The sequence below is a fragment of the Triticum aestivum genome, chromosome 6A (genome assembly GCF_018294505.1).
Source record: "Triticum aestivum cultivar Chinese Spring chromosome 6A, IWGSC CS RefSeq v2.1, whole genome shotgun sequence".
In the NCBI taxonomy this organism is placed as follows: Eukaryota; Viridiplantae; Streptophyta; class Magnoliopsida; order Poales; family Poaceae; genus Triticum; species Triticum aestivum.
The window spans coordinates 616,930,725-616,995,510 of NC_057809.1; the positions used below are offsets into that span (position 1 = coordinate 616,930,725).

A 64,786-nucleotide genomic window follows, 5' to 3' on the forward strand; every position below is an offset into this window, starting at 1 on the left:
AATAGAAAATGATTAACTGAGATTTGCAAAATCATGAGCCTTTCCTTAATGATTCAAACAGCTAGACATACATGAGTCAAGAATACAATCAGTTCTCTGGACTCATGTATTTTCAATTTCCATTGAGCTGTTTGAAAACAGAGCAAACAACTGACAATCAGAAGCAGCCAACCAACGAGTAGTGATTCAGTGGTGAAAGAACTACTGAGACTAGTTTTGCTAAACATTTAAGGATTTACTGGCATAGCTAATTCCAGAATCCATACACATCTTCCTTGCACAATCCAAGGATAGAAGTATTTCAGGCAATAGGAGCAGAACAGGAAAACCATTCACAAGAAATAGCACAAAGAATGATTTTGGCATCACGAAAAACAGCATGATCCAAGAATAATAAGAGCAAAACACAAAAACCATTCACAAAGTATCACACAGTTTCGAACCCGAACGGAACCGATCGGGTTCTCTCCTAGCTAGATTCCCAAAGTAATTAATTAAGTATCATGCACGCATGGCTTGACGTTGGTGGCTTTTGTCACATATGGCATGGGGACACATCTTGTCCTTTTCGTCAATGCACTTTTTCCTTGGTCCTGTGATTCCCCACCACTTGAATCCGAACCGAACCCGAAGGTGATGATGATTAGAGACCTTGTCAAATGCTGTCACTGATGACTCTAATACTAATTCTCCTTAGAATGCGAAGGATACCTAGGGTTACAATCAGTCGGCGGCGGCTTCAGAAATGCCCTTTATCATAGTGTTATTTCGTTTAAACCGAACAATGATGGATATTCAGTTCCCTGGTATTTTGGTAACTGGAAATAAATAAAAAATTATTGGTATTAGGAAAATGAACGTGCATTTGATGGCTACTGCGGATTGTGCATTATGCCCAAGAATGCTGAGAAGCAAACCAATTGCTTGTGTATCTATGGTGCACGATAAACGGCTTTGTTTGAGATACTATTGAGCTTGGATATTAGCTGCTGACCGTGATAGGTATGGGACCTATAAACAACTTTACAGGTGCTTTAACAGACCACCCGAACAGAAGAGTGGCAAACACGAACCGAACCCGAAAGGAAGCCCCATGTGGTCAATCCCGGCTCTAATTACCCATTTTGCCGTTTAGATTTAGACAGTGACATGATGCATTGACTTAACCCTTGAATCCGACCGAACATCTCGTTTCTTGACTTTAGTTATTTCTGGAGTGCTAAACAGGGGTGTGGGCAAATTAATTTCTAGAATGGGGAAAATCCAATCCTGTTTACCAATGTGATAAATAGGCAGGCTCAAATGTGATACGTACCACAAAAAATGTGAATTATGTGATAGTAGTACATTTTAGAGAACAAACCAAAGTTGCATTTTGGAATGCTAATATTTTGAACTACTCTTGCTTAAAGAGACTGGCTGGCCGACCGGTAACAGGGGTTAAGGACTAAGTAAACAGCAGCTAGCAGGGCAGGGGAAGAAGTATGAGGTTCTCAGCATGGCAGAGGGCGAGGACGACGGGGACTGCAGCACCGACCTAGGCTGGCATGATTTCTTTAAAAAGAGGAGCAACCTACAAACCTGAAAACATCACATATTTGATTGTAGAAGTAGTGTCTGAAGATGTGAAGTCTCGTTTGGAACAAAAGGATTTTGGATGGAAGAAAAAAAGAAAGTAATTCTCAAAGGAATGAGTCATTATCATTGACCGTAGAACTATTGCAATGGGTGTCCCTTTCTCAAACTCCTGGGAAATGAAAACTGATATGCAGTAGTTCGGGTTGGATTACGTCGGCGAAGATGGGCGGCTGGCACTGCAGGTTCCTCCTCCTTGGGATTGGGTGACTACGACTACGTGGGCCGGCGTTGACACAAGTACTGCCAACTAGCATTCGGGTTCGGACCGGGTTCTGTGATCGGTTTAGGAGGCAAAGATGTGCTCAGCAAGAGATGTTCAATTGGCATGCGTGCGTGTGTCCAAGGTCGCTGTCACGGAGAAGAATGCTTGTCTAAACGCGTCTTCATCCTTGCCTTTGTCTGTGAGTTTTCGGGTTCGGTTCGGAACTTCAGATCGGGTTGCTGCAGCACTGACATTGTGTCCCTTTATTAAGGAAGCAGATAACTAGTTAATATTTTTGTATTCTTTAGAATAAAATATAATACAAAATGATTAACTCTGAGATTTTGCAAAATTGTGTCCCTTCCTTTAATGATTCAAACAGCTAGACATACATGAGTCAAGAATATAATCAGTTCTATGGACTCATGTATTTTCAATTTTCATTAAGCTGTTTGAAAACAGAGCAAACAACTGAGAATCAGAGGCAACCAACCAACGGGAGTAATGATCAAAAGTCAAAGCACTATCAAAGATGGTTTTGCTAAATATGCAAGGATTTACTGCCGTAGCTAATTCTGGAATCCACACACATCTTCCTTGCACAATCGAAGGATAGAAGTATTTCAGGCAATAAGAGCAAAACACAAAAGCCATTCACAAGAATGATTCAGGCATCACAAACACCATCATAATTCAAGAATATTAAGAGCAAAGCACTAAAACCATTCACAAACTATCACAGAGTTTCGAACCCGAACGGAACCCGATCGGGTTTGCTCCTTGATTCCAGATGAAATTAACTAAGTGTCATCCATGCACGGCTTGACCTTTGGTTGGTGGCTTTGTCACACATGGCATGTGGACGTTGTCCTTTTCATCCACTGAGATGCTCCACCACTTGAATCCGAGCCGAACCCGAAGAATATTACGCAGACCTATCGGCTGGACAGAGACATACTATTATCTGTAGGATGCTAAGCATGCATACTTAAGGCAGTCATCAGTCCTCGTGATAATGTTATGCTGTTATTCCATTCAAACTGAACATTTTCTTTGTCTTGCACAGTAGAGAATTAGTGATTGATAGTGGATACTCTGTTGCCTAGATTTCTGGGTACCTCTTTCCGCATGTAAAGGGAACTAAAAAATGAAAACCCAAAATTAGTATTAGGAAACTGAATGTGCATTTGAGGGCTACTGTTTCGTTTGCAAATTAAGCCCAAAATGCTGACAAGCAAATTCATTGGCTTGTGTATCTACAGTGCGTTGTCTGAGACAGTATTGAGCTTGGATAATAGCTGTCGCTGACAGGCATGTACCAAAAAAATTCACTTGTGCTTATACAGACCAACCCGAACAGAAGAGTGGCAAACACGAACCGAACCCGAAAGGAAACCCCCGCTCTAATTGCCCTTTCTGCCGTTTAGATTAAGACAGCGACGTGACACATTGACTTAACCCACGAATCGGACCTGAACCCGGCCCGAACATCTTGTTTCTTGACATAAACTATTTGTGGAAGGCTAACCATTGTCTAAGTAATATGGAAAATTATTATCTACATTGGCAAATCTAAATCTTGTTAACCGATGACATGGTAAAATGTGATAGCAGTACAGTTTTAGTGAGCAAACCAATGTTGCATTTTGGAATGTTAATATTTGAACTAGGGGCTTGCTTAAAGGGACTGGCTGGCCGGTAACAGACTGGGGGTTTGACGACCAAGTAAGATTAGATTCTCAGCACGGCAGAGGGCGACGGCGAGTGCACCGATCGGGTTTGTTCGGTTCGGGTTGCTTCAGCTGACGACGAAATGCTGAGGCAGCTTCCAGAGTCGTGAAGCAGAGGACCCAGGACTTGCTGACTATGCCATCCTCTGCCTTTTCTTTTCCACAGCGCTGCAGGCAGCCGTTCGGTTTCTCTTCGGTTTGCCACTGCTGAGGCCGTTCTCTATAAATAGATACACCCATATACCAAAAGTTCTCTGTAAAACCCCAACAACACTTCACCACCATGGCCGTCCTCAGCAACATTGTGACCCTGATCTCCGAGGCTTTCTCCGACCGGAAGAACCTCCCGCGGGCGCTCATCTCCTGCGGCGTCCTCAAGGCCGCCGCGGCGCTCTGCCTCCTTCTGTTCAAGGCGCCCGGGGGCATCTTCCTTCACCACGGCAGCGGGGCTCTGTACCTCTACTTCGCCGTGCTCATCGCGGTGGTGGTCTTTGGGATCGTGGAGGCGTTGGTCGGCGTCTGGGTGTCCGGCGAGCTGCACGAGAGGCACGACGTCGGGAAGACGGTGCTTTGGGTGTCCATCCTCCCTCTCGTCTTCGTGGCTGCTCTTGGGGGCTTCAGCTTTCTCTAGAGCATCAACTGTCAACTATGTGCATGTCCAGGGTGTTGCTAAGCTAAGCTAGCTAATACGTAGCCTACTTCTCCTAGTAGCGTTGTGTGTCCGGGAGAGCTTTGGTTATTCATTATATATGATGCAATCTAGTGTGTTCTTCGGTCAATAGTTATTGGTTCAGATGTAGTTCACGATCGATCTGAAATAACTTTTGTCTTAAGAGTAATGAGTTAATTACTCCTGTTAATTTGCCTTCCTATATTTTGTATTTCCATGTGCAAACATAAAGGTAAAGTGAAACAATTTGGGAGATCTTATTCACCCGTTTGGATGAATCAATATCACATAACGCACCCATATTTTGCAGAACAGGTTCGGCCTAAAATACAACTTTAGTTTTTCTGAAAAGTATTTTACATTCTGATATCAGGCTGGCGGCCCGTTAGCAGTGGGAGCGCGCGCACAATTTTCATGAGAGCACATGCACACAATTTTTGTTATGGAATGGCTTCGACGGAAGGGCGCCCTATGTCTCACATTCAGCGAGACAAATGAACCCTCGCTGAAGCGTTGGGTGCCGTGAGTAGGGCCGGCTTAGGCGCGAGGAAAACAATAGCTTTGTTTTTCTGTTTTTTTCTTCATGTTTTTTGCTTTCTTTTTTTACTTCCGTTTGTACATCCAAATATTCTAAATAAATACATTACAAAAATCACTCTACAAAAACCATTTAAAAAAGGTTCATTGTGTATAGAGACAATCTTTATCATGAATAAGGAAAAATGTATAAAAAATAAAACATGTATGAAACAATTTGATCATGTATTTTCAAATTTAAATCAATCGTTTGAAAAAATGTTGAATGAGTGTTTTAAAAATGTTAAGCAAGCATTTGGAAAATGTTCAATGTGTGTAGAATAAATGTTGACCATGTATTAATAAAATGATGAAAAAAAATTAATCTTGTATAGAAAAAGGTTAATCAAGAATCTGAAAATTGTTGAATAAGTATTTAATTTTTTAAAATGTGTATAGAAAAAATATTGACAATGTATTAAAAATAATGAATTAATTTTTATCATGTATATAAAAATGTTATTCAAGCATTTTAACAAATGCTCAAAAAGCATTTGAAAAATGTTAAATGTGTTCGGAAAAAATGTTGACCATGTGTTAAAAAATGTTAATATTGCATTTAGAAAATATTAATAAAGCACTCAAAAAATGTTAAATGTGCATAGAAAACATATTGACCATGTATTATAAAATGTTAATATTGTATTTGAAAAAATTTAATCAAGCATTTAAAGAAAGTTTAAAAGCATGTATAGGAAAAATGTAGACCAAGTATTCAAAAAATGTTAATCTTTATATTTTAAAATGTTAAAAGTGTGTATTGGAAAAAACTGTTGAGCATGTATCAAAATAATAATAAATTTGTATTGTAAGGATGTTAAATGCGTATTATGAAAATGTTGTTGACATATACAAAAGTTGTAGAATGGAACCAGAAGAAACAAAGAAAACCAAAAAAATGAAATAAATAAACCAAAGAAAAAGAAAAACAAAAACCAAAGAAACAAATGCAAAAAGCAAAAAGAACAAAGAAAACAGATGAAAATCAAGGAACAAATAAATAAAAACCAAAGAAATAAAAGATAAAACCAATGAAAACCAAGTAAATAAACAAGTAAAAATATAGAAAAAGTAACAAAACCGATGAAAAGCAAAGAAAAAACTGTGAAGAAACAACGAAAAAAATAAAGAAAACGGAAAAGAAATGAAAAAAAAAGTAAAACCCTGGAATAAACAAAGAAAACCAACTAATTAGAGGGTGCCCTTTTTGGGGAACTCAACTGTCACTTTTGGTGGCCTGGGAGCGTGCCACTTGGTGCGCCCAGTTATCGGCATGTGTCGCGTGCTGGTGCATCTTTGGATTTTGTTTTTGCAACATTTTCTAGTTTTGTTTGTTTTTTCGGCTGTTCCTAGGTTTCCCTAGGTTTTGGTGAAAAATCTTTATTGTTTTTTTTCAAGAAACACAAAGCATAGTTGTCCTTTTGTGAGAAGTACAGTCCATGCTTTCACGGGAAGCACGGTTATGCTTTCTGAAGAGAGAAAATACAACTGTGCTTTAAAAAAAAGGGAAAAGCACAGCTTGTGTTTCCGCGAGAAGCACAACTATGGTTCCCGAAAAGTGAAAAACGCAGGCCTGCTTCCCAGGAAAAAGTGGAAAACACAACTGTGCTTCTGGGTTCCATTTTTTCCGGTTTCTATCTCTCTTTATGTAGTTTATGATTTTACGATTTTTATTCTGTTTTTTTGGTTTTTTTGTTTTTCCACTAAACAAAAGTTCATCAAATTCTGTGTTAACACATGATGTAGCTTCAATGATGTCGACGAGAAATGTAATGATGAAAATGGTTCGTAATTTGGATACATTATTCAAGAGATAAAACAAACGTCGCCCAACAAGAGACAGGAATGACCTGTGCAAGGAACATTATTCAAATGAGTGTATGCGCATGTATATGAGCGCTTGTATCTGTATTGATGCTTAAAAAAAATTTAGCGATGTCACCCAACAATGCGTACTTTCCCGGGAAGGAGAGACTTTCACGGGCCAGAGTGAGCTCGTTTAGAGGGCGGCCCATGTGAGAGGGACAAATACGAAATAGTACGACACGTCTCTGAACGTCTCTGATGGTCTCTCAAGTCTGAAGTATGAACCTTCGTCGTGTCGTTCCAGCCCCTCTCGTTTCATCGGTTTCCTCACTCTCACTTCAGGATGTAAGTGGCGCTGGGTCCCATTAGTCCCACATATGCCATCCACCAAAAAAACATTATGTGGCATTCGTGGACACCCAGAAAAAATAAACGGCGCAAGTGGATAGCCCAGAAAAGCCCATCGAGCCAGCGGCAGTCCACAACCCCCCCTTCGCGTCCTTCCCCAGTCACGTCATGCCCTAGGCTAGGGCGCCGTCGCCGCCATCTCCACCGCACCAGTGGTGCGGCACCACCTCCCGCTTCCAATCCCATGGAGCCACCGTCGCCGTCGTGTTTCTCGAAGAGGCCGTCGTCCAAGGACATCGCCGGCGACCGAGCCAAGCCTTGCGAGGATGACTCCTCTGCTCTCTCCCCTATCCTGCCGACGCCCTCTTCGGCTCCTGCTCCTCCGCCGCCGTCAAAGGGGATAGCCGGGGACCAAGCCGAGCCCTGCGTGGCTGCTCCCTCCCCGATCCCGGTGATGGCCTCTTCGGCCCCTGCTCCCCCGCCTCCTCCTATTCTACCCCAAGGTATGCAAAATCCCCCCTCCTCCTATTCTACCCCAAGGGGCCAGGCATGTCTTCTTCAATGGTGATTTTGTTTCAATTTTACTTCATTTAGTCTCAGATTTCGACAGAGATTGAATTTGTCACATCTAGAGGAAGCGCGGCGTCTGATTGTAGATGTCCCTACTCCCTAGCAGCACCCAAATAGTGTCAATATCTTGCTAGCTCATTTCACTAGTATTTTTTATGTTATACTAGTAATTCAGTGTGTTCCTGTGCTTACAACTAGTATCTCCGGAACCATGCACGCATTAGCCATTTTTCCTTGCAGCATGAACAATGTGTGGTGCCACAGTTGGTTGTACCTCTTAAGATTAGATTTGTCTTATGAGCCAGAGAAGGAAGTAGTATGCAATTCTTTCTTTTGGAGATTCAGAGCCCACTGGTACCTATAAATGCATAAATTGCTCATGCTCTTAGCAATTTATCTCAGTCACCCTGTTCAATTCTTTAATAACCGGTTCATACTTCTAATCTTCATTATTCACGATATACTGCAGAGAAGCAGCAACCTGTCTGTGGTCTCACCACCACAATTATCGGTCAGCGAATACACTCAACCCTATTATGATGCCCTCACTGCTCCTGTATCGTCACCCAACTCACATCTCCTTGTCACCACTGGATGCCAGAATTTCTTTTGGCGTGTTGGTAGCCACACTTGGGTGTACTGTTCTCCTCACATTGCAAAGCTCAAGCAGATAGTGGTCTTCAAAGGCCAGGTGTGGATGTGTGGATGTGTGGATGTGTGGATGTGAGTAGCTTGCTGTCCATATATTTCTGGATTATGGGGACCAAGGCAGGGGGGTGTGGTGGTCATTGACTTTATCAAGAGTGTACAGGCAAGTACATTACAGGGTATTTCCATATAGCATTCATTACAGGGTGTGGTGTTCTTCTATTTCCAGATATTAATTGTAAAAATATCAAAGTATATCTTGCTCTGGCGGTCAGAATTAGAATATCGCTATAGAAGTTCGCTGTATGCTAAATTTGTATGTTAATGGTGAAATCTTGTATTGTGTCTGAAGAAAGCAAATAGAACAATTCTACGGTTGCGTCCATTTGTTCTGATTGCTAGTTAAATTTAGCATTCATTGGACATTCAATGCAGATTTGATGGAAGTTACCATGGGTGATGTCGACGACCAAATGGTGTTGACGATCGACAAGCAAGCTGAAAAGTGGGAAGCCATGGAGCAGGAACAACATGTGTGGAATGCTATCGATGAGGAACGGAAGTAAGTATCTGGCCTTCATGTGTTTCCCCGTGACATTACTTGTATTCTTTGATATTTTTTTTGACCCCCTGTGTTTGCGTTACAGATTAGAAAGGCAGAAGGAAAAACGAAGGCATAAGGAGAGAAAGAAAAGCCTGGAAGAGAAGAGGAAAGAGAAGAGAGAAGAGAAGAGGAAGAAGCAAGAGAAGAAGAGGAAAAACCAGGAGGAGGAGGAGGAGTTGCAGGGGAAGAGGAAACATGCTCGTTCAATGAACTGTTCTGAATTTGTTCAAGGAGCTACAACAGAGGGGCTACAGGTCATTTTTCTTGCCAGATTTCTCTATTAAACCTCACTCTATACCACAAATCTGCTTTTATACCTTCTTGAAATTGATATCATGTTCTGAACTTTCTGTGTTTTGTTATCTAGAGACAAGATTCTCCACCTATGACACATAGTCAAAGAGCGACAAGATCATCATTGGTAAGGTCACCGGTGGCGAGCACGTGGAGATCTTCCCTTGGTCTTCTAGCAAGAGTTGCAGCCTCAAAAAGGGGCAGGTCTCCCTCAACGAGGATTGCAAGTTCCCCATTGGAGGAGAGGGCAAATTCGTCCACGAGATCACCATCTATCTTAGGATCCCCTTCTCCAGTGACTACTCCATTTGGAGGCTCAAAAATTAATCATCCACATGGTGAGTTGGCTTTGTTTTTTCTCTTTTGTAATTACACTTGTATGTAGTTACAAGTTTAAAATGTTCTTGTGAGTTGACATTTTATTTGCTTGCCAATTAACAGTCCGCAAGACAAGAAGGCTAACTTCTGCTGTTTGGAGGGATTTCAAACCAATTTATCGTCATAAGATACTTGTCAAAGCTCAGTGCAAGCACTGTCATGAAGTGTTTCAAGCTGGACGAGATGTTGGCACAAGTGGTGTAAGAAGACACTTGGCTGCTTGCGAAAAAAGGTCAGATTTACACCTCTACGTTGAGAAGATGAAGTCCTCGGTTTCATCTCCTGATGCCTCTATGCTTAAGCAATAGAACTTTGATCAAGAAACATCTAGAGATTTGCTTGCCAGAATGATAGTAATGCATGAGTTGCCTTTCTCAATAGTTGAGTACAGTGGTTTTAGAGACTTCGTGAAAAGTTTGAATCCCTTGTTCAAAAATGTTTCTAGAAATACTATTAAAGATGAGTGCATGAAACACTATAATTTGGAGAGGTCGGCGTTCTCTGGACATTTGAAGAAATACAATGGTAGAGTTTCTTTAACAGCGGACATGTGGACATCTAATCAGACTTTGTCCTATCTATGCATCACTTGCCATTTGATCAACAACAAGTGGATTTTGCAAAAGAGGATCTTTAGATTTTTTATGGTGGAGACTCCACATAACAGAGTAACAATGTTTAATGTCTTATTAAAGAGTTTGCAGGAGTGTAATATTGAGGACAAACTCTTTAGTATGACATTGGATAATGCATCAGTTAATGGTACAATGGTCAATAATCTTAGAAAAAATCTGAACAGCAAGCATATGTTGCCTATTAAAGGTCAATTACTTCATATCCGTTGTGCATGCCATGTGATAAATTTGATTGTCCAAGATGGGTTGACAACGATGAAAGGTGTGATAGATGATATCAGAGAGAGTGTGAAGTACATTAAGAGTTCTCCCTCTCGGTTGGACAAGTTCAAAGAAGTAGTTGCGCAAGTTGGTATCTCTTGCAAACTCCCCTCGGCTGATGTGCCAACACGTTGGAACTCCACCTATATTATGTTGGAGTCAGCGCTCCCCTTTCGAAGAGCCTTTCGTGCTTTGGTGCAAAAGGACCCAGATTATGTGTTTTGCCCATCCTCAGGAGAGTGGAAAAATGCTGATACAGTTTGTGCTATGTTAAAAGTTTTTCACACAGCCACAAATGTACTTTCTGGTTCAAGTTATTCTACCTCAAATTTGTACTTTCATCAAATCTGGAATGTGAGGTTACTGCTGCAGAAGGAAGCTTCAACAAAGGATGAAGTCGTTCAAGCAATGGTTGGAGAGATGCAAAAAAAGTTTGATAAGTATTGGATGGAATCATATTTGCCAAACTGTATTCCTGTGATCCTTGATCCGCGATTTAAACTTTGCTTCATCGAGTTTCGACTAAAACAAGCTTTTGGTCCAGATGTAGAAAGACACTTGCTTGCAGTGAAAGAAGTTCTTGACAACCTTTTCGAAGAATATTCTTCACAAATGACGGATGCATTGGATGAGTCAGCACCCCGAAAATTTTTTGATGAGGTTGTGAATGAAGAGAATGATCCGTTGGCGGATTGGGACCAACACTTGAATAAGAAGCAACGCCAAACTGCTAGTGAGCTTGCCAGATACTTAGAAGAAGACACATTCACTCGCACGGAGGATTTCAACATTCTTCAATGGTGGCATCTTCACTCGTCTAAGTATCCCATCCTTTCTTGTATAGCTCGTGATGTTCTTGCTGTACAAGCTTCCGTCGATCGTCAGAGTCAGCTTTCAGTACTGGAAAGCGTTTGATCAGCGATTACAGAAGTAGATTGTGCAGCGAGACAGTGGAAGCCTTAATCTGCCTTCAAGATTGGTTTAGATGTAATGATAAGCATGCCAATGCTCCTGATCAAGGTCACTACTATTAACTGAGGTATGTGTGCACTACATAATATTGCTAATCAATTGTTCAATCGTAGCAAGCTTTGGGTAAATTTGGGGAGCATTTGAGTTAAATCTGGTTTCTTTTACGTCCATAGTTTCGAGTTGCGCTCTGAATATAAATTGTGTATGCTGCTAACTTGTATGTATTTATCATCCTTGCAATTATGCTATCAAGATCTGGTCACAATAATACTTATTAAGGACTCTTCTTGGTTAGAATATTAATTTAAGATCATTGCCTATTGTGAATTTGTTGCTAGCTATCTGCATTTTTTAAAGATTGTGGTGCTAGCTATCTGCACTTTTTATCCTTGATGGTTTTGCTTCCCTCCTCAACAATATTGATTAACAATCATTTTAGGGAAAGGAAATACACACTGGTGTATGCTTGTGATTTAAGGAACCCTGCTTACTTCTTATCCTTGTTTCTTTTTCATGTAGATAGTACTGTATGTCTTATATAACTTATTAATAAACTTGAATGACCGCAGGTTGAGATGTTTCTGGAGAAAAAATCAGTTGAGCTGACCGAAGATGAGGCCAGTCTTGGGACCATTCTGATTCCGATTAATCAAGTGAAAGACCAGTGAGCATAGCTTGGTGTACAAAGGTCGTCCGACATAAAGCTGACAGAAGAATGGAAGATGCTCTTAGCTGATAGTTTTATCATTTGGTGCCGTTTTGAGTCTAGGACTCTAGGTGCTTTCTGTTAATTTTGGGATATGGAGGATGGGGAGTGTGTTGCATATTCCTTTTTGTTCACATACATAAGATATTTCTGCTGCTTTGATAGGCGTTTTTAGTTAAGTTGCCGCTGCATGTTCCATTAACAGCGATATCACATACATGAGATATTTCTGTGGATTTTGTTATTCTAGAGGCGACTACTGAATGAAGCTCGAACTCACTAGTGATAATTAGTAGCGATCGTTATGTCAGTGTAGGCTAATATTCCACTGTTCCAGTGATCTTTTGTATGTCAGCTTATCCAGTCTAAGCTTTGTAAATATATGCGGCAGTATGTGGACACCACATGTCCCACATGAAAATTAACTGGGCTCCCGTGTAATCCCACATAAAAAATGGTGGCCAGTGCGGGCAGTCCCACAACATCCAGTGGACTGACCATTTACATCCTGACTCTCACTCATGATTACAACAAAGAAAGGTGAACGGGAAGCAGGCAGTGGTGGTGCTTTTGGACTTTCCCACGGCACAACAAAGACAAAAGGTGAACGGGCAGTGAAAAGCAGCGGCCGGGTTACGATGCGACTACTGTTCTCAACCTTTCCTCTTCCTCTGTCTCTGAACCCACTCTCACTCACTCACTGCTGCTGCATCTGAACCAGCTGCTGCCCTCTCCATCCCCTGATAGTTGCTTCCGCGGTTCCGCCGGGATCTGGCGATGGAGGCGGTGGAAGACGCCACAACCCTGGAGGCCGCCATTGGGTGGCTTGCAGACACCATCCTTGCAAATCTCCCAGACGGCGGCAAGCTGGATTCTTGGATACGGCAAGCTGGCCTCGGCAACGACATCGGGAAGCTCAAGGCCGAGGTCGAGGCGGTGGAGATGGTGAGTTCTGCTGTGCAGGGGAGGGCGGCCGGGAACAAGCCGCTGGCCCGATCCCTCGCAGCCGTCAAGGAGCTGCTCTACGATGCCGACGATGCCGTCGACGAGCTGGACTGTTACAGGCTCCAGCAGCACCAGCTCCAGCCAGGTAATTTTGGTATCTGCTGAATTGCTTGCTAATTGGCAGTTCCCTTTTGTTCTTTCTATTATTTACGTCAGGCACGACTATGCTAAATATCTGGTCCACTTTCTCTTCTGCCTGCCTTAGAGACACTGCTCCAAACGGATGGAACGCAACAAACTGTTGAGAATTCTAGAGAAAATACTGATGATGTACAGGGTTGCGGCAATAACAGGTTACGGTCCGAGGTATGGGATCAATTTGAAATCACATCTTTTCTTGAACAAACCGGAGGGCCTTCGCCTTCGAGAGCAAGATGCAAGCGCTGCCAAACAGAGCTTATGTGCGGAACCAAGAATGGGACATCAGTTTTGCGCAAACATCTCATCACCAAAGGTTGTAGCAACAAACGTGGAGCAACTGACCCTTCTTCAAGGTAACCTAGATTATTTTTCTACATTGCACCTGCACACTTTTTGCGAGTGTTTTCCAATACACATGTGCTTAAGAGTATATTAATGTTCTCACTGCTAATCCATGGTCTGTTTCTCATTGCAGCACTGCTGGTGCTACTACGATTCCTACGCATGTTGCAGCTGGTAATTTGTCTAGCAGAAAAAGGATGAGAATCGATCAGGAGTCAACACACATCACCGCAGCTAACCCAAACGGTTGGAGTAAGGGTGCATTTTCTGAAAGGATACAAGACATCACTAGTCAGCTGCAAGGGAAACACGGGGCTATCACAAGGCTTCTCAAGATACTTGGGCCAGACTCAGGTGTTGCAAGTTCTAATCATCACTGTCATATTACAATCTCAGATGCACGCCGAAGAACATCAGCTCTTGTTCAAGGGAAAGTGTATGGGAGAGCTCAAGAGAGGGGATCCATCAAAACGTTGATAAAAAACACAGATCAACTGAAGGTGTAACTGTTCTGCCTATTGTAGGCATAGGAGGAGTTGGGAAGACAACTCTCGCTCAGCTTGTATACAATGATCCAGCTTTGGAAAGTCAGTTTGATCACAAGATATGGATTTGGGTGTCTAGCAACTTTGATGAAATGAGACTCACAAGAGAGATGTTAGATTACGTCTCACACGAAACACATGATGGCCTATGCAGCTTTCCCAAGCTTCAGGAGGTCTTGAAGGGTCATTTTAAATCAAAGCGGGTTCTACTTATTTTAGATGATGTATGGGAAGCCATGGATGACGGCCGATGGAAAAAATTGTTGGCTCCTTTCAATTCTAATGGTGCAGCCGGCAATATGATAATTCTGACAACTAGAAAACCGTCTATTGCCAAAAGGAGAGGTACAACTGGACCAATTAACTTACATGGTTTGGACAATGATGATTTCTGGCTATTGTTTAAAGCATGTGCATTTGGTGATGAGAATTACAAAGAGCAAGCAAGTCTAAGTGACTTAGGACATGAAATAGCAAAAAAGTTAAAAGGGAACCCATTAGCAGCACAAACCGCTGGGGCACTATTAAAAGATCATCTTACTGTGGATCACTGGAGTAACATTCTGAAGACCGAAGGTTGGAAATCCTTGCAACACACTGGTGGCATCATGTCTTCTTTGAAGCTTTCCTATGATGAGCTGCCCTACCTTATGCAGCAATGTTGCTCATATTGTTCCATATTCCCCTATGGTTATGAATTTCATGCCGAGGAGCTAGTTCATCTTTGGATTTCGCAGGGGTTTGTGAAGAGTGATCATTCAAGTAATAGTTTGGAGGAGATGGGACGGTATTATCTGATTTACTTGGTGAACCTGGGCTTGTTTGAGGAGGTTGAAGGTCGAACTTGCTATGTTATGTGTAGCCTGATCTATGATTTTGCAAGGCTAGTTTCAAGAACGGAGTGTGCAGCCTTGGATGGTTTGCAGTGCAGTGGAATTTTGCCAACTATACACCATTTGTCTATAGTAACCAATTCTGTATATCAGAGGGACCACCAGACTGGAAACATACCTCGTAATGAGAGGTTTGAATTTCGCTTGCAAAATATAGTTGCATCAGTGAGAAAACTGAGAACATTGGTCTTAATTGGGGAATATGACTCCTTTTTCTTCAAAGCATTCCAAGATGTATTTGAAAAAGCACATAATCTGCGTTTGCTACAAATGTCTGCAACATCTGCTTGTTTTAATTCCTTTCTGTGTAGCTTGGCAAATCCCACACATCTTCGGTATCTAAAAATTCAGGATGGCCATACTGAGCAGAAGGCTTCGCCCCACATTTTGAGCAAGGTTTTTCATCTTCAAGTATTGGATGTTACTTTCTTTAAGCCATTGCATACGGTTCTTCTAGAGGATTGCGGAGAATTGAGAATATCTTTGGAAATGCTTCGGTTTCTTAAAAGGTTGAAGTTGAGCAACATGCAGAGAGTAAGCGAAGTATCGATTCCGTCATTGGAGGAGCTAGTTTTAGATGGAATGCCAGATTTACAGACATGTTCCTGCACTTCCGTGGGGGATATGAAGTCTAGTTTAAGGGTGCTGGAGATCCGGAGATGCCCTTTACTTGAGGTGTTCGATCTGTTTCAGAAAGGTGGTAACTATGGAATTGAGCATAAGTCGTGGTTGCCCAGTCTGAGGAAACTCATTGTGTGCGATTGTCCTCGTCTACAAGTACATACCGCCCTTCCGCCTTCAGCAACATTTTCTGAACTATCAATTAATGAGGTTTCAACAATTATGGCAATGGAGGGATCTTCCATGGAAAAATTAAAAATTAGCGGAGATAAACTTTTGTGTGATACACTCGATGACAAAATTTTGGCATTCCATAATCTTAAAGATATCAAATACTTGGAGATATTGAATTGCAAAAGCCTAACATCCATTTCATTCAAAGGCTTAAGTCAGCTCATCTCCTTAAAGAGTTTTAAAATAGTGCACTGCAAAGAACTTTTCTCTTTGGATGATGTACTAGAGCAGACCCATGACAACATGATAATTGCAAATGAAGATGTTCTCACAGCTCTTGAAAGTCTTGATATTATCAGATGTGGAATAACGGGAAAGTGGCTATCTTTGATGCTGCGACATTCACCGACCCTGAAGGAATTGTATTTATATGACTGCCCGCAGTTGAAACAGTTGAAGATAGAAGAGGAAGGAAATGTTCAACCAAACCTTCTCCCAGCTTTCGAGGCTTCGTCATCCGGGTATGCTGATGGAGTCGTGCACATTCCATTGAATCTCAGAAAGATAAAAATTGGTAGATGCCCTCATATAATATTTGACGGGAGTAGGGAAGGATTTACCTCCTCCTCACAGGTAGAGAACAGAAGATGTCTCCTCCCGCAATCACTTGAACATCTTGATTGGTCTGATTATTCCCGAGAAACTCTACTGCCCTGTTTTGTGGGTAATCTCATGTGGCTAAAAAAATTAAATGTAAGGAATGGAAGAAGTTTGCAATATCTAAAACTTGATTCCTGTAAGGCGTTGGAAGAATTGGAAATTCGCGATTGCAATCAGCTCGTCACATTAGAGGGCATGCGATCGCTTGGAACCCTCATGTCTCTGAAATTATCTTATAACTCAAGATTGAAATCTCTGCAGCTGCATTCCTGCATGTCGCTGGAACGTTTGGAAATTTGGTTCTGCAGTTCGCTCGTCACACTAGAGGGCTTGCGATCCCTCGTGAAGCTTAAGCATTTGTTAATACTCAAGTCCTCTGCCTTGGGCTTGGGATCCCTCGTGAACCTCAAGCATTTGGAAATACTTGATTCCCCTGCCTTGGATTCCCTTACCGCACTGGAGAGTACCGAGCCAGCTGGGGGGATTTCAAGTCATAGCCATGAGTTATTCCCTGCACTGGAAAGTCTCGCAATCGATGACTTGTCTCCCCTTAACATGTCATTCTGCAAGGGCCTCACCTGCCTCCGAAGCCTAAGGCTTGTTTATTCGGATGCAAGGAGACTAACAGATGAGCAAGAGAGAGCGCTTCTGCTCCTCAGCTCCCTGCAAAAGCTCGGCTTTTATGCTTGTAAGGGTCTCGTACATCTTCCCGCAGGGCTGGGAGGCCTCCCTTCTATGAAGAAGTTGGAGATCAGGTGGTGTAAACAAATCTCAGGGCTTCCCAATGCGGGCCTCCCACCTTCGCTCGAAAAACTGGTGATCCGTTATTGCAGCGTCGAGTTATCAGAACAATGTAGATCGCTAGCAACAAGCAAGCTGGAGGTCAAAATTGATGGGGACTATGTGAACTGATTACAGAGTATCTTTCTAAGGTATACTTCTACCATATACCCAGTTATTTTTTCGACTAACCACCAAAATCATACAATTGTGTGCTACTGGAGGGATTGCCCACGCCATCCATGTTCGTCACCTCTTATATTTGAAGGGGGGAAAATGCTTAACGTATTTTTCTTGTGACAGGCTGAACAGGTTGGTTCGCTCAAGCAGTTGAACACCACCGAGGAAAAAGAAAGAATCCGTTGTCTGCTTGTGTGTCTAATGCACTTGTTCTGTTCCAGCCTTTTCCATATCGCCTCTCTGAATTTCTTGCTGCTTGCTGAATGAATCCATGGCCTCGCTCTCGGGAACCTCCTGTACAGCAGGTTCCAGTGGGCCAAAACATAAAACTAGATTCCGCTGTAATTGTAAGAGGTTGTAGTCTGAAACCCGTTAGTGAAACTTTATAAGTAAATTATTGTGCAGTGATGTTGTATTTTTAAGAACGGATGCAGATTTGGTCCAACTGTCGATTGAACCGATATGCAATGCAATTCAATCGAGGCCTTGCAAGTCTTGATTAAGAAAGAAATAACTTTCAACAAATCTAAGTTAAGAATTTTGGAACGGAGGTAATATGTAGTACATGATTGAATACATGATAAGTCCCTTGATTAACAAGCGTAATGACTACTGTCATATTGTTAAAAGGGATTGCCCAAAACGTGAACCCCAGTAATTATCTCTTTTGCTTTTAGTTGGAATCCCAGTTATATTACTTAGCGTAATTCGATATTTATGAGTAGGTATTTTTCATGTACGTTTCCTTTTATCCTTCACCCGCGAACCTCACTCATCGCCTCTGTCTCGTTCCCTTTTCGCCGTGTTCGGCCGCCATGGATTCGATCTGCCGTCGAAGCCCACGGGTTCGAGGCCAGCGCCGCCGCCGCAGCCGCGAAGCATGGCGCCCCTCCTCGCCGCCAGCCGCCTCTGCTTTTCCTGGGCGGCCCCGCCGTAGGGCCGCAGCGCGGGCGAGGGTGGCGTGCGGCTCGTAGCGAGGAAGAGAGGAAGGGGGCGTGCGACCGCCGTGCTGGGGCCGCGCCTCCTCCCCGGCGGCGACGCCTAGGATCTCCGAGGTTCGACCTCTCCTCTCCTCTGCACCACCTTCTACCCCTCCGGCGGCCTGGGGTGTATATATTGATATTAACAATTGTTAATCCTGCCATCGGTGTGAAGCCTAGCATCTAGTGATGAGTCCCACTGTCAATTAATTAAACAAGTACGCGATGCGATCTTGGGTGCTGAACGGGAGCACATGCCACTCGCTAGTCCCAACAAGCATCTACGCAGATCTATAGGTAGGTTAAATTTTGTGTTAGCATGTACTAGTACAATTGCTCGTTGAAGATTGCATTGGCATGTGCCTTCGTAGTAGATCGACAAATAGTGAAACTTCAGGCCTGACGAATCTTGATTAAGAATACTAGAACATGTGGAACGATCGAGGTCGCTAAGTAAACTTCCATTATCTATCTATATAAGCAGGACATAGGGGCTTGAAATCTGCATCTCAGATCCATCCACACACAAATGATCAGAGGAGAAGAAAGATGCTGGAACGGTACTGATGGAGGCCACTGAGGTGAGGATTGGCAAATCCGTGCTGAATGAGTGCTTGGGTACGCCAAATTCGCCATCATGTATTTGGTAGCTGGATTTTCTCACCCAACAAACATAATACAGGAGGATGTGAGGATTGGAAAACCCTAAAAATATTATATGTGGGCACATAAAAGTAAAAACATAGTAGAAATAAAAAAATTCATACAAATATTAGAAGGCAAGTGCGAACCTGTTAGCAAATATTATCTGACATAAATCAGAATCCATGAAATGGGGCCGGTCAATTCAGATTCTTGCAAGTTTGAGTACAAGCCAGAGATATGGAACTCCTAACTTTTGTAAAACTAATATGTTTCAGAATTGTTATGATTTCATCCAATCCAGTATGTAGGTTTTTTTTAGGACATTGGCGTAGCCTTCAGGATGATTCTTTGAACATCAATTCTCGTGAAGACTTGTTGCCTCACATACAAATAACTACATTTTATTAATTATGTAGTTTATGATAAAATTTAGTACTTTTGTTATCTCTTTTGATTTTGAGTTGGAATCCCAGTTATATTACTTAGCATAACTTGATATTTTGTACTTTTTCATGTATATACATTTTTTTATTCTCCACCCGCGAACATCACTCATCGCCTCTGTCTCGTTCCCTCTTCGCCGTGCGGCGCCATGGATTCGATCTGCCGTCGGAGCCCACGGGTTCGAGGCTGCCGCCGCCGCCACCTGGCCTTAGCCGCGAAGCGTGGTGCCCCTCCTCTGCCAGCCGCCTCTGCTTTTTCCTGGGCGGTGCCTCCGAAGGCCCCGCCGTAGGGGAGCAGCGCGGGCGAAGGTGGCGTGTGGCTCGAAGCAAGGAAGGGAGGGAGGGGGCCGTGGCCGTGGCTGCTCCGACCGGCGTGCTGGGGCCGCGCTTCCTCCCCGGCGAGCGACGCCTAGGATCTGCGAGGTTCGACCTCTCCTCTCCTCTCCACCACCTTCTTCCCCTCAGTGGCGCTGGGGTGCTCTGCACATTGAAGTTAACAATTAGCAATTATTAATCCTGTCATCGATGTGAAGCCTAGCTAGTGACCAGTCCCACTGTCAATCAATTAAATAAATTGGTACGCGATGCGATCTTGGGTGCTGAACTAGAGCACATGGCGCACGCTAGTCCCAACAACCCATAACGTGAGTGAAGATCGATAAGTAGGTTCAAATTTGTGTTAGCATCCCCACTTGATCCTTGAACATCGCGTTAGCATGTGCATATGTAATAGATCAATAAATAGTCAACATGAGGCCTGGCGAATCTTGATTAAGAATGGAAGTTTTGAAACGATTGAGGTCGCTAAGTAAACTTCCATTATGTATCTACTAAGCAGGACATAGGAGCCTGGAACCTTGCATCTCAGATCCATCCACCAGCAAACACTCACGGGAGAGGGAGAGGGAGGAACCTCGATCGCTGATGATGGAGGCGACCGCGTTGAGCATCGGCAAGTCCGTGCTGAGCGGGGCCCTTGGCCTCGCCAAGTCCGCCGTTGCGGAGGAGGTGGCCCTGCAGCTGGGAGTACAGCGCGACAAGGCCTTCGTCACGGACGAGCTGGAGATGATGCAGTCTTTCTTGATGGTGGCGCATGATGAGCAAGGCGAGCACAACAAGGTGGCCAGGACCTGGGTGAAGCAGGTCCGCGACGTCGCCTATGACGTCGAGGATTCGCTCCAGGATTTTGTTGTTCGTGTGGACAAACTGTCTTGGTGGCGCATCCCTCGCATGCTTCTCGACCGTCGCCATGTTGCCAAGCAGATGAAGGAGCTGAGGACCAAGGTCGTGGACGTGAGCCAGAGAAACTTGCGCTACGGCCTCATCAAGGGGTCTAGCTCCACTCAGCATGCTGCTGATGCTGCCCCTACTGCTGCTGATGCTGCTATGTTTGGCGTTGATGAAGCAAGGCAAGCTGCGAAGCAACACCGATCAAGATCGGATCTTGCCCGGCTGATCAGCACGGAGGGTGATGACCAAATTGGAGTCATTGGTGTATGGGGAACAAGTGGCAGTGTTGGGCACAGCTCCATCATCTCGGAGGCCTATGAGAATCCAAATATCAAACTTAGTTTTCCATGCCGAGCGTGGATCAGGGTGGAGCGGCCTTTCCATCCAAACGAATTTGTCCAGAGTATAATGGAACAGTTTCGAGCAACTGCCATAGGTGTGGTTGATTTTCCATTGGAACTAGAGGCGGAGAAGGCGAGGCATGAGTTTGCTCATGAGTACAGTCGATATGTCAACAAGAAGAGGTATCTGATCGTTCTTACCGGATTATCCACCATTGAAGAATGGCATCGAATCAAAACTTGTTTGCTGGAAAACAAATTGGGGAGCCGCATCGTAGTATCCACAGAGCATGTTGAAGTTGCAAGCTTATGCCCAGGCCAGGAAAGTATTGTATCAGAGCTCAAGCAATTGTCTGCTGAACAAACCATCTATGCTTTCTACCGGCAGGTACTACTTAAGTTTTAAACGCAAGTTTACGATTTTCAATAGGACCACCCAAAATATGAACCATTATATCAGTTAGATGTAGTATATAGTGGCGAAGGGTAATCACTATGGAGCGTCTCGTGGGTAGGCTCAAATTAATTTGCGTGTTTGGACAAGGCGGGGAAGGGGGAATTCCTCATCTGTTCCATGCGGGAAAGAATAAGTCCCCTAGGTGTGGAACGAAACCAGCTCTCGAATTGGGAACTCCCTGGACTACCCTGATGGTCCTAACTGGATACATTCTCAGCCTCCCTGGATTCCTCATCGACCTGCTGATACAGATGTCCTCTGCCCAGGTCCGTGGACGAGGTAATGCCTGTTCAGTGGAGAGGCATTTAGTGGGCATGCAGTGTGCAGGGAGCTGCCCAGAAAATGGGTGTAAATATGGATATTTCATCTGACAAATAAATGTTATGTTGCAATGCTTTGATAAAAGTGTCAACGCAAAGGTTTTTTTTGCATTTGTTTGACAATCAATTGTCCATGCTGTTCATATCATGCTGAGGGCTAAGGTTTTCAATAACTTTATGTTCTCTTGTAGTAATAGTCAACTTTGATGTAATTCATGAATAATTTGGGCTCGTGTTCTTTTTCGCCTTTTAAACTTCTAGACTACTTACATTATTTCTGGCGAAGTTAGCTTGTATACATACCAGTCGAGCTTTATGTACTATTTCTGGATCGTTGTCACATTAATATTCCTGTATAGCAAGAGACACGCTTGAGCTGACCTATCAGTATTATTTTGACTATCCATCATTACATTTTTATCTAACTCTTGTTTGCTTTTGTTCAGAGTTCTCATGGCGTTACATATCCATCAAAGCCAGCATCGTCTAGCTCAAAGTTACCCAACATCGCTGAGAATGAGATACAAGAAGACCAATCCAATGCTGATGTTGATGGAAATATCACAGTGCAAAAGAGGTTCACACGCACCTACACAATGACAGGTGTTCTGGAGGAATTTCAGCTTATTGGGCGAGAGAAAGAAAAATCTGATATAATTGAACTAATTGGAGAACAAGCTAGAACCCATCAATTTCAGGTGATAGTAGTATGGGGAATGGGTGGTCTTGGAAAAACCACTCTAATAAAAAATGTTTTCCAGAGCAAAGAGGTCAATGGCTTGTTTGAAAAATATGCTTTTGTCACGGTCTTGCGGCCTTTCAAGCTTGAGGAGCTCCTTAGGAGCTTGGCATTGCAACTTGATGCAAACAAGGGATCAATGGACTTTGCAGGTGACACCCAAAAAAACATTGCTTTGATGGGAGTTGCAGACTTGATTGAAGTGTTGGGTAGACGTTCAGAAGGAAAGAGTTGTTTGATTGTTCTCGATGACCTCTCATCTACAGCAGAATGGGATGAAATACTGCCAAGATTACGTACAATGAGAGATCTGGTCGTTGTGATCACCACAAGGCGAGAGGATATTGCTAAGCATTGTTGCAAAAAACCGAAGTGCATACACTTGCTCAACGGTCTTGAAGAAAATAATGCAATTACCCTATTCACAAGAAAGGTAACGAAATAGTATTCTTTATATTATTCACCCTATCAGTTAGCAAAGAAAATCATTCCTTTTTATCTCAGTTCAATTTTTAGTTTTGAGAGGTCATTTCAAATTAGTATATTGAAGCAGATCACGACCAACCATCCTTGGAAGATATACTTTAAACTGGGTTGCAAAAGCGTAAGATTAGGGCACCATGACTCATGTTGTAGACTCTAGTTTCAACTATTTTAGTATTAAGCCAAAAAATTGATTACATCACACATTACTCGGGTTAGGACATGTTTGTATTAGCAACAACCCAACAATGTTGCATGAACTCACCACTTTCCTTGTCAAATTATACACGAATCATTTTCTTCGACAAACCAGCAGGAGCTCTGTATTTTCATTAAGTAGAATAAGAACTGGCATGCTTACATGGAAAACTAGCCAAAAACGAACACATCAACCACACACGCACACCGGCCCCAAGGGCATGCAATGCACCAGCCGAGATGACGGCTTCGGCACCCAAGTAACTAGAGCCAACCTTTACAACATGAGAACAATTTCTAATGCCATCAATTCTGCTTCCACACTGGCCCACACACCAATCGAGTCAGCAACTCTTATCACCTCAGTGACCAAAGTCGACACCGTTTAAAGTGCAACAGTCTTTCGAGTCAACGCTCCGGCCTTCGAATCTGAGCAACATGAACAGGCACCTGAGGCCGCGCATCGATTCTGCCACCCAAGCGACTGGAGGTGACACCCTACAAATGGGGAAGATCTCCTGAGTCATCGCTATCGCTTCCACACCGGTCCAAGGGGTAGAGTACCAGCTCGGTCAATGACTTTGTCACCCATACGACTAGAGCTGACGCCCTACAACACCCAAGTGTATCATGTGAAGCCACCGCTCCGACTTCATCTCAACACACTCCTGGTGCCCAAACCCATTCCGCCGAAGCTCAACTTTACTAGGGTTTTGGCCTCCTAAGGCGACACCTTAAGAACGAAGCAAAGAGAAACGTTTTGGCCTCCTATTCTAATAAGGTTCTTTTCATGGACGATCCATAAAATATTGTCGGTTGGAGCGTGGAGATGAGATGGAGCATGCCGCATGTAATTAGGAACAATGACTGTGGGCATTGTCATCGTTCGTTTCCACCAAAGTGGAGTTGAGTTTTAACCTTACGCACCATTGTTCCCACAACTGCCACCTGCAAAGTGACATGCCGCGTGATACGTCGTTGTTTGCCATCCATCCACCACTTCCCACACATCACCATTCGATGCCCTGCCGTTCACACCCACACGACTAGCGACCGACACTACAAGCTTCGTGTTCCCCTTCCCTGCCATTCTCTTTCACCGCCCTCTTTCTTCAGAGTTGTCCAGGGCTGCCGACCCAATCTAACGCCTCATCCGATGGCGAAGCCGGCTTACGGTGGTTGCGAAGAGGTTCTCGGGTCTTCCTTATGCATATTAGGATAGTAGTTGTCCTAGTTAATCTTGGCATTATGTCGTGGTTTGGCGATATGCCATCTGCCTTTGCTCCGTTGCCAGCGAGCTTCGTACAGAGCTTGCCTTCCTCCTCCTCTGGCCGACTTCCATGGTGGATGGTGGCGGCAGCGGAGGATTTTGTGGAAGCATCATCAATAAGCTCGGGAGAGCCCCTGGTCGGCCACATTTGGAACCATCGGTTCTTTTTAACCGTCGTGGTGCCAAGCGGATAGGAAGAGGTGGATCCGGTTGCTTCCTTCGTCGAGCTGGAGTTCTTTGGGGACTACGAGCTGCCTTGTGGATCCAGCATTTCCTTCATCCCACTACATCAACCTCGGCCACACAAGTTGCAGATCAACAAAGGTATTGCTTCTGGTGTGCCATATTCAACTTCCAAGTGAGGCTGTACGTTATAACCTTGCTTGTCGTTCGCAAGGTTTGTGTCGGAGACAGTGGCCGTGGAGTCTGACGAGGTTGCTACATGCGGTAGGACGCAATTGGGTCCTATTTGCAAAAAGGGAGGACCATGTTGTAATTTTCTGTTTCTTTCAAGATCCTCTATGCAGTGTTGTATTAAATTTGATATGCAATGGCAGCTTCTGCCTTCGAGTCCATACCCCTGTTCGTAAAAAAACTAGCTGAGGGAGAGGCCCAGCCAGATCTGGAGCCGTTACTCGAGAATAGAGCCACATGGTGCAGCAGTACCGCTGCCACCTGTCAACTTGCATGGTGCATTGTCAAACCATGGTGAATCACTTGTTTTCCGATTCATATTTTGTGAGGATATTTTGTCTCACTTTGTCATTTCCTTTTACATGAGATAAAGATACTTATAAATAGATGCATTCACATGCAATTTTTTCAAGAAAATTTTCATTTAAAATTGTTTGGTTGGTGTCTTGCCCAAGTTTTTAGCATGGAGGCTATGACAAACAAGCGCATCCCAATTTGTTTTGCTCAATCTTCTTATTTCATTTTTTTAGACCTCGTGATTCATTCGTAGTTTGGTAGATCAATACTTATTACTGTGATTAGCAGATTTTACCACCTGATTGCACTGCTTTTTTGGTTGAGAATAATCTTTCTACTAGTTACTTAATGTGGAGTACTTTGGAAATGTTGATGAATCTAGAGTTTTAGAAGCAAATATTTAATCGTGAACTTACGTTTTGCTCGAGATTAATCTTGCTACTCATTACTAAATGTAGTTCATCTTCAGAGTTGAGTGATGTTGTGGAAATGTTCATGGATCTACAATTTTACAAGCAATATTTAATAATGAACACACCAAGATATATAGTCAGTTTCTGAGGAACATATCACTATATCAGTGTTCATTCGGTCATTTTGTTGCTGATATGCATTCAGTATAATAAATTGTACACTTAATGTGGTATTTATAAATATTAATAACCATTTGCAGCAATATACCGTCCGATGTCCATTCGTCCTTCCCGTTGACGTGACCTGCATGTGATGCCGAGAGTGCTTGTTTATGGACCCTGCTGTGCGGATGGTGGGTCCATGAACTGTACGAATTACAAAATGTATGTCTGTTATGTTTATACTGTACTGACGGGGATATGATCTCAATGTGACCAAGCAACCGTGACAACAGAGCTACCTGTCACTCGAGCCTTAGAGAGCATTCTCGTTGTTACATAGTCTATCGCCACCCAAACTGGGGGAAGGCTAGCTAGCTATTAAGTAAGCTAGGAAAAGTGGTTTGGATGCACCTAATTAATTTTTAGTTCAATGACTAATTATATTTCCTACAATTGCAGGTATTTAAGAATATGACTACTGATTTGGCTGAGCAATATCCTGCATTGGTTGAACCAGCAAAACTAATCCTAAAGAAGTGCAATGGACTTCCCCTTGCGATAGTCACCATTGGTGGCTTCTTGGCTGATCAACCAACAAAAACTGCTGCAGAGTGGAGGAAACTGAATGAGCATATCAGTGTTGAGCTGGACATGAACCCAAAGTTTGAGGTCATAAAAACAGTCCTCATGAAAAGTTATGATGGCCTACCCTATTATCTCAAGTCTTGTTTCTTGTACATGTCCATCTTCCCTGAAGACCGCAATGTTAGCCGGAGACGTTTGGCTTACCGATGGATTGCTGAAGGTTATGCACAAGACAAGGCCACAGCAGATAGATACTTCATGGAACTCGTAGAGAGAAGCATGATATTACCAACTCAACAATCAGTTTGCAGCATACAAGGATTCGACTCGTGCCAGCTACACGATCTGATTCGTGATATCAGCATTGCAGAGTCAATGGAGGAAAATCTTGTTTTCAGGCTGGAGGAAGGCTGCAGCTCGAACACGCACGGTGCAGTGCGTCACCTTGCCATAAGCAGCAACTGGGAGGGAGATGAGCGTGAGTTGGAGAGCACCGTGGAGCTGTCCCGTATACGGTCATTGACAGTGTTTGGTAAGTGGAAGCCATTTTACATTTCTGATAAGATGAGGTTTCTTCGGGTGCTGGACCTGGAAGGAACAGAAGGGTTAAGAAATCATCACCTTGAGCACATTGGGGAGCTTCTTCATCTAAGATTCCTCTCTCTACGAGGGTGTCATGAAATCTTTTACCTTCCAGATTCAGTGGGTAATCTGAGACAACTTGAGACACTAGACATTAAAGGGACGGGTATAGCTATGTTGCCCAGAACCACCATCAAGCTTAGTAAGCTATGTTATCTGCATGCTGGTAGCGGTTCAGGGGATAATGAGAAATCTTATTTTTCAAAGTGCGAAGACATTTGTGAAATGCAACGTGATTTATGTGTAGGATGCTGCTCACTGGATCTTTCAGACTTGGATGGATTTGGCAGGTGTGAGGCTTTCCATCTTGTTTGCTGCTTAATGTACCCTAATATCATTAGGGGCATAGAGAATTCTGGTGTTAAGGTGCCAAGAGGGACCAGGAAACTGAAGGCCCTCCGTACACTTCGGTATGTTCACCTTGCTTGGGGAACTGCCATTATAAAAGAGATAAAAGGCCTCACTGGTCTGCAGAAGCTAGGAGTGGTCGGTATCAACAAGAAAAATGGTCCAGGTTTCTGTTCGGCCATTTCCAGTCTCAGCCATCTTGAATCATTGTCAGTGCGGTCAGGTGATGGCCTAAATGGCTGTTTGGATGGCATGTACACAGCTCCGGAAAACCTGCAGAGCCTCAAGCTATCCGGCAGCCTGGAAAAATTGCCGGAATGGATCAAGGGGCTCCAGAATCTCGTGAAGCTCAAGTTAGAACTAAGCAAGCTATCAGGGAACCTCGAAACCATGCAAGTTCTTGGGAACCTACAAAACCTATCCATTCTGGGTTTGTGGGATGACGGGTTTAAGATCGATGTACTCCGGTTCCAGACTGGCCTTTTCAGAAGGCTCACGGTGCTTGATCTTTTCTACTCAAGGATGGAAATTAAATTAGTGGAGTTTGAGGAAGAATCAATGCCCAATCTTGAGTTGCTGACCCTTAGCCTTGGAGATACTGAAATTGCCTTCTCTGGGCTAGAACTTCTCCAAAGCATCAAGGAAGTACGGCTTAGTGTTCATAGCTACTTGTTTGGTACACCCAAATCATCAAAAAATGGGGGAAATGAAAAAATGGGGAAAACATTGTATGAATACATGAAAAGAGAAGAAGAGAGAAACAAACCCATGCAAGATAAAGTCAGGCAGGAGTTGCAGGCGCAGCTTGATAGGAATAAGAATCGTCCAGTCTTGAAGGTGCAATGAGCTCAGAAACCTGGGGCTACTTCTGAGTGGCAGCCAAGCCATGCTATTGGAAAATCTATCTTGTTTTTATCTCTAGCATTGATTGTTATATGTTGTAATAATGGATTGAAATATAGCTCACACGAGTCTGTTAGAGGTGGTATTTCTTTTTCTGCTGTGGGTATCTCATTGAGTTTTTGAAGAATGAATGGCCGCTGCAATATATGATGCTCTGTATCTGTATGTTCTGGCGATGTGTGCACCGTCGCTGGGCTGCTTAATAATAAGGGTGTTGTGATATCTTCAGCAATTGTGAAAACTGCTTGGATTAAATGCATAAAATTCTTCAGTACTCAGTACTAGTATGTTGCATCATATGCTACGCTTGTAAGATGCTTTGTGCTTGGTGATTATGCCATTTCTGCTTCGGGGCTCTGCTTGGATATGGTGAAGAATGTATCGGCAGCACTGCAATATAAGATGCTCTGTACCTGCATGTTCCGGCCGGCGATGTGTATATGTATCATCGTACTCTGGTAACTGAATGAAGTTTTGGATTAGATGCAGAAACCTCGTCAGTATTTTGCATCATATGTTGCAACCCTTTTCTTCTGCCCTTGGTGACCGTGTCAGTCGGTCTGCTCTGTCCCTTTCATTTATCAGCAGAATGGAATGAATGATGTAACACATACAGTATAATCTACCTAGGCATCAACAGCTTACAGATGTCACGAACGGTCAGTCCATCTACGTAGCATGTATACTTCTATTTTTTTTAGCCTGGTCATAGTTATTTCCTTCGTTACGTTAGTTTCATTGCTTTGCTTTGACTTTTTATTTCCTTTTCCAATTTCCTACTTTTATTCATATTTCTTTCTCAAATGGAAAACATTTTAATTAATTTTATTTAAAAAATTCACCACGCGACTAAGAAAATGTTCATGTATGTTAAAAATATCATTTGTGCAATTTTTCGAAAAACTTCATACCATTCAAGAAAATGTTCGTGACATTTCAAAAATATTAACACGTTTAAAATTTTGTTCATGACATTTTAGAAAAGGTTCACCGGCATTTCAAGAAATTCATACAATATGAAAAAATCATTTGCTCAATTCTTTTTAATATTTTAGTACCATTAAAAAAGTATTTTTGACATTTAAAAATGTTCACATGTTTAAATGTTGTTCGTGGTATTTCTAAAAATCTGCATCGAAATGTAAAACTTAGCTAACATAGTTTGAAGGAAACAATGTTCGCACCACTCAATAAATTATTCATGAAATTTAAAAAGACGTTCACGCTTTGTGTTCTTGGAAATGCAAAAAAAAGTGTTCATCCAATTTTTAAAAAAAGCTCTGCTCATGTTTAAAAAAATGATCAACATGTATTTAAAAATGTTTACTGTGTATGTAAAAAGATTTAAAGTATAATTTCGATGGGACAAGGGCGCTGTCACCACTATCCTAGAAGCTGCCGTCCTTGCCGTATTTTTACTGCCTGCTCCAACCCGCTTCTTATAGCAACATCCCAGGAGCTGGCGGTAAAGCTTCATTAAGATATGCGCGTGTTTCTTGTTGTGGCGTGGTTTCATGTACAGGTACTTACGTATATCCCTTAGGATATGCTTCAATATGCATGTGTCTCTTGTTATGTGTGCTCATATAGTTATTTTTATTAGTGTAAACTGAATCCATTGTTCACTTTGGTCACTGTATTTAGGAAGTATCAACATAGGACTACCCCAAATCGGTTAGCGTTTAAGAAACACCACAATTCAGTTTCGCTTCAAAAACCATGGATGTTGTGCTATTTTTTGCAAAAAAAAAAACATTGGTCACTCACTTCGTTAAAATTGAGTGCAGTTATGACATGCATGACCTAGTTCGTCAGGGCCGCGTGACATGCATGACCTAGTTCGTCTAATCCAGTTAAAATTGTGACCTCATAAGTTAGTTTATGTCATGCCATTCCTATCTGACGAACCCCGCCCCCGCGTCGTCTCCACCGAGGCGACTCGGGGGAAACCCTAAACCGCCGCCGCCGCACCCTCCTCCCCCCTCCCCTCCCCCTCCGCCGCCGCCAGAGGTGCGCGCCGGCGTGCGCTCGACACCGATGAAGGTGGCGGCGGGGGATCTGGCGGCTCCACATCGCGTGGAGGGCTCGGCATCCGGGGCGGCGGCCCCGGGCGGAGAGCGCCGGGTGACCCAGGTGGCGGGCCACTCCGGCCGGAACTGGTGAGGCGCCTTCCTCGGTCTCGCGGGGGACAAGGAGGCGCCGGTCCACGGTCGCTGGTGTGCGGCCTCCCTTGCGCGGTTGCCGTCGCCAGATGCATCTCACCCTCTCCGCCCAGATCTGCTCCTTCCATCGCCGGATCCGGGTCCTCCCGGGCGCCGGCAGCGCGGATCTCGTCGAGGGGGGTTGGTTCTGGGGGAAACCCCTGGCCGGCGCAGCCACATCACAGGCGACGCCCTGGGCGCCGTACTCCTCCCTGGAGGCTGTGGTGAGGATCCTTCCCCCCCTCCTTCCGTCCCCTGCTAGGTGAAAGCCTAGGTCCCCTGATTCGGGCGGCGACGACACATCTGTGCCGTGTTCCTTCTTGGAGGCGCAGCCCGGGGATCGCAGGGGCGGCGAGAGAGTAGGGTTGCGGGTGGCAGCTTGGCTCGGCGCTTCACTGCCTTTCTTTGGTGGCTCATCGCTGTTGCCCTTGTTGCTGCTTCTGTGGCCGACGGCTCTAGCCCTTCGGTGTGGCTTAACCGCGGACGACGACGGTGCTCGGAATGGTGTGCTCTGAGCTAGCAGGTCTGCTCCTAGTTCTTTCTTCATGCGCAGCTTGGACGTCTTCCTCTGGGTTCTAGGGTGAACCGAGCTGCCGCCTGCCGGTGCGGCATCCTTCGAGCCAGGATGAGAGGGCAGGGGCCTTTTGCAGCGGCAGCTCCAGAGGAGTGTCGGTGCTGTCTTCGAGTTTGGCTACGATCATGAAGCTTGCGCGGTGGTGCACCTTCTCAAGTCCGTAGCTTGTCCGGTTGGTGTAGGTCGTCCTGTAGGGTGTTGGCGGCAGCATGGCGTTCTTGCTATCGCTACTGCCTTTGAGTCTGTTTCGCTTTGCTCCTTGTATCAGCCGCTTGTTTCTTTTCCTGCTTTCCTTGTTAGTTGGTGTTCTTGTATTCCTGGCCGGTTGATGGCTTTGTTAATTCAAAGCCGGGCTCTTCTTGAGCCTTCGTTCTAAAAAAATAAGTTAGTTTATGTGGGTGTCATGGCTCTCTGAAAATTAAAAGATATTTAAATGTACAATACAACAGTGTGGTTTTATTATGATAGTATTCGAGGCTCTCTAGCTCTTCCTTCCATGTTTTTAGAAAGATTTCCATACCAAATTAATATTAGAAGTTTTAGCTGCTCGAAGCCAAACTTATTAAATTTGATCAATTTTCTAGAAAAAAATTGTCAGCATCTACGCCAGCAAATTAGTTCGATTGGATTCATCACAATTTTGTACCATACAGATTTCAAATGTTGGATTCATCACACCAGAGCGACGACAAACAAATGTGGGCCTCTCGGTCCTGCTGATCCAAAATGTTTGCGCTATGGTTTGCAATAAGTGTGTTTTTTAGTCTAAGAAGTTCTTGTTTTGCGAAAAAGATTTCTCAAGATTAATTATGGTTTTCTAAAACCTAAACCCCAGTTATTATATCTCTTTTTACCATCAATATTCTTGTTCTTTCTTCCACGCAAAGGCGGCTAGGGCAAAGTTCTCTTTCCCTCCAAGCTCCACCAGCTAGCCCGTGGATTCTTCCCCCTCTGCATGTCGCTTTGGTAGCTGGTAGCAAAGAGGGGAATCTAGGTGCCTCGGCTCCGTTTAGTAGTTCAGGGTAGGGTTTTTAGTCCTCGTAGGGCGGCGCTCGAACAGATGGCAGCATTTCATCTTCGAGCTAGTCTTTTGGGTTTCGACCCTCCTCGATGAACTTTTATAATAGATCCGGGTATTTCAGAAAAAAAATCTCTCTTTTTGTTTTTGAGTTGAAACCCTAGTTGTTAGTGTAATTAAAATTTTAGTTCTTTTTCATGTACATCTTCTTATCCTCCACCCGCGAACATCACTCATCGTCTCTCTCCGGTTCCCTTTTCACTGCCGCCGTTGCCTGGACCCAGCCGCAAAGCGTGGTGCCCCTCCTCGCTGCCTGCTGCCTCATGAGTCTAGAAAAACTTAATGGAATTTGAAAATAAGTTCACGAGTTTGAGAAAAGTTGATGAATATGAAAAATGTTTGCAAATTAGAAAAATGTTTATGAATTTGAAAGTATTTCAGGAGTTCAGAAATATACAAATTTGAAAAAAATCACAAATAAAAAAAGTTTGCGAACCCGAAGATAAGGAGCAGGGGCGGCCCTAGGTCCATTGGGCTCGAGCTAACCAAACCATATACTTCATCGTTGAAAAGCCCAGCCCTCTCTTTGGGCCTGCACTCACTCACTAGGGTACTGTACAAGTCTAGGCACAAACCAAGTAACGTCGCAGTAGTAGTGGTACCTGGTACGTGAAGGGCACGCTCGCATGTCTACGTCTTTCCGGTGGACGTACGTGTGGAAAATCTGTAGGAATTTTTGTGACAAGACCCGTCGATTGGCACGTACTCTGCCCGTCAAGGTGGCTCGGGGATTAATTGGATGGTCCTCAGCAGTTCCCTACACTGCACGGCCACAAGCATAAGCTTATCCTTCTCCTTGGCCACAAAACCAGACGTACCTTGACCGTATAAAATTTGCAAGGCGTAGTGTAGCCGAAACGGCTACCATCATATCAGCTGGCCAAGCTGCGCTCCGCATGCAGCGATAAGGTGACGACCGCTCAGGCGGGTCATGCACGTCGCAAGTACTGGTGGTAACTTCCGCAAAAAATTAAAAGAATTCCCCCCGTAATTTTTTTAAAAGAAATTAAAAATACTGGTGGTAACTGACCCGGTGATGACCGTAATATCCGATGGGGCGTCCGGCTTTTAATATGCGATCGATGCGTACAGAGGCAGCATACATACACTCTCAATAGTATCGCTGTATCCATCTATCTAGCTATTATTGATGCTATTGCCACCATAACACAAAACCAACAACCAACACCTAGACCAAACTTGCCCGCCGTCGGAGCCACGATGAGCGCCGTGTGCTTTTTCTTGGCGTGCCTGGCGGCAGCCCTGCAGCCAACGTCGGCCGCCGAGGCTGGAAGGGGTGGGATCTTGCATATCCCTTCCGCCGCCGAGCTGCGTCAGGCTCGTTGCCCTTCCAGATGCGGTGGTGTTGCCATTCACTATCCGTGGGGGGTAGGGCCGGGCTGCTTCCGGCAAGGCTTCGAGCTCACCTGCAACAGCACCGCAGGTCATAAGAGGCTCTTTCTGGGCAATAGTACTACTGAGGTCCTTGAGTTGTATCGCGGAGAAAATTGGCTTGGAGTCTCTCCTATCCACTTCAACGTCACCCTCAAACCAGGTATGAAGGACACTTATAACATGTCATGGGAGGCCCCTGTTAAAGGTGTTATGACCTCTGAAGATACAAGCTTGTTCATTGTTGGTTGTGGTGTGGGTGTCTACTTGTTCGGCCATGATACCAACAAGCCCATAGGTTCTTGCACGAGTATTTGCCTAGACGACAAAGAGGCCATGAAGGAGGCAAATGCAAACCAGTACGATGGCTGGGATGTTGGGATGGGATACTGTTCCATCCATTTGCAGCAGGACGTGCGAGCCTTTGGGTTCATAGTTGGCCGCCTTAATGGTGGCTTCTCAGCACTATCAAGTCAAGGTGAAGGGCTCTCTAATAGTATCAAAGTATTCATGGCGGGATATTACGAATTTCATACGGCTGACATCTATTCAAGTAAGATAGACGAACGGAATGTTGAAGGGGCATATTTTGGCATGGCCATCACGGATCAACCAAACTGTAAAAATGCTCAGAAGAACATGTCAAGCTATGCTTGTAGCACTGACAGCATTTGCCTGGATCAGCAATCAGCTGGAGGCTACTTGTGCCGGTGCCCCAGTTACGCAGATGATGAGAATCCGTACATTATGGACGGCTGTCAAGGTCAGGAATTTACTCTTTACTTAGGATTATATATAAAAATATTCAACTGACATGTCATGAGTATTATATTCATATATGCACGCTTGAATATTATGGTGACTTTTGCACCAATGTTGTCGATTAATACAAGTTTTCTTCTCTGTTTAAAGTTCGCCGCCATTTTTTATTGGGAAAAAAATCATTATGCATCCTAGGTAAAATATATAGTTAGTACTGCTACAGAAAAAAAGCACCAATTGTATTCTCGCTCAAGACTCAAAATTGCCTGTCATAGAAGCTCAAAAATCAGCACGCACCTCTTTTCAGAATATTTTGACACATTTGGACGTAGTACTGTTTTCGATTATACTTGTTCACTAGTGTGGCACATGGGTTACTTCGCAGCTCTCCTGCGGTCTCTACTAGTGGAGAATTATTGACAACCTTCTACTCCCTTTAGATGGGAATATAAGTTGGGCAAATGTTCTTAGCTCTTTGATTTGACTAGCGAAACATGTACTGCATGTCTAAAAAATATACTACATCTTAAGATTCATCGTCCACTGAAGTTTCTAATCATTTTTTGTGTGATATAGTACACATGCTTTGCTGGTTAAATTGACGACGTAATATCCCGTGCCCGACTTATATTGCCACCCGGAGTAAGAGCAATTCCAATGGGGCGACCCATTTCGTCCGCGGACGTCGGTTTGGGTCGGCGCGAACAAAAAAGCCGGCCCAACGCGCCGACCCAAATGGACGCGCGTCCGCCTGCCGACCCATTCCCGGCCCATTTTTTAGTCTGATTTGTGTCGGCGCGGACACAAGACGGACGTGTGTGCGGTCGCCATCTTTCCTCACCGGGCCCGCTGGTCGGTGGCACAGTGGATTCACACCCTCGCCAGCCTGCTACGTCGCCGACGCCGCCGGCCATTTTTTCAGATTAAAATGGATATATAGATAGTTCTAGCGTACACAGATAAAAGAAAAAGACCACTAGTCGCCGCTTTCTGACTCCGACTCGGTAATGTTCTCCTCCGACGTCTGAAGGTAGGCGTCAGCAAGCTCCTCGTCTTTAAAGTCTCAACCCGACGTTTCTCGTAGCTTCAGTTTCAATTGAGTTGCCTGCTTCCGCGAACGCTTGTCCTCCCGATAGGCGGCTCGCTCCCTCCTCCTCGCGTCCCTCTCCGATCTCAATTGCTTGTAGAACTGGCGCTCGTCGATGATGTCCTGTGGGAAGCCTCCGCGCCACACCACCAAGGCTTCCTCGTCCTTCTCTGCGATGGCGACGCGACGCTGCTGCCTCCGGTGGACACGACGATCCTCGTCGATGAAAAGCCGCAGGAGAGGCGCCTGTTCCTGCGCCCGCTGGTTCGACATGTTGGAAAAATTCATATCCCGACGAGGCCTCAGGAGGCGCCACGCCAACGCGTCTTGCGCGCGGGCCGCCTCCTCTGCGGTGTCGAAGGTGCCGAGGACGAGACGTTTCTCGCGAAACCAGATCTCGGCGGAGAAGGCGCCGGAGCGGCGCTCGCGGACTCCGCGAAAATCCGAAGCGCCCAGGCGGCGGATCGACATGGTGGCGCAGATGCGGCGAGAGTGGGCGGCGGGCAGAGTGTGGAGGGAGCGCCTTCTTTATAGCGAGCGCCGGCCGCGGCGCGCACGCGAACCTTTCCCGCGCGCTGGATCGCCAAAACCAGCGCGCGCTAGGCCATTTTCTCCCATGCGCGCGAACATTTCCCGCGCGCTGGAGCGCCAAAACCAGGGCGACGACATGATCTTAAACGCGCGCGGTCATGAAATGGGTCGGCCCGTTGGACGCACTGCCGACCCAAAACTAAAAAAGAGCGGACGGCGGGCGGGCGGCCGACCCAAACGGACAAAAAACAAACAAAAACGCCGTCCGTTTAGGTCGGCCTGTTGGAGTTGCTCTAAAGACTTAACTTGTTTTCGTCAATGTCCACCCACTTAGGCCTCCTTTGGTTTGGAGGAATTTTAGAGGATAGGATTCTTATAGGATTTTTTTCCTTTAGAGCCCTTTGTTTCATAGGAATGGATTCCTATTCCTACATAGGATTGGTTCCTATCCTCCACATTTCATAGGAAAATAAAAATGAGCCTAGACTCATGGAAAAATTCCTTTGGTGTCAACCAAATGACATCTCGTTTCCTATTCCTACTCATAGGATTTGAGATACATGTCATCTCATTTCCTACAAAATTCCTATTCCTACGATAATCCTATCCTATGAACCAAAAGAGGCCTTAATGGGTCTGGTTTACCACAAGTACCACTAGCACGTTTCTTTGAAATGTTCCCGCTAGCTATTAAATTGATACCATTAATTAATGCTATAATAAAGTATCTCTAGTCTATTCCCTCTGTCCTTAAAAAAGTGTACTTTTAATTTTGTTGGAAGGTCAAACTATCTCAAAATTTGACCAAGTTTGTGCACAAATATATCAATGCTTGTGAAACCAAATAGATATATGACAAAAATATATTTCATCATGAATCTAATACTACTAATTTGAAAACATAAATATTGGTCTATTATTGTATAAATACGGTCAAACATAAAAAAGTTTGACTTTCCAATAAAGTTGGAAGTACACTCTTTCAAGGACGGAGGGAGTACATAGGATGGCCATTAATTCCCATGCTCCTAATGTAACTTCTCATCGGTCAGTATCCCAGTGTAACTTCTTCCTGTGTCATTCCATCTGCAGCATACACACCCAATCCCAAAGAAGGTTGCAAGAGATTATGCGGGAACACAAACATTCCCTTTCCTTTTGGGCTTGAAAAAGGTTGCTATGCTGCCGAAAAGTTTCGGCTTAACTGTACATCAGAAAACATCACAATTCTTGATCGAAGTGCCAAATACATTGTGGCCAACATTTTAGTGAATGAAGGATATCTTACTGTTAGAGAAATACAAAACAACTCAAGGTACAGCGATGAAGATCTTGCGGTGGTAAGTTATACAAGCGGTGGGGGCATGGAACTAGAAGACATCGTCGATCGATATGGTTTTTATTTATCTGAAGAATACGACATGAAGATGTGGTGGTCTGTTGATAATTTAACCTGTCCGGTTGATATGAGCAAGCAAAGAAGTGCTACGTACGCATGCCGCAGTGTCAATAGCGCCTGCATTCCTGTCACCCGCCGCCATGGGAATGGCACGACGCAGCTCGGCTATCGTTGCCAGTGCTCTCCCAATTATGAGGGAAATCCATACACACCGGATGGCTGCACAGGTAAACACGCTCCAACTTCAATTACTTATTGCCATCCAACCGTATGCATGATTTTCCTAGTACATGAAATGATTGACTAAAATTTTGATAATGATACATCTAGCAGGATTCATGTGTTGCAATTCTTCTCTCATCTTGATCCAAAGAGTTGGTTTCCTCTTTTTTTAGCGGAGTTACACTAACTAGGTTGACATACAAGTCATACTACTCATACTACATTGTTCAGTTTAGTTGTGTGCATCACATGATGTAGATACCAGGAGGGTGATAATTCTATTACTTAAAAAGGTACATTACGCTAAATGACTAGGCACGCACCAGAGCTAGAGTTTGTCTAATTCATGAAAATGCCAAAATAGGGCTTGATCCCTACTTGAGCTTTGTTGCTTGAGCTAAGGCTGGATACCACCATCATGTGTACGTTTAATCTTATACAACCATTTTTCTTTTGTCTTTTAGAATACATGCTGATAAACTTCCGAAGCTTTAGTGGCAATGGCATACACATAAGCATGTAAATTCGCCTCATGGAAATGGAAACAAAATGTGATTAACATATATGGCATCAAACATATTTTTGTAATATTAGTTTTCTATACAATTTGGTTGTTACTAAGATGTACTTAGAAACAATAATTTCCAATGCAACATTTTGGAGAGCGCGTTGATGTATAGAGGTAACTTCAATGTGCGTTGGATGAATGGTAGGCCAAGGGTGACCTAGCTTTGGTTCCATGTTTACTACTACTACCTCCGTTTCAGTTTACAAGTCCTGCACGTATACCTAGATTGTCAATTTTACCATCCTAATATAAACTATATAACACAAAAATTATACCTTTTAAAAGTAGAAACTCCGAAGTTTATGTTGGTATATTTTTTTGTAATATATGACTTGTACTAGGTTGATCAAATTAACGACCTAGGTGTACGCGCACGCCCTGTAAACTGAGCGAGAGGTAGTAATTATTTTCAGGCAGCAATCATTGCTCACGTGCCTACCAATTACAGATGTCAACGAGTGTTTGTTGATGAATACTTGCAATGGCACATGCCAAAATTATCCTGGGGGCTATAGTTGCAACACCTGCACTCATGGAAAAGAGTTTGATCCAATAAAAAGGAGATGTGTCACATCAGCAAAGAGACGCAGTCTTCTCTTAGGTAAGTCATTTCAAAATTACTTACCTCAATAGAATTGCAACTTGAAAATTAAGGACATGTTTTAACAACTACTGCTACTAGATGTATAGGTATCGGAATTGGAATTGGGTGTGGTCTTGGTGCCATAATACTTGGGCTAGGTATTGTGGCATTCATCAGTAAGTGGAAGAGAGGCATACAGAAGAGAATACGAAGAGCATACTTCAAGAAAAATCAAGGACTACTCTTGGAACAACTAATATCAGATGAAAGTGCCACTGATAAAATGAAGATATTCTCCTTGGAGGAATTAAATAAAGCAACCAATAACTTTGATGTCAGTCGTGTTCTTGGTCGTGGAGGACATGGCACCGTTTACAAAGGAATTCTATCTGATCAACGTGTAGTGGCTATCAAAAAGTCAAAGCTAGTGGAGCAAACTGAGATTGACCAGTTTATCAATGAGGTTGCCATCTTATCACAGATCATTCACCGGAATGTGGTCAAGCTTTTTGGTTGTTGTCTCGAAACAGAGGTGCCTTTGTTGGTCTATGAGTTCATATCCAATGGCACACTATATGATCTTCTTCACATCGATGTAAGTGTTAAATGCTTACTTTTATGGGATGATCGTATTAGGATTGCAACAGAAGCTGCAGGTGCTCTTTCTTATCTCCACTCAGCTGCTGCGATACCAATTTTCCATAGAGATGTCAAATCTTCCAATATACTCCTAGATGGCAACTTTACTACCAAGGTTTCTGACTTTGGTGCTTCGAGGTCTTTATCACTTGATCAGACACATGTAGTGACAATTGTACAAGGAACTTTTGGTTACTTAGACCCCGAGTACTACCACACCGGGGAGCTAAGTGAGAAGAGTGATGTTTATAGCTTTGGAATTATACTGGTGGAGCTTCTGATGAGAAAGAAGCCAATTTTTATTAATGAACAAGGTATGAAACAAAGCTTGGCTCATTACTTTGTGGAAGGCCTTCAGCAGGGAGTTCTCATGGAAATCATGGATCCCCAAGTTGCAGAAGAAGCGAATCAGAATGAAATTTATGACATTGCCTCAGTTGCGGAAGCATGCTTGAAAACCAAAGGAAAAGAAAGACCTACCATGAAAGAGGTAGAAATGAAGTTGCAACTCCTAAAAACTAGAAGATTAAGGAGTCAACTTCCTCCCATAAATGACGGAGAGATCGAGTCACTTGGGTGCTTAAATGGCGCTAGCTCTCATGCACAGAGCAACAGCATTGTCAGTAATGTTGGCTTAACACCTACATGCAGCTCCGGAAAGTATAGTCTGGAGCAAGAGTTTTTAAACTCGGCCAGCTTTCCACGCTAGCAAAGCACACAGTGGGATGATCATCTGCTTACTAAGCTTCTGAGGTGCATGTCAGGTACCCTACACGTGCTTATATAGAAAAACTATGTAATGTACGTAGTTCCTTTTAGTAGGAGTATACCATGTAAACGCCTGAATTGTATTTGCAGCTTATCTTATGTGTGTAATTTCTTTAGACGACAACTCGTTGCAATTAAGCTACGGTGGTGAATAAAGGTATTTCACGGTGTTTTTGTTTTGAACAAAAAAACTGATGTACACATTTCTCGCATATTTTTATGTTTTGGGGAAAAATAATATGCATTTTTTATCTGCGAAATGTTTTCCCTTCCCCATCCGAGCCGCCGCGCGTGGTGGCCTGAGCCGCGAAGGGTGATGCTTCTCGTTGTCGCCAGCCGATAGAGTGCTCTGCTGGGCAGGCCGGAGACAGGTTGGGGAGCCCAGCCGTCGAGCAGCAGCAGCCCCTCGCCCCTGGCCGTTGGAAACAGTATAGCATATAGTAATATGTTTTCTTTACTGTATTATTGCTCTTAACTAAATGAACTCGCAAGAAAACGAAGATGAGTCATTAATTCTTTTTTGTGTACTTTTCTTTGGGGGTTTTTAGGCTAAATAGTAGGCCAACCAGCTGCATTTTCCAAAAAATATATCAAAGAAAGCTATGTACAAAAATGAAAAGACTGAATAGCTTTTTTAGATTAAAAAAACTGAATAGCTAATAATACAAGGCTGACTGCCCCCCAAGAATGGACTCCCTCTGTCCAGAAATGTGACGTCTCTGTGGGGTACATCTTTATGGATTGGATGGGCAAAATGGGAGGGGACTCAGCCCCAAGCCTGAAAAAGGAGGAGGGGTCACATGTAATTGGGGATGGGGTGCCATTAGAGGACGACTATTTTACTTTCTCCATTTGAAAATAAGTGTCTCAACACTTATTTTCAGACGAAAAAGTATGTTATATTAGTATTTACAGGTTTTTTAGCTATTCATTTGTTCAGACTGCTGTTGAGTGTCTATGTCCCTGTAAGAGCATCTCCAACAGGCGCCGAATGCGCCGCGCTAAAAACAGCTTTAGCGCGCGTCCATCGCCTGGTTTGGCGCGGCGCGCAGCGCCCGCTCCAGCAGCCGCGCTAAAATGCAGCGCGCGCGCGCCGCTCCAGCAGCGCGCAAAAAATGCAGCGGCGCGCTCATTCTACAAACTAGATGTAGGCATTGGAAGCATAGAAACTAAATAGATTGCATAGATTTTTTTAAAAACGATACAAAGGTATTTTACATCGGAAACATAGATTGCACGACAAACGATAAAAATCTAGATAGATTGCATAAAAAAAACTACTCTAAGTCGTTATCATCATCACCATTATCATCCTCGGTGGTGTCGTCCGAGGTATCTAGCCATATGTCCAACCACCGATCATCGTCCGGCGTGAAGAACGACTGCCCACCTGCTGCAACGAGATCGGACTGCGCATTCGCCAACGCCTTCCGCCGAGGCCTGTCCAACCGCTCCTCGCGGCGCCTTCGCATGTCCTCCTCGCGGCGCCTTGCCCAGTAGACTTGCTCGTAGGCGACGTCCTCCGGGTGGCGCCGGCGCCACTCCGCCATGACCCGCTCGTCCTCCTGGGCGACGAGGAGGCGGCGCTGCCGCTCGGCGTGCTCCGCACGGTCTTGCGCCGTGTTCAGACCAGGCGGCGGGGCGACGTCGAGCACCTGCTGGAGCGTGTACACATCTTGGAAGTTCATCTGGCCGCGCGGCCGGCCTAGGTGCCACGCCGCCGCGTCGTACGCGCGGGCGGCCTCGCGCGCCGTCCCGTAGGTGCCGAGGCCGAGCCGGAGATCGCCGAAGCGTATCTCCGAGTAGTAGCCGATGTTGGGGCGCAGGCGGACGACGCGGTAGCCGGACGCTCCTCGGCGGCGCGGCGGCATGGCGGCGCGGCGGTGGCGGGGCGCTGGAGCGGTGGAGGCTCGTCGGTGGCGGGGCGCTGGAGCGGCGCGTGGCAGAGACGGAGAGGAAGAGGAGAAGAGGAGGCGTGCAAAAGGCGCGTGCCGCGCGCCGCACTTTATAGGCGCGCCGGAAGCAATGCGCAAAAAATGGCGTGCGAGATGGCGCCTTTTCACGCGCGCGCGCAAACGGTTCCCGCACGCGCGAGTTTCCCGCCACCGCTGAAGCGCGGCAAAATGCCCCGCGCGCGCTAAAAGCTGGGTTTACCGCATGCGCACATCGTTTGACGCAGTCGTTGGAGATGCTCTAACTCAGCCCCGGGCCTAGAAGTGTGCAACCTACGCATAAGGCACAGGTTCCCTAGGTCAAAGGGGCCCAAAACGCTAACGCCATGTGTACGTCTTGAGCACTAAATGAGGAGTGCTCGTTCCCTATCTTCAAGGGTCACTTTGGATGGGGCCACTGCCATGTGTCACACTCTTGTTGCTCTCTTCGTATTTTATTTTTTTAATTTTTCACACGCATTTTCGCCTTTTTAGAATAAGCAGTGCATTCGGTTGGACTATTTGCTTAGAACAAGGCTAAATGACAGGGCATCAACACGTCCTTGAATGTTGTACTGTGAATACAAGAGTGTGGGTATATTTTTGTCTTCCTAAATGTTACGATCTACCTTTGCATCAAGCCATGCACACAATCATTTATTAAAATGAATAAAGTATAGTGCCTAGAACATCTTATGTAGCCAAAAAAATAGAAAACAAATAGCCACAACTGGTTATTGTAGGACACCATGCTTAAACACCTATCGTATTATTGAACCGCCGTCATTCAAACCGGTTGTGTGTTTCCGTGCTATCATCTCTCATCAGTTGCAGCAAAATATACCCTAATATCATTAGGGGCATAGATGATTCTGGTGTTAAGGTGCCAAGCAGGACCAGGAAACTGAAGGCCCTGCGTACACTGCGATATGTTCACTATGCTTGGGGAAATGCCATTGTAAAAGAGATAAAAGGTCTCACTGGCCTGCAGAAGCTAGGAGTGGTCGGCATCAACAAGAGAAATGGTTTGGGTTTCTGTTCAGCTATTTCCAGTCTCAACCGTCTTGAATCGTTGTCAGTGCAGTCAAGTGATAGCCTAGATGGCTGTTTGGATGGCATGCCCGCAGCTCCAGAAAACCTGCAGAGCCTCAAGCTATCCGGTAGCCTCGACAAATTGCCGGAATGGATCAAGGGGCTCCAAAATCTTGTGAAGCTCAGGTTAGAACTCAGCAAGCTATCAGGGGACCTCGAAACCATGCAAGTCCTTGGGAACCTACCAAACCTATCTATTCTAGGTTTGTGGGATAGTTGGTTTCAGATCGATGTACTCCAGTTCCAGATTGGCCTTTTCAGAAGGCTCACGGTGCTTGATCGTTTCTACACAAAGATGGAAATTGAATTAGTGGTGTCGTGGATTTGTCACGACAAATGTCCTCATGAAAAGGACTTAGTCGTGAGGCTAACGCATCTATATGGTAGCTTGAGAGGGGTTCATCGGAATCAAGAGACGCGAGGCGGGTCAACACACAAGACAAGGGTTTAGACAGCTTCGGGCCCCGGGAAACATCATCCGGTAATAGCCCTACATGTTGTTTGTGGCTAGGTCTTATTATGCTCATCAGGGAGTTGCAGTATAAGCCGGCTCGCCTTTTGTTGTATCTAGCCTTAGAGATTACTTCCCCCCCCCCCCCTTCTTGGGGTGCCCTGCCCCTCCTTATATAAATTGGAGGGGCGGGTTACATGTGGAGTCCTACCAAGATTAGGACTAGCCTATCTTCTAATACAAGCCGGATACAAGTCCGGGTCTTGCTTCCTTGTAACGAAAATATTCCTCATGCCTTTCCTCTTAAGCTGGCCCACCGAAACATAAGCCGGCCTTCCCACGAGTCACCTTCTGGCCGTTGGGCCTTGTCGATCGTCTGACCCACCCACCGGGTCACTAATAAGTCGTCGAGGCTCGGGCGGGTCTCCAGTGAGTCGCCAAGTGTTAGCTGGGTCTCTGATGAGCCGCCAAGTCCGGCTGGTTCATTTTTCTGGCCGGGTCATACCGCGGGGTATATCCCCGACATTAGTCCCCAATTTAATTTGGATTTGTCCATGTTAAACTGATCCTGATCATCCTTAAGTCATTGTCATTTCCTCCTTCTGGAAAGTCTGGGTCAATAGACCAACTTCATAGCCCATTTGCTTGTAGAAGAAATATTTTAAATAAAGAATCCATTTGAGTCGGCCTTCAATGCTCTGACTTGACAAAAATATTGGTCTTGAAATATTCAACTGATATCCAGCTAGCTTGAAAATATAAAACTTGCCGAGTTATGATTTCCAAAATTGTCGTGTTATAAAAACTGATGACTCCAGGTCATGACTGTTATAGACGCCGGGTCATGATTGTTGCCAACACCGTGTCACACAATTGATCTTTCTGGTTTGCTCAAAACTGAGAATTTGAAGATGTTCCTCCTTTATATGCATATCATGTGTAGCCCCCAACTCTTAAGAGGAGAACATAGTGATAGTTTAAGACTTGCTTTAATATATATGCTGCAACTTGGAGAAATCCGGGTTGTTCATGTAAGCCGCCAATCATAAACTGCATATTTTGAACTTCCCATGTGTAGCCCCCAAGTGCCAGGTCATTAGTGAGCAGGAACTTTATAGATATGATCATGTAGAGTTGAGCAGCAGTGTGTAGCCCCTAAGGGCCGGCTCAACAAGATAATACTAAGCTGGGACTTTATATATACTTCATTAAAAATAACATCATATGATGTAACCCTCACCATAGGGCTCGAACCCACATCAACAAGGTTAAGAGCCTTGTGCTCTATCAACTGAGCAGTGGACCCTTCAATATAATGGATTAAGGTTTGTGTACTTTGAATTGTTTGACACGAGCAATTGGTAGCCCTCAGGGGCCGGCTCATTATGATGTGATGAGTCGGGTCTTCAATAACGCAAGTAAAAAATGACCTTGCATTAGCCCCCAAGTGCCATGGTGCATGCTGGCAGAGACATGAGACTTGCGTATTTGATGTAATATCAATATGAATAATGTAGCCTCCAAGTACCGGGTAGCAAGCCTGCAGCGACTCGGGACTATTTCTTCCATTGTGAAATAAATCATAACCATTGATAAAGAAATAATAGCCATTGCGTTGAAGCGACTTTGAAAACCATAATCATTCAATATCATAATGAAAATCCAGCCAAGTTGTCTATTAAAGATTGGAATAATATAATCCGGCGGCTCTTGGCCAATAGCGACTTAATGCGCATCCATTGTCCTCCAGGATACAACCCGGCGGCTTATAACCTTTGCAAAAAATCAGGAATTGATAACCCCATCCATGGCGGCTCATAATCATGTCTAGTTTTTGAAAAGATCACTTTGGCGGCTCATAGCCTCAATAAACTCAATATTGAACTATATAACCCGGAGCTGGATAATCCGGCAATATCTATAGAATTGACTCATTACTGCCAGTTTACATCGTCATATCCAATGAGGGTAATAATCCAATAATTTATAAGCGCATAATTTCAATGGCGCGATCAAAATACACTGGCGACTTAATGTTCAAAGCCAGGGCGGGTTATCAAACCTCGCATATTCATTCAACAATTTGAAAACATACCTAGAGAATTGACTCAAATTGCTGGCTTACAGCGCCACATCCAGTGAGGGTGATAACCCACGTATTCATAAACGCATAATCTCAATTGCGCAATCCAAAAATACTGGCGACTTAAAGTCCATAGCCAGGGCGGTTTATCAAAACCAAAATATTCATACCATTATTTAAAGACATACCTGTAAATTAATACCATGGTGATGCCTTGATAATTATAATCCGGGGCCAGTATCAACCCGGAGTCATGAAATATCATCATTTTGATTGCTCAAGGCAAGATATCCTGGTGACTTAAAGCCTGCTATCAGGGCGGGTTATCAAACTCAAAGATGCTCAATGATGAGCCATATAATCAAGGCTACATGGCCTGCGAAATCAGTTCATACTGCCGGCTTACAATGCCATATGCAGCAAGGGTAACATCCTAAATACTTAGAGTGAAAATCTCCAAGCACATAATCAAAGCACATTGGCGACTTATCGTCCAAATCCAGGCCGGGTTATCCAAACTCCGGATATACTCAAATATGAGTCATAAGGATTAAGGCTACATGGCCTGAATCAATTTTAAACCACAAACGTGCATGCATGTTCGATATCGATCGATCTTGATAAATAGTCAAACTTTGTGCTGGCATATATACTCCATGATGGACAGCTATTAGCATCAAAGCCGCATGGATGGATTTTTTCTCTTAACTTTAATCCATGACGTGGGTTAGTGGAGGAAGAGCCTCACATGCATGCTTAGTCCAAGCAGCTTAATTAGGGGACAGAATAGAATTAAGTACTAAGCAAATCTTGATCAGAGGCCTGGCAAATCTTGATTAACAATTGGTTGAAGTTGTGAACCATCGAGGCCGTGCATGAACTTCCATTATCAACCAAAATCATGGCATTAGAGCCGAAGACCTGCATTTTCAGATCCCATCCACACACAAACGCTCACAGGGAGAGGGAGGGAGAGAGAAGCTCGATCGACACCGATGGAGTCCACGGCGGTGAGCATCGGCAAGTCTGTGCTGAAAGCAGCGCTTGGGTGCAGCAAATCCGCCGTCATGGAGGAAGTGGCCATGGAGCTCGGAGTCCAGCACGACAAGGCCTTCATCACGGACGAGCTGCAGATGATGAAGTCTTTCCTGATGGTGCCACACGACGATGACCAAGATGACCACATCAACAAGGTGGTCACAACCTGGGCGAACCAGATCCTCGATATCGCCTACGACGTCGAGGATGGCCTCAAGAAAATCGTCCTCCGCGTCCACGGGCAATCCTGGTGGGGCATCCCTCGCACACTCCTCGACCGGCGCCATGTCGTGGAGCAGATGAAGGAGCTGCATACCAAGGTGGAGCACGTCGGCCAAAGGAACTTGCGCTACCGCCTCATCGACGGTGCTTCCAAAGCTCAAAACCTCTCCATTAACACCGGCCCTGCTACTGACCAGACCATCTATGCTTTCCACGAGCAGGTACCCAGTTCAATTTCGGAAATACTCCCTCCGCTCACAAATATAAGATGTTTTGGACATTTCAGTATAAACTACATACGGACTGAAATGAGTATACAAACACCTTAAAATGCGTCTTTATACATCCAAATCAGAAAAGGTTAGAACATCTTATATTTGTGAACGGAGGGAGTAGCTTTTTGTTACTCTTTCGTCTTGCTCAAAATCTCGGCTATCAATGCGCAAACTTTAGTACCTATATTTGTTTGTTTTGTGGTCACGCTAGCATTAGTGCAGAAGATTTTTATTTTTATTTAGACATATCACCAATAATATGGGCCATCTCATATTAATGTGTGTGTTGGACAAGGTAAAAAATGGGAAATTCTCAGATTGGCTTTTCGTTTTTCTAGCTAAAGATCCATCTTTCCTGGATTAGTGATTACTTCAATCCATACCCCTATGGAATAACAAAAAGCAAGGGCAGAGGGACCTGGATCCGGAACCATACAATAATTCGAATTCCACCTCTCTTGTTCAACCGACTTACAACCTTCACTAAAGACATCCCCGGCCTCCAATATGGTCACCAACCATGTATTCCTTGTCAATGCCGTTGCAGCGTCCCCTAGGAGAGGTTACTATGTTGAATTGGGGATGCTACCACCATGTGTATATGGATTATGTTGCAGTGGTTTGATAAATCTGAAATTGCAAGAATTTTTGCATAACTATTCCTAATGTGTAACTGAATTACATGTTCTATTTGGTCATGTGAATGCTAAGGTTTTCACTAACTTCATATTTTGTTGTTGTACTTCTCAAATTATTGCATGATTCAAGAATAATTTGTGTCCATGGTCGTGTATGGTTTTTTCTTTACTAATTCCTCATCTGCATTTAGAATTTCTTGGCAAAATCAAACATGATGTGAGAAAAACTGATTTGTATATGCACCATTTGAGCTTGATTTACGGTTCATTGTGACATTGATATTGCTATCTAGCTTAGGACTTATATATGTGATGACATGGCGCATATATTATGATGAGTAGTGATTTATCATTGGAAATGTGTCTAACTATTATTTGTTTGTGTTCAGAGTTTTCAAGACACAAAATATTCACCAAAGGCAGCGTCGAGCTTAGTGTTACCCCACACCATTGAGAATGAGATACAAGAAGGCCAATCTTATCCTGAAGATGATGAAATGACAATGATCCAAGAGAGCCTCACACACACCAGTAATGTGCAAGGTCCTGTAGAGGAATTTCAGCTTATTGGGCGGGAGAAAGAAATATCTGATATTATTGAATTGATTCTAGAACACTCTAGCACCCAACAACAAATTCAGGTCATTGCAGTGTGGGGAAAGGGTGGTGTTGGGAAAAGCACTCTGATCAGTGATATTTACCATAGCCAAGAGGTCAATCAAATGTTTGAAAAGCATGCCTATGTCACGGTCTTGCAACCTTTCAAGCTTGAGAGGCTCATTAGCAGCTTAGCATATCAACTAGATGCAAGGAAAGTTGCTTCAACAAAAGTTGCAGACTTTACTGGACTGTTGGACTGGTGTTTACAAGAAAAGAGTTGCTTGATTGTTCTTGATGACCTCTCATCTACCATGGAATGGGATATAATATTGCCATGTTTGCTTGCAATGAATAGTCCAAGCTTGGTCATTCTGATCACCACAAGGCATGAGGATATTGCTAAGCATTGTTGCAAAAACCCAAAGTGCATATGCTTGCTCAATGGTCTAGACGAAAAGGGTGCTTGTGACCTCTTCACACAAAAGGTACTGAAAGAACACTACCCATATTATTCACTTTCTCAATTGCAAAAATATATAGTTCCCTTTATCTAGATCTTCGAAGGGTCATATTTCAGATTAGCATACTGTAAGCACAACACAACCATCCCCCTTTACAAGAGATAATTCAGAGTGGGTTGCAAGAAGGTAAATCCGGCTATCATGTTGTAGGGCAATATTTAGGAATCATATACATTCGACATGCTAGGTGTGAAACCAAAATACTGATTACATGAACCCATTTCCCGAGTTAGGCCAGGTTAGCCTTAGCATCAAGCTGGCAAATTCCATGACTTCACTACTTCTCTTACCAAATTATATGGGAACAATGTTTTGAAAGAATCATGTAACTATAATGAATACAATTTAATCATTTTTCCATATTTTTGAAACTACGTGCTCTCCAAACAGGTTGGTTTATGTACATGGTGCTAGAAAAGTACTTCTCCTTTTCCCCTTTTGTTCAAACTGAGCCAAATAACATAATCATCTTTCCGAGAATTACAAAAAAAAATATACATATAGAGAATTGATGGAAACATGCCTTGATGTTAAATTTGGTACAAAGTATGTTTGGGTGATGAACATGATAAGTTATAACTCAACTTGTATTATAATAACAGATAGTGTTTCATATTTCAGTTTTAGAATTCTTACATACAGGACTATGTCCTAGTCACTCCAATTAAAAAAATAGATAATGAAAGAAATATTTTTAATTGCATTACTGATGTTTATTACCAAGTCAATAGAAAACATAGCCTATTGCGTACTAGACACCCAAACATGCACATGATAGTCAAAAAAATATACTCTGTACACTAGTTTCCATACACTTGACTCATCTTAATTACATAGTGGTCAAAACTAATTATATGCTAACCAACTGCAGGTATTTAAGGATAAAGCCACAGATTTAACTAAGCATTATCCTGAATTGGTTGAGCCCGCAAATCTGATCCTAAAGAAGTGCAATGGACTTCCCCTTGCGATACTCACCATAGGTGGATTTTTGGCGGAACAACCAACAAAAACTTGCGGGGAGTGGATGAAACTGGATCGATGTATCAGTCTGGAGATGGAGATGAATCCAAAGTTTGAGGGCATAAAAACAGTCCTTATGAAAAGTTATGATGGCCTACCCTATTACCTCAAGTCATGCATCTTGTACTTATCCATCTTCCTTGAAGATCGCATAGTTAGCCGGAGACGTTTGGTGTCTCGATGGGTTGCGGAAGGTTACTCAAAGGATACATCCACGGCCAAAAGATACTTCATGGAACTTCTCTAGAGAGAAGCATGATATTACCAACTCAGATTTCACTTTGCAGCACACAAGGAACTGACTCATGTCAAGTACATGATCCGATCCGTGATATCATCATAAAAAAGTCAATGGAGGAAAATCTTGTTTTCAGGCTGGAGGAAGGATGCAACTCAAACAACCAAGGCACATTCCGTCACCTTGCCATAAGCAGTAATTGGGATGGAGACGAAGGTCAGTTTGAGGCCACCATGAAGTTGTCATGTATACGGTCATTGACGGTGTTTGGCAAGTGGAGGCCATTTTATATTTTTGACAAGATGAGATTTCTTCGTGTGCTGGACCTCGAAGGAACTAAAGATCTAGCCGGTCATCACCTTGAGCACATTGGGAATCATCTTCATCTGAGATACCTTTCTCTAATTAAGAGGGTGTGAAGGAATATATTACCTGCCAGATTCAGTGGGTAACCTGCGACAACTTGAGACACTAGACATCAAATATACAAGAATAACGAGGCTGCCAAGAACCATCGCCAAGCATAGCAAGCTATGCCAACTGAAAGCTGGCAATGAATTCTATATCGGAGAAGAACGGCCATCACTAGCATGATGTGTACCTTTCGCTTGTTGTTGCGCCATGGTCATACAAGCTTATGCTGTTAAGGTGCCAGTAGGGATCGGGGAACTGAAATCCCTGAACACACTGCGATGTGTGCACCTTGAATGGGAAAATGCCATCATACAAGAGATAGAAGGTCTCACCAACCTCCGCAAGTTAGGAGTGTTCGGCATTGATAGGGGCAATGGCCCGGAGTTTTGTTCAGCCATTTCAGGTCTCGACCGCCTTGAATCTTTGTCAGTGCGGTCAGAGGTATGGGATTTATGTGACATCTTGAATGGCATGTCCTCGCCTTCAGAAAATCTCCGGAGCCTCAAGCTTCTCGGTTGGATGGATGAACTGCCGCAATGGATCAAGGTGCTCCAGAATTTGGTGAAGATTAAGCTAGAATCCACCGAGGTGTCTATAAACGATGAAGACATGCGAATCCTTGGGAACCTACCAAACCTCTCCATTCTGTCTTTCAAGGAGAAATCTTTCCAGAGTGCACTACCTATAACTTTCCATAGTGGCATTTTCAGAAGCCTCATGACGCTCGAGCTTGTTTACATGGACGTGGAGGTCGGATCGTTGGAGTTCGAGGCATCATCAATGCCCAAGCTCGAGGTGCTGAACCTGCGACTTATCGATTGTAAAATTGGCTGTTTTGGACTGAATTTCTCCCAAGCATCAAGGAAGTGCGGCTCTTGGTCGTCGTTACCCCAACACTCATCGCACTAAAGGAAAACATGACCGAAGAAGAAGCAGAGGAGGAGGCAAGACACAGGGAAGACAGAGTCAAGGCGGACATGAGGAAGCAGCTCGCCAACAATGAAAACTGCCCCATTATGAACGAGCTTGGTCCACAAATTGTTTTCTGAACCTACTATGGTGCAAAGGAGATTTGACCCGCGGGCATATGTCGGCGAGGGGTCTCCACTTGTTGGCCTACTTGCCAGTGTGTTTCTTTATGTTCCAGTTTGGGCGGCGGTTTCCTCTTATGTTGTGTTGTTTCTGAGTTTTAAGTTTCATTATGTGTAATTGTTCATTTCATTTTCCTTGAACTGGCCTTGGGCAATAACTTTGTAACTGAACATGACTTCTGCTTTGGCTTGCCATTACCTATGTGTAGTTCTTCTTCGACCATATTTTTTCGACAAATGTAATTCATGAACCTCATCAACTTGTTACCATTTGTTCAGAAGAATGCTTCATTATAGATGGTTCTGCCTAGATGTTCATTATAGATGATTCTGCCTAGATGATTCCTGAACCTCATCAACTTGGTATACCATGTAATGTCACTCATGTACTACTGAAGCGCCATTAATTTGACATTACAAAAGTTCAGTATGGTAATTGCCACTCAGGTACCACTGAAACACCATTAAGCTAAGGGTACACATTGTCCTAGCTGGTTCTGCCTAGATGTTCATTGTCAATCAACATTTATACATGTGTGACATGCATCTGGAATGATTCAGCTTAGCTACCATACACAGGTTTCCCGATTGAAAAGAGAATCGACAGAGCACGACTGACCGAACTTGCTGCTCCCGGCTAATTAACTACGCGGAGGTGGTTCTCTCCATGCTGTTGGTCCTCGCGTTCTCCCGCATCTTCTCAACGATGTGCCTGCCCTTCTCCTCCACCTGCCGCCGCTTCTCCTCCAGCTTGTCCCCCATCTTCTTCCCCAGGTCCATCATCCGGCTCCGCCTCCCGCTCTTCCGCTTTGCATCATCTCCAACAGAGCCCGCTGCTGCCGCCACCGCCTGCTGCTGCTGCTGCTGTTCCCCAGCAGGTATGATGGCCCTCAGGGAGGTGTACGGTGGGGATCCCGCCCTGCTCTCCGATGAGTCTGCCTGGAGCTTCTCCGTGGCCAGCAGCGGTTTCCTCGGCTCGTCGGTAGCGTCCGGGTGAGGAGGAGAGGCGGTCTCAGCCAGGAGAGACTGCGCATGAGATGCTTCTGCAGGAGGGTCTTCGGCTGACTCGTCGATGGATTTCAGGGACTCCTCGCTCCCAGCTGAGGAAGCAGGCAGACTTGGTGCTCTGCTTTTGCTGATGGCATCGTCCTTGGGGCCAGCTTCCTCGGGATGGGTTGGTGTGGCGGCTGCGACATGGCTTTTGGCCTCGGTGGGTTCATGGTTGAGCCAGATATAAGGTCCATCCTTGCGGGGGACCCAGTCATCCTTTTCTGCCAACATCCCTGGAATGGAAATGCTTTCACAGTTTGGAAGCACCAAGCTATCACGGAGCGAAACCTGACACAGCATGGTGTGTTTCGCTGTTAGACATGTATTAAGTCAGAAAAGGAACAACATGTTCAGAGGAAGGTTGTGTTGTTTACCTTGATTCTGTTACCAATAAGTGATGCGATGCGACTGTTGGTAATTTTCCTATCACCAACAGAGGATTCCAAGTCCCACTCCAGGTCAGGCATAGATGTGAATCCATACCAGAGTTGATCCGACGGAGGGGGCTTCAGATGTATGCGCAAGGTACCTCTAACAGATGTGATTTTTATCGCCAGAGAAAGTGGAACCTGCAAGAAGAATGTAACGGCACATTTGATCTTAAGCTTTTGACATTTCTCTATGCATAACACATCCATAAGAATACATAGGTAAAACACATGAATCGCGAGTCAGGAGACAACGAGCAGAAGAGCAAACCTGTGAGACATGATCGGCTATTGAGTGCAACATATTTTTCAACCTTGATATATAAGTTGATGTCCATCCAGTGCTCTTTGACTGACTAGCATCTGATACAGAAGACCATAATGTACATACAATCAATGTCGATGGATCATAATTTGAGCCCTTTTTATTAATATGATGTTTTGGTAGAATCATCAAGAAATAATAAATGCAGATACATGAAACCAGTATTCCCAAATTGCATAGGAATACTTCTCTAATACAAAACTATTAACCTAAGTTCTGATGCAAGCCTGAAATCATAAATCCTAGCAATGTCTATCTGAAGTCTGCTACAGGTATATACAAAACCAACATAGGGAACTAACATGTCAAAGACTATGAATATAGGGGTTGATCAGGACATTTTGCAGAAAGACAATGGCTCTCTTATTCTCTTAAGAATCATTTGGTCATTCGGTAGAACAAGCATAGACAAGACTTCCAAGGAAGAATATAAAGTTTAAACAAACCTGCTTCGTCTTTTCCTTCCACTGAAGAAACTGAGTTCTGTGAACCTCTAAACTGGTTACCATACTGCTCAATACTCTCAAGAAGCTCGGAGTCAACCTCCCCATTAGAGTCTGTTCCGAAATTGGTTTTCATGAGATCCTTTTGTAACTCTGGTTCCTCAACCTCAAGCCTCGTTTCAATGTCCAACAATATTCCGCCTGAATATTCAAAATCAACTTCAAAGGCCCACAGCTCATTTAAATCCAGTGGAAGAACTCTCATCGCATGCACATAAGGTGGAAGTTTTCCAAGGCTGAACTCCGTAAGTGTAATTTCACCCACATAAGCTGGGGTCCTCATGCTTGATAATGTTCGCTGTACAAATGGGAATCATGAATAAACAAAAAGGAAAGAACACACAGACAGATTTCTTGAACATGAGCAGTATAATCTAACCTGAATACGTGCTTTTATGGCCTTGTTTATCTCATCACTCATTTGAGCATCGAAAAAGAGCCGTGAGGATAGAAGGTTCCAACAGAGTGTACCTTCATCCACAACTTTATCATCTGCATTTACATCAGGAAAAGCTGGAAGCTGTCCAGTGTGACTCGATGGAGCAGTTGGGACACTGGGTTTTGCTGCATCTTGTGATGAGCTGCTACTGAACTTGTCCTCTTGTGGACCTAGGAAGGATTCAATAAACGGTGCAGCCTGATAGCTGCGTAATTTATCTAACATCTTTCTTTCACCTTGTGTGGATGACGCAGCACTTGTTTTACCCTCTACGGGAACCTTTGTAGATGCCTTCTTTGCTAGCTTTTTGAGGAAAAGACGAACTTTGGAAGACCCGTCCGTCTTTGTTTCACTATCCATAACCTCATGATCCTCAGCTGACATTGCTGTAGGCTTTAGGAAACACGGGTATTCAGAATTCAGTGATGATATATAATTACCGAACTCTTTGCTCAACTTAGCATGCCAATTCAATTTCTCCTTGTCAGCAGTAGCTGCAAGACGAAGTGCTTTACACCATGATTCCTTCTCCCATGAAGTCTCAGCATAAAGAAAGCACACCTTGCTTCCATTATATATCTCAGATTCCTGGCTTTCCACTTTTATCGGATACCTCTTAGTCCTGAAAGTAAGCAACAGTAGCACAATCACATATAGGTTAAGCATAAGAGTCTACCAGCTGTAGCCAAACAGCTTGATGAAAGGCACATAAAGTTGCTTGTCAAATACTTCTACTTGTCCTCCAAAATAGATTTCGTTCTTACAGGAGTCCCTTCATCAAAAAAACTTATGTGCTTAATCTTTAGCTGATTGTAACATGTATGATTTACCTTCGAACCAAGACATTCAATGCAATTCATCAAATATACTTCTCAGATTTGTTTGGTACTTAATAAGGCAAGCTCAAACTTAAATAGCTATTGTCCCAAAAAATATTAACTAGCTTCACATTTATTTACACCTAGAAAAAGATGACTGATAATCTATTGATCAAAGGTAAGCATTTTCATTTGTCTGTAGCACTGACCATTTGCGTGAGGACATACTTGATGCAGAAACAGCAACGACCGTGCAATTCAAAAGCTCAATCGTAGTGTCAGGGCCATCAGGACCAGACAAACTAAGTGAGTGCCCCTTGATTTTAGCCGATTTCTTTGCAGGAAAAACCTCGACAATACTCTTTTTCTCCTTCGTCTCTTTGGGGCCTCCACTTGATAAGCGCTCATTACTAACTTTTGGTAGCTTTTCTGGCTCTAGTATCCACAGAGAGCCCTGTCAATATATATGGCAGTAATGTGAGTAGGCTTCATCAATGATCATTAGCGATAAAACACACAATAGCTAAATGCAAAGCAATTGCATATCCTTCAAGCCAAAGCAATTTGATGAGAACTGAATGCAAAGTTAAAAAAGCTCTTCACTGAAACATACAATAGCTAAATGCAAAGCAATTGCAGCAATTGCATATCCTTCAAGCCAAAGCAATTCAATGAGAACTGAATGCAAAGTTAAAAAAGCCCTTCACTGGCCAAATTCATGTTGCATATTTTTTTCTTCAGCCAGCCTATTCACAATATAAGTTGGATAGTGCACATTCGTAAATACAATCCTTGCCTGGAAAACAGAAATTAATTAACGGCGCTTATAAAGACAAAGGAATATCATGATGTAGAGCACCACAAAGGTCGATCCATATGTATCTTAGTCAACAGTGACAGTGAGGCTTTACGAGTTCTCATAACCAGAGGCAAGTTGCTTATACTCAAGGTCAAGGCTCTTAAGCAGGCATCATACTCGTAGACTCCTTGATATAATAAGCAAAGGACTTATGCACTCTATGACATGTGCATCCCAAAATCGTCTAATGTGAGTCATCCCATATTTCAGATTTAAATTAGGACAAGAGCATCTAGGAGACGCCATCGAACAGAGACATAAAATGTATCCTTCAGTGTATTGCTTCTGAGTTCTGACATTGCTAGAACTAACAGCCAGGCATGCTAAAGGATAGCATCACAGCTCAAAGGTGCATGTCACTGTCAGAAGCGATTAAAAACCCTGGGAACCTGACTAGTATGCAAATATGATATGTACAAACACGGAGTAGCAATTCCCACTCATGGACTACATGATTTTTCTAGTTACCAACTGGGACTACGTATACTGGTGCCAAAAAGGAACACCAATTTAACGTGAGAAGGCGACACTCAATTTCAATATGCTAAATATAACACAAGGATTGCGGTCTGTCATCAGAAGCAGATCAGCACCCACTGCCTGGGAGACATTCGACATTCCGAAATAAACAGATGGAATACATAAGTAGCAAACTGCAACCACAGCGTCGTAAACTACATTGGGACCCTGGATCCAAATTAAAGCAAAACCCTGAACACAAACCCATGTCTGATTCCCCAGCCCAGCCACTGAAATTGTGGGGGTTTGGGGTGGTTAGTACGAATGCGCAGTGCAGTTAGCAACCCAGAGTTTCCCCCAATTTCAGCCACTGCAATTGGGGGAGGAAGAACTGGCACGAACGCGCACTGTTGCTGCCCCCAATCAGCAGCAATCCAACTACCCAAAGCAAAGCTACTGCTACCAACTACCAACTACGCGCGGTTCCGAGCTCGCAAACCGAACGAACTTCTAAGCGAGCTCGGCGGAGACCGGCAGCTGATCCCTAGCCCCCGCCGCATCTGCGCGAAGCTCCGGAGCAGTTGCTGCCGCCGAATCGAGAAGCGAACTAAGCTACGGCAGGTAGTGGGGCGTGTTGCCTACTCCTCACCTTCTTCTCGAAGGGGAACGGCTGCTCGCCGGGGAGCTCCTCGCCATCGGGCTGCCCGGCGGCCGCGGCCCCCTCCTGCCGTCGGCGGAGGCGGCGCGCGACCCAGAGCAGCGCGGCCGCCTCGGCCGCCGCGAGCGCGAGCAGGCCGAGGAGGAAGCCCAACAGGAACCCCGCCGAGGCCATCCTCCCGGCGGCGGCGGGGACGTCGTCGCCGGCGGGGGCAGGCGGCGGGGGAGGGACTGGAGTGCGAAAAGGGGAAAGCAGCGGGTGCTCGCCGCGTGAGGAGGAGAAAACGGACGGAACGCGTGGCGTGGGGGGGAGCTGAGCACGAGACGCCCTTTTTCTTTTCTTTTTCTTGCTTCCGGCCGCGCACCGCGTGGAGCTGGCAGGTGGTTGGACGAGGAGCATGACGCGTGGGCCCGGGTGGTGATGGGGCCCGCATGTCGGTGGTGGGGTGGGCGGGGGACGGACGGGGGTGGCTCGGTTGCTTCGCCCCGTCGGCTTTGGAATGGAATTCCACGGTGGCTACGCGTTTTGTACGTGGGCATGTGCGTATGTATGTACGGATTGTGTACGTGTGTACGAGATGAGCTCCGTGACTCTGGGTATACCTGGCCACTGGATACCCGGCCCGACCTTGCCCACGGACCGGGCCTGGGCCTAGATTTTGAGCCTGATGGCCTTGCAGGGCCGGGCTTAGGCTTGTCATTTATGCAATTTAAGAAAGAGGCCTAGACCGACGCCCGACGGGTTTTTTGACTGATGGGCCAGGCTTGGGCCTCAATACTAGGCCCAATGGCCGGGCCGAGCCCGGGCCTAGGTTTTCTGCTTCGGGCTTTGTTAGGCCCAGCCCGAGTAATGACCGGTGGTCCTTTTTGTTCAGAATTTTATTTCCCAGCTCCTAGTAGAATGCACCCTATATAGAACTCATCACACCTATACACATGCTTACGAAATTTAGACCCCTATACGCAAGAAAGATATTGTCAGGATGTGAACTAACAATACTATAATAATTTCCTATAAAAGAAAAAAAATACGTGTGTGAACTTGTTGTAAAAGTACATGGTCACTCACCGTAAGAGATACGTATATCCTTAATAATTTGTATCAAATTAAAGGTTGTGTTACATGATGCTTTGCTCCCACGGCACATATATGCAGATAACCTTATGTCATGCTATCAAACTAGCGCATTTTATATACAATAAAATAAGGACAAATGAAACCAGCCTAATTCCTTTTTAAACCATTTGATTTTAACCAATGTATAGATGTGTGTTTGATTAATGTTTTCAGTCAAGAGTTGTCTTGTCACCGGGCGCTACGAAATGAACGCGTTATGCTGCCGAAATTTCTGATGAAATTTCGCACGGCTTTTGGAAGATGCAAGTTTTTTCTCTCATTTTCACGACCGAGGGAGCTATAAACTATGGTTTTACATGACATTATTTGATTGCCTAGAGTGGCAACAAACCCAAATTCGTCATCATGTACCCCATTGTAACTCACACGACCTGAGGATGGGCATCAAACTAGTGGGTTTCGATGATAGGAAACTTGGGTTACCAAGGGGAACGGAATGATGAGATCTTAATATGGATACAAGCAGTTCAAACATAACAACAATAAACCCAACAAAAAAAATTAAAAATATCATCCAACAAGTGGTAAGCAACCTGAATCTATATGACACCAGCTTGTGAGATGTCACCCGACCTATAATTCAGTTGTTTCTATTTTTTGTGAGATGTCACAGCGGTTTACATTTGATATGAAAAGATTGATACTACCTCCGTGAAGAAATATAAGAGCGTTTAGATCACTACTTTAGTTATCTATAAATGCTCTATATTTCTTTACAAAGAGAGTACATCATTCGTTAATACATCGACTAAGAAACTTGGGGTTCCGATTTCTAAACAATGGTTTGAGACACTTCCAAGTTCTTAGCCAACAGATCCGCCATCATATTGGCTTCCCGAGGACAATCACTAAAAACTATGGAAATAAAATTACTCCTACTAGATAAGAAAGAACATACTTCATAAATTGCCGCTGCTAGTCCAAGTGAATTCCCGCCACTCTGCATGATCTCATTTACCTCTAGACAGTCCACCTCATAATATATTTTGTTGCAACCAACTTCATTCACTAGTAGGAGGCCTCAACATATATATAATTCAGTTGTTTCTATATGGTTCCAATAAATCTTGAATCCAATATTTAAAAACAAAAACATTTCAAATAACAAAATGCCATATTATACATAGTTTTAGTTTGAACAAATTTCTGGTGTGCTATCCATGGTCTTCTTAAATCTTTTTATCATAGGAGTAGTTCCTATTTTCATGGGTACCCTAGTTTCATCCTGACACAATTGCACATGACGTCTTGACCTGCCTCCATTGCGCCGGCAACATCCCCTTAGAGATCTCTAATAAAACTCTAGCCATGTGTTCATCTATCTTGCTGTCGGCGCTTGATTTCTATAGTTGTTAACTTCTTGCCCCAAAAACCAGCAGGTGCAACTTGAGTTGTACAATGGCTTTCGGAAGATGCCATCTCCTTCCACCTTTTCACGATCGGGGGAGCTGCAAACTGCAGGGACGAAGCTAGAAAAAATTGGCAGTGGTGTCAAGCTGTGTCCACTCTAGCAACATACATAATGCTAAAGGTCGGTATGAAGAGCAAAAACACACAATGACCCAACAATATTATTATTACATCAAAAAAATTGGCATACCAAGCACACGCCGAGCGAAGTCATAAAGTCACTTGTTTACATATTCCAAAAATAATCAGGAAAAGGATGACTTCAAGCATTTCCATTGTTACTTCCTGAAAAGAATGAACAAAAGAACATGTTATATTCATAACAGTGGTACAAAACAAATAATACATAAAAAATCATTAAGCATAATATAAAGTGACGTAAGGCTCACAGTTTTAACTTCCCTTCTTGATATTTCATCTTCTTAAATAGATCAATCACAACATCATTATAGTAATTCCAGAAAATATATCTTTCTCCATTTTTCACTTCCCTTCTTGATATTTCATATTCTTAAATAGAATAATCACAACATCATTAGTAATTCTAGAAAATATTTCTTTCTCCAGATAGCAAATCAAGTGATTACTCATCAACTCGTCACCCAAGTAAGCATCTAGTATGCTTCTCTTATTCCAACTAGAAAAACCATTAACAACAAATGCATCATTACCAACTTGGCCGCCGATGCAATCTCTGAATAGATAGCCACACAAACAAAATGCCTTATGCACCTTACCACCATGCTCGACCAATGATAGTCTTTAAACCATTCTGGATTAAAATTTTGTTCAAATCCTGCGATGGTCTTCCATGGATATTTAAAGACTTCTTGTGGCCTGTAAGGTTCTAGTTAAATATCTCCGTCTGAACTCGTCTTGCTTCTTATGATTCTTAGTGTACTGCGATATTCTTTTTCGATCTGTTGGGTCAGGAGGAAGATCATCTAAATTTATTTCTGCAGGAGTAATAGCACGAACACTCGATATATGAGCATGATCTTGTCTAAGTCTAGTGACCTTGAAGTCCTTGCTGCATCTGATGGTAGTGGCCGCTTTAACAAAAATCTGTCCATAACCTCCTAGTCGTACACGAATCAAGAGAACAGAAAATTTTGAAATTAGTTTGGTTGCAAAAATTTAGTCTGAACGCTAAAGCTAATACAGATGCGTGTCACGTGGCATACCTGAGAAGAGTCGATCTAGGTTTGGTGGATTAGCATCAGATTATGCTGCACAATCGGCACAAGATTAGACAAAAATCCAACTGATTCGGTGGTTTGTCTCTCGGTAATTCCACCAGGCACCAGCAAGGAATTATTACATGGACACGGGGGATTGGGAATTAGCGATTGAGAGGAGGCAATGACAGGAAGAGAGAAAGACTCGCGCATACGCCATCGGTATCCGTGTTTTTTTTTTGAGAAAATCGATATCTGTGTATGGGATTAGGAATTAGTAACGACTGCTTTTGGGCTGTGTGAAGCAGCCTGTACAATTTGGTGCAAGTGGCTTTGGGCTTATACGGCTGGGCTGGAACTAGGCTGAGCTTTGTGCTTCTACGGCTGGGCTGGGGTCAATCATGTTTTTGGGCTGGGGTCAAAGACAAATGTTATAAACAAAGATTACTTGAGGTTACGATCGGCATTGGTATCAATTGACACCAGTCCTCATACGTGAGCTCCGTCCCATAAACATGTTATGTACTCCCTCCGTCCCATAATATAAGAACGTTTTTGGCACTAGTTTAGTGCCAAAACGTTCTTATATTATGGGACGGAAGGAGTAGTTAGTTACAATGACGACGTACCATGCATAGGTGCAATGCAAGCTTCTCCAAGTTGGGTGTGTTCCTCAGGATGCTTGCCAACGCCTGGAAACTCATTCCAACATCACAATTTTCGAGGAGCAAGCTTCTCAAGTTATGTAGCACCGGGAATTCTTGGGATTCCTTTTCAAGCAATGCCTGAATTGCAAGACACGTATAACAAGATGAAAAAAATGCATGTTAGATCCTGTTAACATACATATAATCATGATATTTGCATCGTTTTTAGCTAATTAAAGAACATATTTCTAACAATTAAACTTCCAAATGTGTTTTTTTTTGTTATCATCATGTCATGATGAGATGCATGTTAGGATCCGAGAGAATATATCCATCCTCCAGATGTAGGTCCTTAGGGCCAGTTCTTTTGCAGCTTCTGGCAGCTTATTGTCAAAATAAGCCAGAAGCTGAAAAGAACTCGTTTTACTGGAAAATGAGTAGATGTCTATTTGCTGTTAATATGAGGCTGTTTGTTGTCTATTTTTTCCAGTAGAGTACTACAAGTATTGCATTCAGGAAGTGCATTGCTCATGTGCACCTAGTTTTTGGTCATGTCCAAGTTTCTACTTCCTGTAAAAAAAGGATGAATGTTGCTAGTGAATGCATTCAGAAATTTGTATGCAAGCACTAGCATTTTGATTGTTGTTTTGTTTGGCCCTGCTAGCATTTTTTGCAAATGCAAGAGAGTATGAAAGAAGTTGTCCAAGTTGCTGCTACAATGTACAGAAAATGCAGTTAAATGTCATACAATTACATTTTAGGGGTATTGTAGACTTTTCAACAGAGAACTCGGAACATAAGCTCAGACAAAAGAACTGGATGGCTTATTCTCATGGGCTTATTTCCACGCCAGCTTCTGTGAGGCTTATTCCCATCGCAGCTTAGCTTATGCATAAGCTGCACCTCAAAAGAACTGGCCCTTAGTTACCATTGTGGTGAACCCCTGGAGATGTTGGTTCACGACGTTAGGCAAAAGGGCTAGGAAGCCGGCCATTGACTTGAAGAACTTGAGCTTACGTTGCTCCCGCCCTTGTCGGTTCGGCATGCGCTCGTCCGCGACTTTGAGCTGGACTGACGCGTCGGTGAGCACCGTCAACTGCTCTGGCGTAGCCGCTCCAACCCTGGCGACATTGTCGTGCTCCTCGCCATCGTACACGATCTCGAGGTAGAGGGAGGCGAGACAGGGAGCCACCAGCCTAGGAGCAACGGCCGTGCGGTAGTGGTGCGGCTGTCGACGACGGTGAGGCGCCTGAGGGTGGGTGATGCGAGTACGTCCATGGGCATGTAACACCTCTCGGCGTGGAGCTCCTGGATGGCCGGACAGTGCCGGCCGAGGTCCTCCACAAAGCCAGCCAGGATGTTGACCCCGACGAGCCGCAGCTTTGTGAGGCGGCGCGTGAAACCAGCGGCGCACGCGGACTGGGCCAACGGGTCTCTGTGGCCATGGGGGCCGGGGCGCGGGAACGGCAAGTGCGGTCTCCAGGAGACGGCGTGGTCGTGGCTGGCGCAGATGTCGACGGCGGCCGGGAGGTGCCGGAGGCCGCGGCGGATCCATCTGCTGGAGGTGGAATTGTCGCAGACGCGGCTGGCCAGGTGCAAGCGGAAGACGTCGAGCCGCGTCCCCGGCCGGATCGACGTCAGGAGGCGATCGCTGAAGTCCTCGAAGCGCTCCCAGTGCTGGCCGTCGCCGCCGTTGGTGAAGTCCCGTTCGTCGATGTCGACGCACATCGCGAAACAGGTGCCTCCACCGCCGGGACAGCACGCTCGTCTGCACCGCCTGCCGAGAGCCGATATAAGAGAGTATGACGTGCAGGAGGCAATCCGGCAGGTCGCCCAGCCGGTCGGCGGCGTCGACGCGGCGGCCCTTGCTCCTGGTACTTCTGCCCATGAAGATTGGATCGTGGCGTGTAGTCGGTCGGTTTGAGACTTTGAGGCCGCATGCCTTTTTATACGTGACGGGATGGAGTTGCCTTGTTGACTTGAATCAGATTCGTGGACGATACCTGCAGACTTTTTTTTTTGACCGATGCCACAAATCAACCGGCTGTTGCCGGTAAATTTTAAGCCGCTTCGCTGACCGTTTGATCAGCCTGAGCACACCGTCTGATCCTTGCCTCTCAACTCGTGGAACGGTCAACGCATGTACATCTCCTCCTCACATCGCACAAGCAGCCCTCCTCTCTGCTTCAATCTCACGGCACCTGGAGCCGGCGACGACCACTGCTGCACTGTATGGGAGCACAGGTAGCCACTAAATCAGTAAGTTTCAGGGGATTTTTTCTTTTCTTTATGTGAGTCCAAGCAAAAATCGAATTAACATAAGGTTTGTTCTTTGGCAGCTATTTAATTTGGCGGTCAAGCAAATTAGTTTTTTTTTGCAAAAAGAACTCTTTCCGGTGTTAGATTTCCTTGGATAATGAGTTGTTTCAGGTTTGGTGAGTTTAATTATTAGATTCTCCTCTTTTATCTCTTAGTGGTTAGAAGTAATCGGTAATATTTTAAGATGACATAAGCTCCCTTTATCATGGCACTATAACTAGACCTAACTCTCTATTTATATCGGACTTGTGGTTAAGGTAAATTTGATGTTTTGGTTCAATAAGTCATAAAAAAACCATGGCTTAATATGTTTTTTCTCAAATATTTAGAGTGATTTTTTTATGGAAAAGGAGGTTAAACCCCCGGCCTCTGCATCAATTGATGCATGCAGCCATCTTTATTAATTATTCCACAAAGGTGTGACAAAAACATATATCAATCCATCCGAAGCCACCACTGACACTTACAAACTCGATAATGTGGAGTGCTCTCACTCCCCATATCTAAAACCGGGGTCGTCGCCGATCCATCCACATAACGTATCGGGACCAATAGCCGGTGCAGCCTACCTAAATCGCACATCACATGCACACGTTTTAGAAGCCTCCATCATCATCGGACCACCGAGCCATCTTCAGGAGAGAGATCCGCATCATCCTTGCCAGGTTGGACATGCGTCGACGTCACCACGGCGCCACCACCCTGCGCTCGTCCACCCAAACGCGAAGAATCAGGAAGATCTATCGTGCGTAGCACCTGCCAACCAGACATGACTCAGCGTAGCACCTGTCGGCTAGGCATGACTTGACAACACCATCGAAGCTCCGTGCAAGATGAAGCCGCTCCACCTCCTGCATCTGTCTTCCAGTGCTGCTCCACAAATGAT

At 44.3% G+C, this 64,786-nt stretch overlaps 5 protein-coding genes and 1 pseudogene across 5 annotated transcripts; 5 read left to right on the top strand and 1 right to left on the bottom strand.

Annotated features, from left to right (window-relative positions):
* The first annotated feature begins 7,077 nt into the window (after positions 1-7,077).
* On the top strand, positions 7,078-12,253 carry LOC123129135 (MAP7 domain-containing protein 1). Its single transcript, XM_044549317.1, has 7 exons — positions 7,078-7,473; positions 8,624-8,750; positions 8,836-9,046; positions 9,160-9,424; positions 9,528-9,696; positions 10,733-11,399; positions 11,902-12,253. Exons 1-6 carry the CDS (start codon positions 7,215-7,217, stop codon positions 10,839-10,841), a joined length of 1,140 nt encoding a protein of 379 aa, XP_044405252.1. The 5' UTR covers positions 7,078-7,214; the 3' UTR covers positions 10,842-11,399; positions 11,902-12,253.
* Positions 12,254-12,683: 430 nt separating this feature from the next.
* On the top strand, positions 12,684-14,269 carry LOC123129137 (uncharacterized). The gene is made up of 3 exons (XM_044549319.1): positions 12,684-13,128; positions 13,249-13,537; positions 13,660-14,269. The coding sequence occupies exons 1-3, from the start codon at positions 12,816-12,818 to the stop codon at positions 14,030-14,032; spliced, it is 975 nt and encodes a 324-aa protein (XP_044405254.1). The 5' UTR covers positions 12,684-12,815; the 3' UTR covers positions 14,033-14,269.
* A 3,829-nt stretch (positions 14,270-18,098) lies between these two features.
* LOC123129136 (disease resistance protein Pik-2) lies at positions 18,099-28,414 on the top strand. The gene is made up of 5 exons (XM_044549318.1): positions 18,099-18,434; positions 18,844-19,870; positions 20,286-21,406; positions 22,242-22,967; positions 26,231-28,414. Exons 3-5 carry the CDS (start codon positions 20,372-20,374, stop codon positions 28,190-28,192), a joined length of 3,723 nt encoding a protein of 1,240 aa, XP_044405253.1. The 5' UTR covers positions 18,099-18,434; positions 18,844-19,870; positions 20,286-20,371; the 3' UTR covers positions 28,193-28,414.
* Positions 28,415-33,155: 4,741 nt separating this feature from the next.
* On the top strand, positions 33,156-40,337 carry LOC123129849 (wall-associated receptor kinase 2; the record flags this gene model as incomplete). The annotated part of the gene is made up of 4 exons (XM_044549839.1): positions 33,156-34,257; positions 36,967-37,500; positions 38,512-38,664; positions 38,754-40,337. Coding segments are annotated over 4 exons (3,030 nt in total), but the record flags the coding sequence as incomplete, so codon positions are not given.
* Positions 40,338-46,605: 6,268 nt separating this feature from the next.
* On the top strand, positions 46,606-51,628 carry LOC123129850 (disease resistance protein Pik-2-like; annotated as a pseudogene).
* A 408-nt stretch (positions 51,629-52,036) lies between these two features.
* LOC123129138 (testis-expressed protein 2) lies at positions 52,037-57,505 on the bottom strand. The gene is made up of 7 exons (XM_044549320.1): positions 57,201-57,505; positions 55,443-55,687; positions 54,356-55,037; positions 53,920-54,274; positions 53,420-53,511; positions 53,095-53,289; positions 52,037-53,008 (listed from the first exon to the last, which is right to left on the bottom strand). Exons 1-7 carry the CDS (start codon positions 57,381-57,383, stop codon positions 52,316-52,318), a joined length of 2,445 nt encoding a protein of 814 aa, XP_044405255.1. The 5' UTR covers positions 57,384-57,505; the 3' UTR covers positions 52,037-52,315.
* Positions 57,506-64,786: the final 7,281 nt, after the last annotated feature.

Excerpts from the sequence above, each read along its gene's own strand:
- LOC123129136 (XM_044549318.1), top strand. The coding sequence starts at position 20,372 with ATGATGGAGGCGACCGCGTTGAGCATCGGCAAGTCCGTGCTGAGCGGG. Across the intron at positions 21,407-22,241 it reads TCTATGCTTTCTACCGGCAG|AGTTCTCATGGCGTTACATA; the intron begins GTACTACTTAAG and ends GCTTTTGTTCAG. Across the intron at positions 22,968-26,230 it reads TTACCCTATTCACAAGAAAG|GTATTTAAGAATATGACTAC; the intron begins GTAACGAAATAG and ends CTACAATTGCAG.
- LOC123129135 (XM_044549317.1), top strand. The coding sequence starts at position 7,215 with ATGGAGCCACCGTCGCCGTCGTGTTTCTCGAAGAGGCCGTCGTCCAAG. Across the intron at positions 7,474-8,623 it reads TCCTCCTATTCTACCCCAAG|ATTTGATGGAAGTTACCATG; the intron begins GTATGCAAAATC and ends CATTCAATGCAG. Across the intron at positions 9,425-9,527 it reads AAAAATTAATCATCCACATG|TCCGCAAGACAAGAAGGCTA; the intron begins GTGAGTTGGCTT and ends GCCAATTAACAG.
- LOC123129137 (XM_044549319.1), top strand. The coding sequence starts at position 12,816 with ATGGAGGCGGTGGAAGACGCCACAACCCTGGAGGCCGCCATTGGGTGG. Across the intron at positions 13,129-13,248 it reads GCAGCACCAGCTCCAGCCAG|AGACACTGCTCCAAACGGAT; the intron begins GTAATTTTGGTA and ends TGCCTGCCTTAG. Across the intron at positions 13,538-13,659 it reads GCAACTGACCCTTCTTCAAG|CACTGCTGGTGCTACTACGA; the intron begins GTAACCTAGATT and ends TTCTCATTGCAG.
- LOC123129138 (XM_044549320.1), bottom strand. The coding sequence starts at position 57,383 with ATGGCCTCGGCGGGGTTCCTGTTGGGCTTCCTCCTCGGCCTGCTCGCG. Across the intron at positions 54,275-54,355 it reads CCATAAAAGCACGTATTCAG|CGAACATTATCAAGCATGAG; the intron begins GTTAGATTATAC and ends CCATTTGTACAG. Across the intron at positions 53,512-53,919 it reads GGAAGGAAAAGACGAAGCAG|ATGCTAGTCAGTCAAAGAGC; the intron begins GTTTGTTTAAAC and ends CTTCTGTATCAG.